At 42.9% G+C, this 72,089-nt stretch overlaps 1 protein-coding gene across 1 annotated transcript; it reads left to right on the top strand.

Annotated features, from left to right (window-relative positions):
• Positions 1-33,161: 33,161 nt before the first annotated feature.
• On the top strand, positions 33,162-70,608 carry SLC2A12 (solute carrier family 2 member 12). Its single transcript, XM_007058048.3, is given in 6 exon segments — positions 33,162-33,642; positions 42,448-43,785; positions 61,934-62,056; positions 65,013-65,145; positions 67,909-67,999; positions 68,002-70,608. Coding segments are annotated over 6 exon segments (1,872 nt in total). The 5' UTR covers positions 33,162-33,515; the 3' UTR covers positions 68,062-70,608.
• The last annotated feature ends 1,481 nt before the right edge of the window (positions 70,609-72,089 follow it).

Below are 72,089 nucleotides of genomic sequence, written 5' to 3'. Positions count from 1 at the left end.
TAAAACCGGTTTTTATACTCCTCCCCGACGAGTGGATTGGTGCTGAAATCGACCTTGCTGGGTCCAATTTGGGGTAGTGTGGACGCAATTCGATGGTATTGGCCTCCGGGAGCTATTCCAGAGTGCTCCATTGTGACCGCTCTGGACAACACTCTCAACTCAGATGCACTGGCCAGGTAGACAGGAAAAGCCCCGCGAACTTTTGAATTTCATTTCCTGTTTGGCCAGCGTGGCAAGCTGATCAGCAGAGGTGACCATGCAGTCCCAGAATCGCAAAAGAGCTCCAGCATGAACTGAACAGGAGGTATTGGATCTAATCACTGTATGGGGAGACAAATCTGTGCTATCAGAACTCCGTTTGAAAAGATAAAATGCCAAAATATTTGAAAAAATCTCCAAGGGCATGAAGGACAGAGGCTATAACAGGGACCCACAGCAGTGCCGCATGAAACTTAAGGAGCTCAGGCAAGCCTACCAAAGAACCAGAGATGCAAACGGCAGCTCCGGGTCAGAGCCCCAGACATGCCACTTCTATGATGAGCTGCATGCCATTCTAGCCATTCGCACAACAGGGATGCGGATTTTGGGGATGAGGAAGATGATGAGGAGGAGGAGGTTGAAGCACAGTAATCAAGTGGAGAAACCATTTCCCCCGACAGCCAGGAACTGTTTTTCACCCTGGATCTAGGAGCCGCCCAACCCACCGAAGGCTGGCTCCCGGACCTAGAAGGCGGAGAAGGGACCTCTGGTGAGTGTACCTTTGTAAATATAATACACAGTTTAAAAGCAAGCGTGTTTAATGATTAATTTGCCCTGAAGACTTGGGATGCATTTGTGGCCAGTACAGCTACTGGAAAAGTCTGTTAACATGTATGGGGATGGAGCGGAAATCCTCCAGGGACATCTCAATGAAGCTCTCCTGGATGTACTCCCAAAGCCTTTGCAAAAGGTTTCTGGGGAGGGCAGCCTTATTGCATCCTCCATGGTAGGACACTTTACCATGGCAGGCCAGCAGCATGTAGTCTGGAATCATTGCATAACAAAGCTTGGCAGCGTATGGTCTCAGTGTTTGCTGGCATTCAAGCAATATCCATTCTTTATCTCTCTGTGTTATCCTCAGGAACGTGATATCATTCACGGTCACCTTGTTGAAATAGGGGAATTTTATTAAGGCGACATACAGAGGTGGCCATTCCTGCTGGGCTGTTTGCCTGTGGTTGAACAGAAATCATGCCCGCTGTTAGCCACGCGATGGGGGGAGGGGTGAAGCAATTATCCCAGAGAATTGGGGGCAGGGGAGGGGTTAATTGGGTTTGTGCTGCATGTTAACCCGAAAACTGCAGCCCCTCCTTTTAAATGGCCAACCCATTTTAAAGGGCCAACCCAATGGGTGTTTGGTATGGGAAATGAGGACGCTGCTGTTTGCAACCATTCCCACATTAGGAAGGTTAAAGAAGCTAAAAGACTGTGGCTTACCATGTCTGCCTGCAAACTGAATTCTGTTGCCCGCCAGCCCTGCATGTGATCTCTCACACCATACCGGCAGGCCCTCGATATAAGAGGCAAAATGCAACCTTGTAAAGAAAGCACACATGCTATGTAATGTTAACAGCTTGGTTCACTGTGAAAGAGTCTACCCACTGTTCTCTAAAATGTCTCTTTTTAAAGACTAATATCCCTTTTTTCCTTCCCGCAGCTGCAAATGTTTCATCGCTCCATGTATCATCTCCATCCCAGAGGCTACCAAAGATTAGAAGCTGAAAAAAATGCACTCATGGTGAAATGTTCTCTGAGCTCATGCAGTCCTCCCATGCTGAAAGAGCCCAGCACAATGTGTGGAGGAAGACAATGTCAGAGTCCAGGAAAGCACAAAATGAACGCGAGGACAGGAGGGACGAATGAGAGGAGAGGAGGGACAAGCGAGGAGAGAGGAGGGATGAGTGAGAGGAGAGGTGGCATCAGCGTGATGAGAGGAGGCAGGATGCAATGCTGAGGCTACTTGAGGATCAAACGGATATACTCCAGCATATGATTGAGGTGCAGGAAAGGCAGCAGGAGCACAGACCACCGCTGCAGCCCCTGTGTAACCAACCACCCTCCTCCCCAAGTTCCATAGCCTCCTCACCCAGACTCCCAAGAATGCAATGCGGGGGCCTCCTGGCACCAAACCACTCCACCCCAGAGGACTGCCCAAGCAACAGAAAGCTGACATTCAATAAGTTTTGAAGTGCAGTGTGGCCTTGTCCTTCCATCCTCCCCTCCTCCTCCACCCCTCCCGGGCTACCTTGGCAGTTATCCCCCTATTTGTGTGACAAATAAATAAAGAATGCATGAATTTGAAACAATAATGACTTTATTGCCTCTGCAAGCGGTGATTGAAGTGGGGAGGGGAGGGCGGTTGGCTTACAGGGAAGTAGAGTGAACCAAGGGGGCAGGTTTTCATCAAGGAGAAACAAACAGAACTTTCACACCATAGCCTGGCCAGTCATGAAACTGGTTTTCAAAGCTTCTCTGATGGGCAGCGCACACTGATGTACTCTTCTAACCACCCTGGTGTCTGGCTGAGCATAATCAGCGGCCAGGCGATTTGCCTCAACCTCCCACCCACCATAAACGTCTCCCCCTTACTCTCACAGGTATTGTGGAGCACACAGCAAGCAGTAATAACCATGGGAATACTGGTTTCGCTGAGGTCTAACCGAGTCAGTAAACTGCGCCAGCGTGCTTTTAAACGTCCAAATGCACATTCTACCACCATTCTGCACTTGCTCAGCCAATAGTTGAACAGCTCCTGACTACTGTCCAGGCTGCCTGTGTATGGCTTCATGAGCCATGGCATTAAGGGGTAGGCTGGGTCCCCAAGGTTAACTATAGGCATTTCAACTTCCCCAATGATTATTTTCTGGTCTGGAAAGTAAGTTCCTTCCTGCAGCCGTTCCCACAGACCAGAGTTCCTGAAGATGCGAGTATCATGTACCTTTCCCGGCCATCCTACGTTGATGCTGGTGAAGCGTCCCTTGTGATCCACCAGTGCTTGCAGCACCATTGAAAAGTATCCCTTGCAGTTTATGTACTGGCTGCCATGGTGGTCCGGTCCCAAGATAGGGATATGCGTTCCGTCTATCGCCCCATCACAGTTAGGGAATCCCATTGCAGCAAAACCATCCACTATGACCTGCACATTTCCCAGAGTCGCTACCCTTGATAGCAGCAGGTCAGTGATCACACTGGCTACTTGCATCACAGCAGCCCCCACAGTAGATTTGCCCACTCCAAATTGATTCCCGACTGACCGGTAGCTGTCTGGTGTTGCAAGCTTCCAGAGGGCTATTGCCACTCACTTGTGAACTGTGAGGGCTGCTCTCATCTTGGTATTCTGGCACTTCAGGGCAGGGGAAAGCAAGTCACAAAGTTCCATGAAAGTGCCCTTATGCAAGCGAAAGTTTCACAGCCATTGGGAATCATCCCAGACCTGCAACACTATGCAGTCCCACCAGTCTGTGCTTGTTTCCCGGGCCCAGAATCAGCATTCCACGGCATGAGCCTGCCCCATTGCCACCAGGATGGCCAAATTGCTGGGGCCTGTGCTTTGAGAGAAGTCTGTGTCCATGTCCTCATCACTCTTCTCACCGCACTGCCGTTGTCTACTCGCCTGCTTTTGCAGGTTCTGGTTCTGCATATACTGCTGGATAATACGCATGGTGTTTAAAGCTGTCACAACTGCTGCAGTGATCTGAGTGGGCTCCATGCTTGCCATGGTATGGCGTGAGCAGGAGAGCAGAGTGGCAGTGGAAACGTTGGATGGATGAAGATGCTGACAGCAATATGGCGTCCACATGGAAAAGGGCGCAAAATGATTGTTGGCCATTGCTTTCACGGAGGGAGGAGCAAGGGGTAAGGTGGCAGCTAATGGTGCTAGCTGTCATTGTCTCCTGGGTGCGCACGGTGCTGCTGGCTGGGAGAGCAGCCTGAGGCAGAATGGCCCCCTCAACACAGTTCACAACCCTGGGTTGAGCAGGCTAATGCTCAAACCACTGAGCTATCCCTCTGCCAATATTCCAGGCAGGACTGAATCTCCATTGGACAAAACTTAGAGAAGAGAATGACCTAAGTCACTCCCATTTATATCCAGGCACCACTGACAGACCTTACCCAGATCCGTCAGGAGCACCCATGTCTGCCCAGGCACCTTGACTGACCTTACTGAGGCCAGCCAAGAGCACCAAGGAGACGACAAGAACAGATACCAGTCATACTACACCGTCTGCTGCCAGAAGGCAATGAGCTGCTGCTGTGTAACAATGCAGTCCCACGTCTGCCAGCACCTAGGAGACATACGGTGATGGTGAGGTGAGTGGGCTCCATGTTTGCCGTGGTATGGCGTCTGCACGGGTAACCCAGGAAAAAAGCTGTGAAACGATTGTCTGCCATTGCTTTCACAGGGGGGAGGGGGCCCTGATGACATGTACCCAGAACCACTCACAACTATGTTTTTTGCCCCATCAGGCATTGGGATCTCAACCCAGAAGTCCAATGGGTGGCGAAGACTGCAGGAACTGTGGGATAGCTACCCACAGTGCAACGCTCCAGAAGTCGATGCTAGCCTCAGTACTGGGGACTCACTCCGCCAACTTATTGGTCTTAATGGTCTTAAGTGGGGACGCACACAATCGACTCTATAAAATCACTTTCTAAAAAATTGACTTCTATAAATTCGACCTAGTCTATATATAGTCTAAAAACAGCCTTTGTTTAGACTTGTAGAAAAGAAATATATGTCATGCAATTTTGGTTGGTGTCCATCTGTGCTGAGATACACTGATAAATGTAGATGATCTTAACATGGATGTCACCTGCTTTATTTAAGGGAACATCTTTTCTTAAAGGATCATGGAACCCCATATATTTATTTTAAGTGATAGTTATGAAACACGCATACTGGATTAGGTTAATGTTAAACAGGGAGTGAGCCAGAAAATGTGAACATAGATCTAAACTTTTAGTGTTCAGGGATGTTCAGATTCAGGGTTTGTTTCAGCCCATTATAGAAGTAAGAGTCAGTTGCAAAGTTTGGAACTGTTCACAGCCAGTGTTCTGGCCTATTCCCAACTTTAGTTCATCACTTTGTAGCATACAGTACCTGTAATTGAAAAATGCTGGGGCCCACTTCCAACTCCCCTACTTCCCTGGATAGGAGTAACTCCTACTCTCATATCCTGCAAAGGGCTGCAAAAAATAAATAGAGTCCCTATTGTTCTAGATATTCCAAGCAGGGAGCCATAGAAAGATAATTAAAATGTGTGGAAACAAATAGATTTAAAAACTGATTTTAAAAAGAAAAAAATCCTTTATTTTAGAGACATGTTTATTTTCAATTAATATTTGAGAGGGGGAAAGAGAATGACAGAGCGAGGGAGAGAGAGAGATGACAAAAACACCTTTATTTGCATAAACTTTCATTCAAAACTATTTCAGATTTTATAAAATTACAATATACACACAAAATATATCAATAAAATAAAGCAAAACTCTTATTAAGTGAACATTATACAAGAATCACTAGAGCATCGTCACCAAGTTCACTCAAAATATTGTTAACACACAAAGTCAACTGAAAAGTGTCCAGGTTACAAGTCAATTTATACAAAGCGTAATCACTCTGCAGCCAGACCACAATCAGTGCACAGAACAGCCGTAGCACATCATACCGCTCTACCCTGGCCATTAGGTTCTGGTGAGATTTCAAAACAGCTAGTTTTGCATGACTCAGCAAAAAGTTAGGTAGGCATGAAAATGGCTGAATGTGAGCACTGTATCTCACTCCAAGAACAAAGAGTGGCTTGGAGAAAACCAGTTCTAACCCTCAGAAAAGCTGCTGCAAAAAAACACAAAGAGGAATCAAAGGAGGTCAATGTACGATAAAATTGAACATGGTGTCTGAAGCCAAACATAAGGGGCACTGTGCAGATATCTTAGGGGTAATATGGTGCACAAAATGCTTGATTGCTACTATACTATGTGGGACCCTCCACTGCAAGATACTGGAGCACTTAAAAAGAGGTAGTTTTTACAATTTCCTCCAAGCTGGGGATATAGAGTCAACCAGGGACAGGGGCATCCTCCAGGCTGTATCAGGGAGATCAGGGAGGGTGGCATAATACTGCAGCTTGACACACATGCCACAGAGCTCCTTCTTGGTCATGGTTGCAAATGGAACATTCACCAAACCCTTCCAGGACAACAATCTGCCTGGTTGCTCAAGGATCTCATCAACAGAAGGGGAGGACAAAGGATTCTCCCCTGGAAGAACTATCCCTGAAAAAACTTCCCACAAATACTGAGCAGTCTGCAGAGGAAGCACCACCTGGAATTTAGAGAGGACCTTATCCAAAAAACACACAGGCCAGATTCTGGTCTAAACAGCAAGAGCTGTCCTGACTTCTCGGTTAACCAACTAAGAACAATCAAGTGGTTCAGCTTGGTCAACACAGCCTGAGTAAAGGCAGAAAATGGGCTCCTGGAGGAAAGTACTTCATCAGGAAAAAATGGGTTAAAAAACAGCAGCTCTTCCAAGAGTCATGAACTGGAAAATGCCTGGTCTGGTCGCACACTCTGCAGAAGTCATCAGGTGTTAAAAGGGCCATTATAGAATGAAGGCAAATCTAGACACTAATCAACCAGGTTCCAACAAAAATAGGTGAGCATCAAAGCCCATTCCACCAGTGCAAAGGAGGAGAGAAAAAGCAAGGGACTGCCAGGCCTGCAGGGAGCCAGAGTATAAGAGTACAGCAACAGGTGCATGGACTGGAGGCAAAAGGCTGCCATGCTGCTGACTAAATCAATGAGTCGCTGTGCCCCTTCATCTAATGGCAGGAGCAGCAAAGAGGGCACAACCAGTGGTAATGATTAGAAAAAAAATGGTTAATATGCCACTGAAAGGCCCGAGGCAAGGTGCAGCCACACTAGCTGGTGCCACAATGTTGAAACAACAAGATTGTTGGCAATCAAAACCTGCCCCTGAAAAGAGCGTCCAGGAAGGAGCCAGCGCCATTTCTGCAGATGGCCTTGCACCTTCTCCTCAGCCCCCTCCCAGTTCCTTAGCATGTATTGTTCAGATCCGAAAAAGACCCTTAACACCTTAATCCCAGAGGTGTCCCACTGCAATTGTTGGGGCAACAAAGGGGGACCACTGTGCTATCAAGAGCCCAGTAAGATAAAATTGCTCCTACTTGAGTGTCACGGGCTCCTCTATTCACTGCTGGGTGGCACCTCTTTCTGGCTATTCTGGGGATTACCTCTGCCCAGTTTAGCACCTCTTTCTTCTCTTCCACCGTCACAGCTCTCCTCCCGCTCACCGAGCTGCAGTATGGCTGCTTCAGGGCTCAGCCCTCCAGCCAGGTCACACTGTGATCCCCCTTTTGGGGGAGCTTTTCAAAGTCTCTCTCCACAAGCAGTGTCAGGCAGTCCTCATGTCCACTGCCTTGCTAGGGTTGCCAACTTTCTAATCCCACAAAACTGAACACCGTAGTCCTGGCCCTTCCCCGAGGTCCTGCCCCCTGCTCACTACATTCCCCTTCCCTCAGTGGCTCACTCTCCCCCACCCTCACTCACTTTCACTGAGCTGGGACAGGGGGTTGGGGTGCAGGAAGGGGTGAGGGCTCTCACTGGGGGTGTGGGCTCTGGGATGGGGCTATAAATGAGGGGTTCAGGGTGCAGGAGGGGGATCCAGGCTGGGGCAGGGGGTTGCAGTGTGGGAGGGGGTGAGGGCTCCAGGAAGGGGTGCAGGAGGGGGCTGCAGGTTGAGGCAGAGGGTTGGGGTATGGGGGGCAGGGCTCTTGGGTGGGGACAGGGATGAGGGGTTTGGGGGGCTTAGGGCTGGGGCAGGAGATTGGGGCTCAGGGTTGGGGCATGGGTTTACCTCCAGCAGCTCCCGGTCAGCAGCACAGTGAGGGGGATAAGGCAGGCTTCCTGCCTGTCCTGGAACCACAGACTGCACTGAGCCCCAGAAGCAGCCAGCAGATCCTCACCTAGGTGGAGGTGCGGCAGGGGGCTCTGCAGCTGCAGCCGCTGCAGCTCCCATTGGCCACAGTTCCTGGCTAGGAGCCAGACCTGCTGGCCTCTTCTGGGGTGCAGCACGGAGCCAGGACTGGTAAGGATTAGCCTGCCTTAGCTCTGCAATTCCGCTGACCGGCATTTGAACGGCCCGGTCTGCGGTATTGACCAGAGCCGCCAGGGTCCCTTTTCGATCGGGTGTTCCTGTCGAAAACCAGACACCTGGTCACCCTATGCCTTGACTACATCACTCGCACAGCAACTCAGGCAGACTTCCCATTCACTACCCCATGCAAACACCACTCTGCAGTGGATGGTAGGGGAGCCCAGGCCCACCCTCTACTCTGGGCTCCAGCCCAGGTTCCTGTATTGCCCAGTTAAGGTCTGCAGCTACTCCAACCTTACCACCCTCACTCCTGGACCACTTCCTACCTTGCTTCTGCAAGCATTTCATTTTCCAGCTTTCCTAGTCAGGCCCTCTGTCTTAGGCCTACTCAGTCAACCCTTTTCCAGGGGGTTCCTCTCCTCCTTTCTTCTCCCTTACCTCAAGGAGAGAAACTGCAGGTTTCCTCCCTTCAGCGTCCCACCCTGCTGCCAGGCTCCTGGCTTTATAGATGCCCTGTTTGTTCCCTCACAGGTGAGCTTCCTTCTAATTAGTACCCTCCACACAGCCTATATCTCCCTCTTCGCAGCTTCATTGGCTGATCGAGCCCACCTGGTCTAATTCAACACTTTCAGGGCCAGTGTGGGGAGTACACCCTATCACTCCCAGTTAATGCAGGCAGAAGACCCTATTCATACACTTGTAAACAGGCACAAAGTGCCTGCACGTCAGTCTCAGGCATGATGAAAACTGAGATATTATCCGCATGGGCTGACAGATGAACCAGGAAAGCATCCAACACCCCTGGCACAGAAAGGCCAATCAGACGGCTTCTGAGGAGGTGCAGGAATGGCTTCAAACTAAGACATACAGCATCCTAGACAGAGGACATCTCTGATTGTTGCCTCTGTGAACTGGGAAGCAGTGGCTAAGATCCACATTAATCTTTAGGACACTAAAAATGTTATGGTACAATAAAGAAATATCAGAAGAGAACACTGGCCCAATCTCAAAAGCTTCTAACATTTTTAAAAGATAACTATGGTTAACTCTATGAAAGGCCTTTTCCTGGTCCATTGAAACAAGCCCTACATCCAGATTTCAAAGTTTGCTAACAGCAAAAACACCACAAATTAAAAGCAAATTAGCCAAAATACAGCAGTTAGGAATACAATGTGTTTTATCGGGGGGTGTCAAAGAGTCCAGACTGTCCTTCAGCTGTGGACTAAGGCTCTGGTTGGCTAAGGCTCTGGATAAAATCTTATGATCAGAACAGAGAAGAGAAATAGGTCACCTGTTCCGTAAGTCACAGAGGTCCCCTTTTTTGTGCAGCAGAGTGATCACTACCCTGCAACAACTAAGGTGCAACTCTTTCTTCCAGTTACACTCCAGCAGCACTAGAAAAAAGTCAGGACCGATAAGATGCAGAAATGCTTGTAAAATTCAGATGGCAACCCATCAACACCTGGGGCCTTGCCTAGAGAAAGTTGGACTACAATGGAGAGTTCCTTCAGTAACAATGGGGTGTCCAGACACCACTGTTCCTCAGATGGGGGACAGTTCCTGCAGTAACATTGGGGTGTCCAGTCAGATGGGGTAATCTCTGGTACGGCTCTCCATTGCCAGTGCTACAGAGTACTGTAAAAGAAACAGTTGTTTTCTGGATCTCAGCAGGGTCAGACATCAGATGACCATCCAGTAGCCACAGGCAAAAAAACTCCAATCTGCAAAAGAATCTTGTGGGAACTTCAATTTCATGGAGCTGAGTAAAATGGGTCTGAACCAGGGCTCCTTGCACCTTCTCTTCCAACAAGCACCTCAGGAGTTAGTACTTCTCAGTTAAGGTTTCGTGAAGCTGTACTGGGTTTCCATCAAGGTGCCATGAAGGCCTAAGATGGCTTGTTCCAGCGTGCTCATGGCCTGATACAAGGGCTATGTGGCACTCTGGGTATGCTGTTGGCAGAACAGTTGGATCTGGACCTTTCCCACATCCCACCACTGTCTCAGGAATTTATACAGGGCCTTGTGCTGTTGCCAACGCTCCCAAAACACAGCAACCATCTGGGTGAAATTCAAGTCCTGTAATAATTTGGTATGAAAGTGCCAGTGGGAAGCACAGGAAGGAAGAGGGAGACACACACTGACAGAGACATAATGATGATCAGACAAATGAGTGGGGGACGTGGTAAACCGAACAAACATATTTACACTGGCCTTCATGGTATAAAAGTGATCCTGTCTAGCCCCTGAGATCTGGTTGGGAGTAGCCTTCAGCCAAGAGTACTGCCTAACAGTGGGTGGGAGAACCTCCAAACATCTACTAGCCCAAAGGTCTGTAAGAGACAATACAGTTTCCTGACTGATTGTTTGGCTCCTCATGGTTCCTGTCTAAAACATAACCTTCAGAGCAATTGAAATCCTCTCCCAGAACAATAATAGAATCATGGTCACAGCCAAGCATGGCCTGGGCAAGTGTCTGCAGAAGGAGACATGATATCACCCCAGGGTAGGGGCATACACAGTAAAAAGTTTTAAAACAATAGTGCCAATATGTGTCTCCACCTGGAGGAGCTAGACCTGCACGATCTCTTTCACAGAAAGGATCTCCTCCCCTGTACTCTGGGGAAAGAGAACATCTACCCCAGCAGTGACATTGGAGCCAGGGCTCAAGAAAGTTTCCCCTTCCCATTCCTTCAACCAGTTCCCCTGATAATCAGGGTCTGAGTGTATTACTTGCAAAAGACAACATCAGTCCATTTTGGTCTGAGAAATTCAGAGTTGTGCCCTTCTATGATCATCCTGCATCCATTAATATTTAGGGGGCCAAAGTTGGCAGCAGCACAGAGACTAGAAGGAAAGAGCCAAGCAGCAGAGAGAGACAATGAAAGTACTTTGAAGAAAGCGAGCCATGGGGTGGACTTTTTATCTTGAATGACCCAGCACACTTCCTCATCTTGCTCAACAACTTTTTGAGAAGGAAATGTTTCCTATGATCAACCGAGGTCTCTCTTAAAACAAGGGCAGTTGAGTGAACAAAGCATTGTAAATCAGGGAAATAGGCCTCAATCTCAACTCCCTGCTTCCCTTTAGTGCTATTACTAATCTCCTTCACACTATACACACCCTTCCTAGATATCTGACTGGCTGGGACATCAGGAACCAGTGAGGAGTCAAAGAGATCATCATTGTTCTCTTCACCTCCCTTAGACTCCATTAACACAGAAGAGCCATTGAGCTACCACTTTAACTTTCTCATCATTCACGAAGGAGAGAGATTCAGTGGGAGTAGCTGCTCCCAAGAGTCGTAGGCAGTGCAGCCCCAGGCTGGGACCCAGCATCATCATGGCATCATGAGGAATCTCCATGCCAGGGGAAGAGAGTACCCCACTGGGAGCTTCAGGCATGGAGTTACCACCCAACGCAAGACTATCTTCCTCCTTAGGGCACACAGCTCCGTACTCAGCCACTGTCAGAAGCTTAGGGGCCTATGAAGTCTTAGCCGTTTTAGAAATAGTCCCTCATAAATCCGTATTGTCGGTCTGTCCTTCACCCCCATGTCTAGAACCTGTCTCTGCTTCCTCTGCAGGGAAGTGCTTCTCAACATCCAGGACTTGCTTCTGAGGTCACAACAGAGGGTTCCTCTGGGAGGGGCTGCTACCTGGACAACAGCAGATTACATACAGTAAGGAGGGGAGATGCAGGCTTTCTCTCCTGTTGGTCCCTTGATGTCCCTTGACTATCCTGGGGTCCTCTCCCACATTCTTCCCAGGGACCCCTAAACCAGCAGTGCATGGGCACGAACCCCTCAAATGACCAGGGTCACCACACAGGAAACATTGCAGAGGTAGCAAACACTATATTAGCTGCTCTATCTATGTGGTGGTTTAAAGCCAGGTTCAAGGGCTGTTTGGGGTAATTTACAACCAAATAAACCCGGTGCCAGAACAATCTTAACAGGCCTCACATCTGGGTTCAAGCAGCCTAACGGAATCATCATAACATCACAAATGACCTTCCCATGATGGGAGAGAGCAGACACTAGCATCTCGTTGTGAAGGAAATGGGGGGATGACGTTGGAAAAAACTACTTTTGTAGCAGAAGTTAACAAGGAAAAAACTTGAACAAAAGACTTCTTGTCCCAATGCCTCTCCTGTACCAAACGATTCACAGACTGCTCCTGGGCCAGGAAAATCATTATGGATATGCTCATTTGAGAGGGTGATTTTATATTAGCATAGCCAATTACCGCCCACAGTCTCTAGAGAGAGACAAAGAGAAAGGCTATACAACCTTTTGTGAGAGGATCTTGACTTTGGAACAAAGGGCCAGCTCCTCAGCTGGTGTAAATCCCTAAGCCACTATATACCAGCTGAGGATATGGCCTAATATACTGAAAACTATGTCAATAATAACCATAGTGTCAACATGTTTTTCCAATGAATCATACAAATGAAATATCATGGATTACAAGATTTGTGCCTTTAAGAATAACAAGGTATTGTCATGTTTTTCTAGAGGGCATTTCAAAACTCTATGAAGAATGGTTGCCACATGAAGGCAGTATATAGTAAACACCCAGGGTCTCTGCCAGTCTGACCTGGGGGGAAATTCCTTCCTGACTCCAAATAAGGAGATCAGTTAGATTCTGAGCATGTGGGCAAGACCCACCAGCCGGACACTTGGGAAAGAATTCTCTGTAGTAACTCAGAGCTCTCCCCATCTAATGTCCCATCACCAGCTGTTGGAGATATTTACTGCTAGCAATTGCAGATTGGCTACATGCCATTGTAGACAGTCTCCTCATACCATCCCCTCCATAAATTTATCATCAGTTAGGTTTTTTACCCTCACTGTTCCTCTTGAAAGGCTGTTACAGAACTTCACTCTGCCATGAAGTGAAACGACATAGAAAACTAGAACAAAGACAACCCCAGTGATTATTGGAGTGATCCCTGAGCGTATGAACGACCAGCTCAAGAATACATTAGGAATGCAAGACATCATGATCCGTGTCCTCTGGAAGACAGCACTCTTCAACACTGTGAGAATTTAAGGAAAGTCAAAGGAGAATGAGTGCATTTGAGTACCAAAATGCAAGAATTTTGCAGAGAGTTTAACAAAGCTCCTGACTCCCCAAATCTGCTGAGTCAGTTTATGGTCAGGATTTATTGGTGACTCATGAGAATAAATTTTAGACCATAGCTTTCCCTTTTTTGTGCTTAAAGAGCCTGTATATTGTGAATATGATTTGTTTAAATAAAATTCCCCATGGTGTAACACTAATGACTAAATAAATAATGATGAATTTCCAATATAGACTTGTGGGATTTGTGAACATTTTCATGAATATAAGTTTTCAAATGAAGCCTCAAGTAACAAATAATATGGGCCTCATGAATAAGTGTGAGTCACATTTAAATAATTTGCCTTAGGTATATTCACACATCTGTTTTTTTTGTCATTATGGAGCCAGTTCTAACAATCATTTTGGAAATTAGGTAATGCTTCAGTTAAGGTTCCCAAAACCACATTAATCCATTTTGCCTTGATAATGTTATTTTATCTAAATTTAATCAGAATTGCCAACTTGGATTCACCAAGGGTAGGTCATGCCTGACTAATCTAATAGCCTTCTATGATGAGATTACTGATTCTGTGGATGAAGGGAAAGCAGTGGATGTATTGTTTCTTGACTTTAGCAAAGCTTTTGACACGGTCTCCCACAGTATTCTTGTCAGCAAGTTAAAGTATGGGCTGGATGAATGCACTATAAGGTGGGTAGAAAGTGGGCTAGATTGTCGGGCTCAACGGGTAGTGATCAATGGCTCCATGTCTAGTTGGCAGCCGGTGTCAAGTGGAGTGCCCCAGGGGTCGGTCCTGGGGCCGGTTTTGTTCAATATCTTCATAAATGATCTGGAGGATGGTGTGGATTGCACTCTCAGCAAATTTGCGGATGATACTAAACTGGGAGGAGTGGTAGATACGCTGGAGGGCAGGGATAGGATACAGAGGGACCTAGACAAATTGGAGGATTGGGCCAAAAGAAACCTGATGAGGTTCAATAAGGATAAGTGCAGGGTCCTGCACTTAGGACGGAAGAACCCAATGCACAGCTACAGACTAGGGACCGAATGGCTAGGCAGCACTTCTGCGGAAAAGGACCTAGGGGTTACAGTGGACGAGAAGTTGGATATGAGTCAGCAGTGTGCCCTTGTTGCCAAGAAAGCCAATGGCATTTTGGGATGTATAAGTAGGGGCATAGCGAGCAGATCGAGGGACGTGATCGTTCCCCTCTATTTGACATTGGTGAGGCCTCATCTGGAGTACTGTGTCCAGTTTTGGGCCCCACACTACAAGAAGGACGTGGATAAATTGGAGAGAGTCCAGCGAAGGGCAACAAAAATGATTAGGGGTCTGGAACACATGACTTATGAGGAGAGGCTGAGGGAACTGGGATTGTTTAGTCTGCAGAAGAGAAGAATGAGGGGGGAATTGATAGCTGCTTTCAACTACCTGAGAGGTGGTTCCAGAGAGGATGGTTCTAGAGTATTCTCAGTGGTAGAAGAGGACAGGACAAGGAGTAATGGTCTCAAGTTGCAGTGGGGGAGGTTTAGGTTGGATATTAGGAAAAACTTTTTCACTAGGAGGGTGGTGAAACACTGGAATGCGTTACCTAGGGAGGTGGTAGAATCTCCTTCCTTGGAAGTTTTTAAGGTCAGGCTTGACAAAGCCCTGGCTGGGATGATTTGATTGGGGATTGGTCCTGCTTTGAGCAGGGGGTTGGACTAGATGACCTCCTGAGGTCCCTTCCAACCCTGATATTCTATGATTCTATGATTCTAACTGACGATTAAAAGAACAAACACAATAGGCCTGACTCTGACCTCGCCTTTTACCAGTTTTACGCTGATGTAACCTCACTGACTTCACAGCTGATTGTCGCCTGTGTAATTAAGAGAAAAATCAGGGTTCATGATGTATTTTAAATTGTATGACTAGTACACAATTGTTGTAGCACAAGAGGATTGCTAATCCTTTGTAAGACATTTTTCTTATCAAAAACTTTTTTATTTAACACGCAATAATTCTCAACAGGCCAAATCTCGAACCCTGCCAAAGCCTAAGTAAATGCAAGCAGGCAAGTTGGAATCTGGGCTGATGCATTTTTGACCCAAACTTCTGAATGTTTGTCCATCAATACTAAGTCCAATACTAACTACCTCCAAAGCCAACAGGGTATATGTGGTCACCAGAAAGGGGGATAGTCTTCCCATTTGTGGATATGTGAACAGCCTCTATTCAATGCCATATGTTTGGAAACGCCTTTTGTCTAGTGCAGCAAAGACATCTTTTTAAAATAGTATAGTCCTACACTTATTCTTCAAGCAGTGAAGTAAAAAGGATTTGTAGCTCATCAGGGATTTTTTGAAGAAATGATTTTAAATGATAAATAAACCCCATTTCCTGTATCAGGGTTCAGGAACCCAATTTTCTTTGTCCACACAGGCATGGCAGATTGCTCACAGGTGATGTATGATGTTTCTGCATGCAGTATTAGTCATATGGGTACCTGCAGTACCCAGGCCATTACAATGTGCTTGTAATATATGTTGCTTATAGTTTAATATCTAACATTTATCTACAGTAACTGAATAAAAATGAGACCTATTATACCTCTCTCTATTTTATCTGTCACTCAGTTATAAATTATAATTGTAATGCAGCTAAGATGATAATGCTAAAAACATAATTCCAATGTCCACATCTTATTTAGGTGCCTGCCCATTGACTCTGTGCACTTATGGTCACGAGGTCTATACAGATTCGGTAATGGCATTTTAACTGCAGCAATGAAATCCTATACCTTATATTTTTTTCTACCATATATTGTGCTATCCTTAATCTACAATAGATGGACTTCTGTAGGAACTATCTCCTCCCTTGTGTATACAGCTAAATTAAACAGATCTAGCAGTTAGAGTATAAGATATACATATTTATGCAAACTGCAGGCTTCTAACTAATAACAGCTTTGGGGATTTACCATTTGATCCTAATGAATGCATAACACTAGCATGGGATTATGGACAAATTTTGCTTTCAGTTACACTGGTGTAAATGACCACAAGTAGTGAGTTAACAATAATAGCAAAGCAAGCAAACTAACAAGACCCTTCTAAGGCCCTGAGCCAGCAAAGCACTTAAGTATAGGCTTTATTATAAGCATGTGGATAGTCAAGTTGAAGTCACGGGAGTAACTATGTGTTTAAAGTTAAGACCATGCTTATGTGCTTTGCTGGATCTGGGCCTAAATTACTTGTTCTTCTGATTTCCCATTTCATTCTCTCTTCTATGTGTCTGTCTTTTATGCTTCCATCCTGGCATACAGGGTTAAAATTTTAAAAGTACATGTAAATGACTTAGGAGATTGTCAGTGGGACTTATGATCCTAAGTTACTTAGGTGCTTTTGAAAATTTTACCCATAGTCTATATGAAATCTGTGTGATTCCACACAGCAATAACTGCTTACCTGGGTATAATTCACTATGACACTGAGGCCCGAGAATGGGAGAAAGACTGCACATTGGCAGCATTTAACACATAAAAAATAAATACAGACTGCCTGTATTGACTGTGATGGGGTTGCTGCATATTTAGATGGGTGTGACTGAAAGCAGAATGTGGCCCTCAATTCTGTGTACTTTTGAATGAGATTTCTGGGGGAAAGGTGCCTCTTCACCTCCCTACACACTTGTGTATCTTCCAGGCAGAATGTAATTGGTGCACAGTTATTATTCACAGGTAGGAACATGGGAACTTCATGCAGAATCATTTAGGGTGCAGGTATTATTCATTCAGTGTGGGTGATTTTCACCCATATGCAGAGATCAGCACCAGGTTAATGTGCCACTTAAAGCCAATTTAAGCCCACAAAATAGGGCTTTTAACTACTTTTTCCCTCCCAACTACCTTCCTGCTCAGTACAGCACTGAGAATAGCTTGGCAGGACCCAAGGATGTGGCCCATGATTTCTAACATGACAAACAGCATCCTTTTAATATAACGGTACTCCATACCAATAGGGGTGCAGATTTAACTATATATCTGTTCTATATGTCTTAATGTGTTTCTGTCTCTGATGTTATTAAAGTGGTCACCATTTCCACCACAGGTTGGTATAATGTCAATATTTCTGGTACAAGTCTCATACTTCCTGTCTATGGAAAGGTTTTCCCATATATGCAACTTTCTATCCATGCATGAAATTTGCTGAAAAGCCTACCAAGCTCTGTGCTATTTCTGGAGTTTCTAAATAACCATTTTAAATCATTTTTGTTTGCTGTTCAGTTGAAAGAAAATAAATTTCATTTAAATCAGACTCCTTGACCCTTCTGGTTTTTAGAAAGAACAGAATAAAAACCTACGGTCAAATTCTGCTCTTATTTATATCAGTGTAAATTATAATAATACCAGTTTACATAAGTACCTAAGACAAAAATTTGGCCCTCATATTTATAAATGGCAAATTGACAAGTCCTGCTGTAGAAGCAAATCGCTTGGCACTAATCTGTTTCCATTATGCTCTCTGTCCTAAATTTTAGCTCTAAGAACAAGGCTTTCCATTATCCTTCCTAAATTTAGAATGTCTATCTTTACAGGTTTAAATTTTCTGCTTACATTCTCAGTAAATCCATAGTCTTTTGCAATGATCCTAAATAAGGTGAGGAGTTAAATGAAATAATTACTTTGAGCTACAGATAAAGACTACACTGATGACACTGTCAGGATATAAAAAGGATATTAATTTGTGAATGTAAATGTGGTATTTCCAGGAAGCTTCATTCCCTCCAGAGAGCTTTCTTTCTAGTTTATTAAAGAAATCCACAATCTGAAAAGAGAGTACAGACTAGCTCTACTACTCAAATTAAAAGAATCATTACAAAAGCTAGTTAATTGCTTAAAACTAAAAGCTTTCCTTTGCCCCTGTTCCTTTTAAATGTAGTATCTGCTGTCTAAAAGAGTCCAAAAACAGGATTATACATTTTTAATATTAGAAATTCTCCATTAGAAATTAGTGTAAAGAGCATTTGTTTAATTAAAAATATACTTTACTAGACTCCTCAAAGTAATAGATGCACTATGGGACAACTCTTTAAAGCAGGTTAATTTTAAAGTCTAATTACAATGCAACATAATCTGTAGACAGAACCCGCCCCCCCAAATATCTATTTAGTTCATGTTTAACCTCCCAGCAAGTGTATCATGATAGTTAGCAGATGTATTCTACTCTATTTTCTGATTCTAAGTATACTGTATCCCTCTTTGCCTTTTTCTACTTTGTGCGTCCAGGCCATGATAGAGTAGCCTGTTCCATATTCCAATTAATCTGAGTGAAGAAGCTCTTCCTTGCCAGTTTTGGCTTGAGCCCAAATCAAAAGACAGAAGTACTAATTCTTCTTTTAAGGATGGGCATGGTGGTGTGTTCTGAGCACAGGACCAGGAGATGGGAAATCCTGAATCCTAAGCCCTGCTGTTACTCTCTGTCCTTTCAGATTAAGTCAGATACACCACTTAGCACTCATGGTTCTCCTTTCATATAGGTTGATGGGAACAAAATCTAATGTCAGAGGGACGTGTAGCCAGAAGTTGGGGAAGCAGCAGCTCCTCTGCACATCCCTCCCACCCCAGGATCCTACAGAAGCCTCTCCATGCTCCTTCATGAATTTAGGACTTTGGGAAGTAGAGGGCAGATACAGCATGTGTAGGAGTCGAGAGAAGTACCAGGAGGCATCTGTACTCTACAGCGTGGTGCTTTTGTAACCATGGAGATTTCCTTGTAGATGTTATTGCTGCTAGAAGCAACATTAGCTGACCCTCAGCACCTGCCCTTTCCAGATTAACTAATGCTTGCCAAGTGCTTTGAAGATTAAAGGCATTATGTAAGTGTATGTAAGTGCTAACTTGTTTTCATCTCACTGGACCCCTTTGGAAATCTTAGACATAGTCTGCAGACCACAGGTTGAAAACCACTGGTGTAGTAGATAGGAATGCTGGCCTTGCTTTATTTCCCAGCCCAGTCACCTGACTTGAGTCATGGTTACAAAGCTTAATCCCTTTATCGTGTGACCCCAGGTAGCCAAATGTAGGCTTTGACTCTCTGCAATACCACCTGCTTCCAGGAACATCTGGACACTCTGCAGTCACCTCCTGCAGTTCCCTGCCAGGCTCCTGTCTAGGCTGAGAAATGGAGGCAGTTTCCTTTGTTACATTTTTATTAACATTGTGTTTACCCAGGGCTGCCACCACAGTCCAGGCTTTCGGCAGCCTGCCCCATCACACGTCCCCACAGCCTAGGGGGACCCTCGCGCATTCAGCTGCGTGGCCAGCAAAAGCTGCAGTTCACCCCCTAGCCACTGGGGGCTGCTGTGGCACTTGGCCTGAGGGAGGCAGGTGGCCTCTCTGCCTCTCCTCTCACTGCTCCCCTTGCGTGGGCACAGCCAGCTGGTGCATCAGGGAGGAGGTCGTGGTGGCGGCAGCTGGTAGGGTGGGAAAGGCCAGGGGCCTGCAGGGGGCAGTGGAGCAGGGAGAGAATAGGGTGGGGTCTGCAGTGGGCTGGGGTCAGGAAAGGGGAGGCTGTTGGGAGGAAGGTTGGGAAAATGTTTACAAATATGCAAATTATCCCATTAAATAATTTACATAAAATGCCCCACGTGGAGCCGCACAAAGCCTGGCAGCCACGCCTGCCTCCAGCGCCAACTGAGCAGCACACAGCCGTGCGGCAGAGATTCCCTTTGTTTCCTGGCCCGCTCACGTCAGGGCAGGTGAATTCCCGAGTCACAGACCGCTGACTCCGCTGGCTGTGGTTAGACGCTGTTATGTCATGACCCGCAGGATGCGTGTGGGAGACTGAGCCCCTGGCTGGGAAAGCGTGCTGAAGTCTGAAGTTTGGGTATTCACAGAGACAAAACTCTCCAGCAGTTGAACCTATATATTGGCCCTCGAGTCTGCCACATGACCTCAGCCCGTTTAGACGGCTTCAGGTAATGCATAGGGCGGTAAAGGCAGGGCCATAAAATCATTTCTTTTCCTTTCAGTACAGACCTTGTCATGCTGTCCTGGAGCCAGGGGCGTGCACAAGGGGGGGCATGCTGAGAGGAGCAAGTGGTGGGCGGGGTTGGGGTGGGGGGAGCCAGCGGGCTGGCGGGGTCTCAGGGCATAGTGCAAGCAGAGGAGGCTGGGGCCCCTTCTGAGCATGGGCCCAGCTCCATGACACCACTGGTGCCATTGTAAACCTGACACTGGCCATTGGAGAGGCGGAACAGAAACTCTAACTACAAATACTCATTTTAGCAGTTACTCTCTTTTTTAGGGAATGTTCTTCTTTTTGAATTATTTCCAACTGTTAAGTGTACTGATATGAAAAACCAGGAGAAGAAGAAGGCGCATTAGGCCTTGTGTAAACAGGGGAAATTAACTGGTACAGGTGTTCCAGAGTAACTATTCTGCTATAGCTAGTCTGGTATAAATTAGTTATTCCAGAATAATTTTTGACAGGGAATAATTTATAGATTTTATTGCAGAATAATAACACTTTTATTCTGTAATAGGGTCTCCAAACCAGGCAGCTATTCCACAATAGCTATTGTGGCTATTCTGGAGTAGCTATTGCTGGTCAATTTCCCCGTGTAGCCAAACCCTAAGTAACGTGCCCATTCATTGACTGAAATGTTATTGAGATATTCTGTGCTAGCCGTTCCCATAGTCTGTTTGTAAAATTATAGTGTTGGTGACACCCAGTGGAGAAAAAATTATATCTTACATCTTCCCCTTCAAAGCAACTCCCATTTCAAGTCAATAGTCCACAGAAACAAAAATGTCTCTCATTAAATATGCCTGAATGTTTGCTCAGTTTGGTATGCGTCAGAGCACCTTAAAACGTTAACTGACTTTTTCTATTGGCATTTACAATAGGAACTCTAAATAGCTTGGGGCTCTAAATAACTGAAGAGTATAGGTATAAATCTGATTCTGTGAGGTTCTGTGTTCTCCAAACTCTGATTCTCTTTCTCTCTCACTCTGTAACTGTTATTATTCATGCTACATGTATTATTTGCAAAACAAATCTCATCATAGTATCTGAGCACAGGGAAAGATCTTGCAAGTGAAAAAATTCCACAAAGCATTCTGATCCTAAAGGCAGCTGATGGTATTTCCCAGTAGGACCACAGGGCGGAGCTGTAAAGAATCATAGCCTCTGAAAGACTCAGCATGTTATCAAAACATACAAAATGTAGGTACAAAACTCATTGAGAGGTCTCTGCATTACCATCAAGTGATTCAATTCATACCTAAAAGCTATTTGTTTCCTTTTTCCTGCTCTGTCTGAAGGTAGTGGGCACTATAGATACCTTTGCCCAGGGGACCGACTGAACAATAAAGATCACCTCCCAGAAGAGAGGATGCTTTCTCAGTGTCCGGCACACAGCTGGAACTCACTCCTGGAAGAGATGAGAACAACCACAACTTGAGCCGCTTTCAGATCTGACAGAACTGTCAAAGACATTAATTTGACCTCGCCCTCCCACAATAACAAAGGGTGCGGAACAATAGAAGAGATCCCTAAACGCACTGCTTTGCTAACTTTAAAGCCTAGTGTCCCAAATCTAAAATTAAAAAATACCTTTTGATTATATTCAGAGTAGCTACAATGGATTCTTAATCTGATACTATTCTGGTTTATATATATCACATTCAGGCAAAGAGTGAGTGAGATATCCGCTGAAGATACTAGATAAGGAGAATGGGCCTGCTGTCCCCCATATCCTATGAAGGCAACTGCAGCTAAGGACAGTGAAAAAATAAAATCATAGTTCCAGTCATAGGCAAGAATGTTTTTTGTATGCATTGTATTCGTGGCAGGAAGAGTTTTCACAGCCAACCTTTAGTAGCAACTACGAAGTATTTTCTCATCCACGCTTTGCACCAATCTATCTCATCCAGAACAGATGCATTATTGGAATTATAAAGCTTTGTTTGCACCACATTAACTAGAATATTTGTTATATCTAGCTATCTGCATTTATACAATGCCAAATCAGAGTTTGTAGCAGTGCAAGGGAATAATGGGGTATAAGACACCATATACTCCCTTGCACCAGCTACCCGTACCACAGTTGAGGAAGAGAGGAGGCTGTACAGAGCCAAGGCAGGCCCTTCCTGGTAGGTGGCAGGCAGAGAAGGGAAGTAGCTGGAGTCTTCATTCCTCCAGACAACTCCTCCCAGCTATGCCGAGGGAAGTAAGCTGCATAGGCGCCGACTCCTTGGGTGCTCCAGGGCTGGAGCACCCATGGGGAAAAATTAGTGGGTGCTCTGCACCCACCAGCAGCCAAGCTCCCCTGCCCCCCCATCCTACGTCCCCGTTCCTCCGCCTACCTTTCAGCGCTTCCCACCCAGCCACCACCAAACAGCTGTTTGGCCGCTCTGGGAGGGCGGGGGAGGGAGGAATGGGAATGTGGCACACTCAGGGGAGGAGGCGGGGCTGAGATTTGGGGAAGGAGTCTGAATAGGGGCAGGGAGAGGGCAGAGTTGGTGCGGGGACTTTGGGGAAGGAGTTGGAATGGGTACAGGGGCGGGGTCTCATGGAAAGGGTGGAATTGGGGCGGGGCCGGGGTAGGTGGGGGGGTCGAGCACCCACTGACAGGAGCAGAAGTTCGGTCCCGCCTGCCAACGACCAGGGTCTGTCAGTGTTACACTGGCACAGGGCACCTCTTCCTTGGAGCAATGGGGAAATTCTGTTACAATCTGCCTCCTGGTCTGCTCCAAAAGGGCAGCACAACAATGCATTGTCCCTTGCTCGGGGCTTGTGGAAAAGCCACAGTTAAGCTTAGAGTGTTTTTCACTCAGGAAGTGGAATATTGAAATTTTAGAGGTGTCAAGAGTTGTAGGCCAACCTAATGAAATACAGATTTACAAACAAGATCCAATGAGTGTGTAGGCATAGGGGTGGTGGCAGAGGAATTGGGGTCAGAGAGACTCAATGACAGATTTGAGGTGGGGAGCCGTAGGCAGAGTACAACAGCAAAGTGGCCGATTTCAAGTGAACAGGAGAGAGGGAAGGGACTGGAGGCGTATATGGGGTGATATATCCAGTGAAGAATCCACTTTGCTTGTGGTTTTGAACTGCAGACTAATAATAAAAAAGTTATCAGAATTTTGCAAACTTCAAAACAATCTGAGTTTTATTTTATTCTAACTGGTTCCTCCATCCAACTGTATGTAGGCGGGGCTTCTCAATGGCTCACAGGAGCCCCTTGTTAAAATCATATTGTTAAACTAAAGGGAGGGTTGGGGTAATTTCCTTTTCCCTCATAGGAGTTCACTCCCTCCCTGCATATTGCTAACCTTCTCTGCCAAAGATGATGTAGCCCCAGGGTTTATTAAAAAAAAAAAACTTCTGAAGAGACAATTTTGGTCTGAGGAATATAGCAGACTATATCAAATGTCAGGTATTTTCAGGAAAAGTGTTTTCAAGGATGATACTCCACCCCAGCTCCCTTTACAAGGTACTCCCTCCCCTCTGCCCTCACACCCTCACCCCTAGAAGCACATGCACAAAACTTGTTTCAAACAACACAAGTAGATACTATCAGTACACTCAACATAATTTTTGAGGAACAAAGTCTAAACATTTCCAGAGAATTACACTTAATACAAGTTTGTCTGCCAAAATAGCATCCCCTTACTCTTTATAGTTATAAGAGAGAGCTTTTTTTGGTTTAAACTAGAAAACGAATAGTTTCCGCAGTCCCTCGCTGCTTTACGCCTGGCTCATGGGTCTTACCACAGTCTGAGGAGGTCATAGGTGCGGACTCCGTGGGTGCTCCGGGGCTGGAGTACCCACGGGGAAAAATTGGTGGGTGCACTGTACCCACCAGCAGCCAAGCTCCCCACCATGCCCCAGCTCACGTCACCTCCGCCTCCTCCCCTAAGTATGCCACGTCCCCACTTCTCCCAGCGCTTGCCACCGCAAAACAGCTGTTTCGTGGATTAACAAGCTGTGGGAGGGAGGGGGAGGAGTGGGAACGTGGTGCGCTCAGGAAAGGAGGCGGGGAAGAGGCGGGGCCAGGGCGGAGATTTGGGGAAGGAATCCAATAGGGGAAGGGAGGGGGCAGAGTTGGGGCAGGGACTTTGGGGAAGGGGTTGGAATGGGGGCAGGGCAGGGGTGGAGTTGGGGCGCAGGGGCAGGCCGAGGGCGGGGGGGTTCGAGCACCCACCGGCGCCAGGAAAAGTTGGCGCCTATGGAGGAGGTAATATTTTGTGGGAGCCCTTTGTCAAAATACTGCCAGCACAGCATTTCGCTCATCTCTATTTCAAAACATAAATACAGAGACCGTGCCTAGAACACTGGACTAGGACTTAGAAGACCTTGGTTCTGTTCTAAACATTGTCACTGGCCTGCTAGATGATCTTGGATAAGTCATGTCACCTCGCTGTGCCTCAGTTGTGCCACCATAAAATGGGGATAATGATAGTTAACTCCTTTGTAAAGCACTTTGAGATCTATGGATGAATAGAAGCTAGGTATTATTCGCATGAAGATGCCTGTGGTCCTAACACACCTGGATGCTCCCCTTCACCCAGCAGGGCTCATATTCTAATAACTTTGGTACTAATAGTCACTAGTTTAATAGCAACATGTTGGCATAATAGATTAGATTAGGAAAAAACTGTTTGTTTTTCTTTCCAAGAAAAAGTCAGGATGACATGCTGGCACTTTTGCTGTGCAGGACTCTTGCTCCTTCTTTTCTCTCTGAGTTCTGTCCCTTCTGTGCCCTTCTCAGAGTTTTGATAACTCTTGTTAAGAATTACAGATATAAATGTTCAAAAGTGACTAGTGAATTGGGGTGACTTGATTTTTAGGTGCCCAATTTGAGACCTTAAAGGGGACTGAAATGCAGATGGCAAGTGCTGAGCATGAATTTCCAACTCTGTTGAAGTTCCCTCATCTTTAGCTATTAGTTAACAATCTCAAATAAGTATTCACAAAACCAGACTATTTTAAACATACATACCTTACTTAACATTATTGTGCACTGTGTTTGTACATTTATACACATTGTAGAACAACCTGTACATTTGAGACAGGAGGTGTATGGAACATAACATTCCCTTTTAGCATATAACTTTTTGAAAACTTTGCTGAACTTTGGAAATCTGGTTCCAGTCATTCAGTATTACTCATTGCATGTAGAACTTCTTTTAAATTGCAAACTATGGTCAATAAAATTGCCATAACTTGATATACCACTTTCTGACATTTACCTTTTTTTTTGTGCTTTAGATATTCAATAAAAATACATTATGGAAATTAAAAACATGAACATTTTGTGTCTGATGAACAAATGGTGGAGGGGCATAAATGTTATTGGGCAAACAAAATACATATTAGTAATTTACATTTCTCTTGATAAGGAAGGGCAGTGAGAATTTTCAGTGATGCATCACATGAGGACCGTATACAGAAGAAACATATTTACATGTTATGAATTACAAAAAACCTTGAGGTAAATTTACAAGTGAGTAGTCTTTTGGGGAGATTCCATTTTTGGGTGCCCTACTTGAGACACCTTAAAGAGGCCTCATTTTCAGCATGTGGGTGTCATTATAAACTCATTAATTTAAAGCCCATATAGTGCAACTAACAGCACATGGGCAGATTACAGCACCAATGCAAATCAAATTGCAGGACTGGGCCTTAACTAATATCCAGCATAATCAAAGTTGTTAAAATTCCAAAAGTAATTAACTCCATTGTGCCCTCTGCCCCTTCCCAAAAATATATGTAAAATGCATACTTCTGTGAGCTAAGCTTATAGTGCCAATCTGCACTGGAGTGGTTGGATAAAATAAGTCCTTCATTCACCTACTGTTGGAAGTAACATATTGGCCACAAATATGTTGGAAGTAACATATTGGCCACAAATAGTCACTTTTTACAGTTTTACACCAGTTTTTCTCCGTTAACTACAATGGGAATACTGCATATATACTACATAGGTCAGAGAAAAATTAAGCCAAAGATATTTCCAATTTGATGGCAAAAAGTAGGGATGTCAATTAATCAGTTAACTCATGTGATTAACTCAAAAAAAATGAATCACGATTAAAAAAATGAATCACAGTTAATCACACTGTTAAACAATAGAATACCAATTGAAATGTATTAAATATTTTGAATGTTTTTGTACATTTTCACGTAGGTTGTATTCTGTGTTGTAACTGAAATAAAAGTGTATATTATTTTTTATTACAAATAATAATGATAAACAAAAGAAATAGTATTTTTCGATTCACCTCATACAAGTACTGAAAGTGCAATTTACAAATGTAGATTTTTTTTGGTACATAACTGCACTCAAAAACAAAACAATGTAAAACTTCAGAGCCTACAAGTCCACTCAGTCCTATTTCTCGTTCAGCCAATCGCTAAGACAAACAAGTTTGTTTACATTTATGGGAGATAATGCTGCTCTCTTCTTATTTACAATGTCACCAGAAAGTGAGAACAGGCACTTTTGTAGCTGGCATTGCAAGGTATTTACGTGCCAGATATGGTAAACATTCATATGCGCCTTCATATTTCGGCTACCATTCCAGAGGACATGCTTCCATGCTGACGACTCTCATTAAAAAAAAAAGCGTTAATTAAATTTGTGATTGAACTCCTTGGGGGAGAAGTGTATGTCCCCTCCTCTGTTTTACCTGCATTTTGCCATATATTTCATGTTATAGCAGTCTCGGATGATGACCCAGCACATGTTCATTTTAAGAACACTTTCACTGCAGATTTCACAAAACGTAAAGAAGGTACCAATGTGAGATTTCTAAAGATAGCTACAGCACTGGACCCAAGCTTTAAGAATCTGAAGTGCCTTCCAAAATCTGAGTGGGACGAGATGTGGAGCATGCTTTCAGAAGTTTTAAAAGAGCAACACTCCGATGCGGAAACTACAGAACCCAAACCACAAAAAAAGAAAATCAGCCTCTGCTAGTGGCATCTGACTCAGACGATGAAAATGACCATGCGTCGGTGCGCACGGCTTTGGATTGTTATCGAGCAGAACCCATCACCAGCATGGACGCATGTTCCCTGGAATGGTGGTTGAAGCATGAAGGGAGATATGAATCTTTTAGCACATCTGGCGCATAAATATATTGCGATGCCGACTACAACTGTGGGGTGAGAACACCTGTTCTCACTTTCTGGTGACATTGTAAACAAGAAGCGGGCAGCATTATCTCCTGCAAATGAAAACAAACTTGTTTGTCTGAGTGATTGGCTGAAAAAGAAGTAGGACTGAGTGGATTTGCAGGCTCTAAAATTTTACATTGTTTTATTTTTGAATTCAGGTTTTTTTATACATAATTCTACATTTGTAAGTTCAACTTTCATGATAAAGAGATTGCACGACAGTACTTAGGTGAATTGCAAAATTCTATTTCTTTTCTTTTTTTACAGTGCAAATACTTGTAATAAAAAATAGGTATATAGTGAGCACTGTAAACTTGGCATTCTGTGTTGTAATTTAAATCAATATATTTGAAAATATTGAAAACATTCAAAAATATTTAAATAAATGGTATTCTATTATTGTTTAATAGTGCGATTAATCGCAATTAATTTTTTAAATCGCTTTACAGCCCCAGTAAAGCAAATTTCACCACCAAAAAACCTGTTTTAAAGGCATTTTGAGGCAATTTGGCTCAGATAAGATTTGGATAAGTATCTAAACTAAACTTTTTGAGGTCCACTCAGCCTGAATTCACCTTGATTTTTTTTCAAGACTACATGTGTGCAACTGCTGTTTCTATGTGTTATTCTTTAATGTGAACAAAAAGGGAGAGCTCCTAAAGATGGCTGATATGAAGAGAAAGGAGCAGTAAGGGCTGATGACCACAGGCACCTGACTCAGCAAATATTATATGTGACTTTCAAGGATACACACACTTTCCTTTTATTTGAAAGAAAGGCTGCACTGCCACAGAAGTTAAAACTTGAAGTAAACCTCAGCTTTTATTTTCTTTTTCCAAGCTCAAATTGGTAGGTCTGCCTCTTTCATTGCATTTTGTTTCCTTGTAGTTTTTCCCTTAAGTTTGATTTTTTTGCCAGTACTTCAGTCTTTATGCTACTGGCCCAGCCCCAGCCCACATTCAAGGCTCTTCTAATGCTGTGAGAACAGTAGGTGCAGTAGGAAGTCAGTAGGTGTTTTACTAATGGAGAAGGAAGGGAAATTGTTGCAGCATGGTGTTAGCTTCTGGGTTGAGTTGGTTATTTGTTTGCTTAACAGATGTCAAGGACTTTTCAGAAAGGCTTTGTTATGGGTTTTTTAAAATATATATAATTGAATTAAGTAAGTACATATAACTTAATAGCCACTCTGAGACAGAGAGAGAGAGAGAGAGAACGAACTGCCTTTAGATAAAGCACAGAACTCAACGTGAGGACACTTGGGTTCTCTTCCCAGTTCTACCACAGAGTCTCTGCATGGCTGTTCTGAAGGCAAATCACATAACATCTGTGCCTCAGTTTCCCCACCTGCAAAGTGGGGAAAATGAGACTTACCTCGCTCACATTGGTGCCATGAAGCTTAACATAGGTTTGTAAAAAGCTTTTTTGGGGGCGGGGTGGATGACTATGTTGAATTACATCATATTAACTAATAAATAATAATAAGTGCATGTTCTTTTTTACAGCCATACTTTCTCAAGGATGGATTAATTATTTTTCTTGGGATATTTTTCTGTCTCTTTTTATGTCTTTCAACTTGGAACTTTGCCCAACTCCACTGCTGAGTGGGCATCAATGCCTCAGCTCATCTTTTAATGGCCTGGGGGGAGAGATGAGGCTGGTTGTGCTTTTTTATACTGTTCTTTTTCTGGAGTACTTGCATGTTTGTCTTGGTTTGTCTTGCTCCGTTTCTTCCTTTTCTCTGTTGTTTCTTTTTCTCTCTCTCTGAATTGTTATTTCCCTTCCTCCTACTCCCCTTCCCAGGATCCAGGCATGCCTGTCTGACTGACCTTATTCCCAGGAGGTGGACCTTTGCTTTTGAGAGAAAAAGCTTGACACTCAAGGAGGTAGGAATCCCATAGAGAACTGGCCCGACAAGCATATTTTCTTAAGGATTTGTTGCCAAATTTTACTTCCAGATTTTGGAAGAAATTGAGCAACTGTGCTCCACGGCCACACCTCTGTGACTCGCTAGATATGAAGGCCCAAGGAGATAAGATGGGTGCACTCTTTCCCCCCTCTTTCAAAAATATAAGACGGGAACAAATTCGAAAAGTCAAAGAGGTGTTTCTATGGGAGTGCATTCTGCCCCCTGTTTCCAATCCCACAAAATAGGACAAGAGAGGAGCTGGGACTAGGTACATTTGCATAGGGTGGGATCTGCAAGAAACATTGGCCCAAAGCGTGCAGATTCCCCTTATTCAGCAGTTTAGAATTAAAAGTAATTCTTCAGTTTCTATTGTGATTATTTTTCTAATTATAAGCTGTTAAGTCAGCCAAAAGATTCATTTCTGAAAGCAGATATAAGAAAATAGCCCAGCTGATGACTTTGATGCCATCTGGGCACCAGTGAAACGAATGCTTCCTGTGAGCGCTACTGGCTTACATTTTCACCGTCACCTTTTTGCTTTATTAACTGCAATCCCTTCAGTCCTCCTCCTTTTTTCTGAACAGCATGACATCCTGTTTGCTCCGAAGCTGCAGAATTGTGAGACAGGCACTTCTAATTATATTGCATGGTGCCTGGTTAACTTGTTAGTCCATCTCAGTCGTTCTTAATCATTTCCATATTGGGATCCCACTCTGTTACCTTTTCCATACCAGAATGCCCCTTCCTTAGCCGGTTCTCGCCAGGAGACCCTTCCTATGGAGCAACCTGAGAAGGACAGAGTGATTGGATTTGCAACCCCTTATCATCTGTTTGCAAACCCTCTGGGTGTTGGGAACTGCTGCTCTATATCTTTCTGCAGACTGGGACACAATCAGTCATGTCCAGGATGCAGCCTTTACGATAAGGGCTCCCAAATAAAGACCAGCTCTCTTATTCAAGATGATCTTGTGGACTGTCCTCATTCCATTCACAATAGTACAGACATCTCCCCTTCAGTTTGTGATTGTGTAACATTAATGTGGCAGTTACATTAGTTGCATACATGGGAAAGTAATATAAGGAAAGTACTTAATGTATTTTAGTTGCCTTTAATATGGTGCTTGGATCTTTTAGAAAAGAGTTAAATGCACTGTCTGCTTTTGCTCTTCATTTTGTCTTCTTCCTCACATATGTCCTGTTTTTCTCCACTGGAAATAAGGTGGGGGAGCCAACACTATATGACCAGCCAGCCCTCTGAGGCAGGGCCGTCCTTAGGATTTATGGGGCCCTACGCAGTATTATTAAACTGGTAACCCTATGCTTCGTTGAAGGCAGTCCCCAGCCAGCACCACTGACCCCAGAGTGTCGAGGTGGCACAGCCATCACCCCTGCCCATGGACCCCCAGAACCCACCCCATTGCCGACACACACCAAGCTTCGTAAGCAGCAGACACTGTGGCAGTGGCTCAAGGCAGGCTTTGTGCTGTCACATGGGGGCTGCATATTGTCAGAGCCCCTAGCCCTCCTGCAGCCCCTCGCCACTCCTGGCTCACCAATAAATATGCCTCTCTTTAGCACTCTAAATGGAGAGTTACGTGTGGAAGGGAAGTGAAGAATGGAAAAGGGATACAGTCATAGGGTCTCTCTCCAGCTCTTGTAAAAAATAAACAAAAAGTAAATAATACCTGCACAGACTGCTGAATCTGAATGGGCTCAAAGCAGGGGGTAAATATTTTATGAAGATTTGCAGTGTCCCCTTGAGGAGGGAGGAAGGGTAGAAGCTCTAAAAATTCTTGACATTTGTGAGGAGGGAGGAGATAAACCTAATTATAGTACTTTCAGTGCTGCCTCCTCTGTTTTCTCAGCCCATCCTTCTAACTCCTCAGGGGCTGTTCTCTGTTTCCAGCAAAACAGCCTCTTCTTAGTTGGAAGGCAAACATAATGATAACCCACAGAAACAAAATCAGTGTAATCTCTGACATATATGATTACTTACTGATGGGCCATATTTTCAGATCTGATCCATCACTCACTCCGTGAACCCAAATTTTAAGGTTTGACAAAGTTTTGATTAGCCCCACCACCAAAGGAGAATGAGATGGTGGAAATCCACCATGGTTATTATTCTACCTTTATGATTTTCTACTAGGTCCTCCTCACAAACACAACCCTACCTTTGCTAGACACCAGTGAGGGCCCCAAGGTCCTCTGATAACTTTTCTGTGGGGCCCCAGCTGCCACTAAACTGAAATCTCATATACTCTTGGGTACGCAATGTATTATGGTATATATCTCCTCAGGGTTTGAAACATTACAGTGGGTCAAACAAAGAATCTGGCTACTCCACAAACTAGCAGTCAAGAGAGGGAAATTGAGCCGCACATGTGCTCTCAAAGACAAGCATCCAGGACGAGGGACTTGTTTGCAGCCAATATGCCACATAGGATAATGCCCTCAGGCATCCCAAGTTCATTAAAGAGAGAGGGGCTAGGGATTTTGGACACTAGAAGAAACAAGGGTCTGTTTAGAGGTCTAACTGAAAAAAGAGTCTAAGAGTTTTGTCTAAGAGTCATGTTCAGGGAGGGAGCTATTTGAGAATCGCTCAAGGAGCAGGGCAGGCCCTCAGACTGTCACAGGGAAATCTCGCCATAGATAAAATTATTAATTTTCATAATTAAAACAGATTTTTCAAAACAAAATTACAGCTCCCCCCCCCCCATGGAAACAGCGTCCCGTTTTTATCAAAAATTAAAAATAAACATGAAATGTTTTTTTTCTTTTTTAAATGTACCATATGTAAACATATCTCACTGGCAGTAGTGAGTATTTTTTTTTTTGACAGACTCTGACAGCATCCAACAGCTGCTGACTCCTTGATATGCTCTTATTTGATTTTCTTTCTAAAAAAAAAATTTATCAGTAGGAGAAGGATTAGTCTGACTCTTGTAACACAATGCCAAATGTACCGTCAAAAATAAATAAATAAATAAATAAATAAGGCCACAGCAAGAATCTTTGTTATTTTGGAATCCAAATGTTCCTGCCTGTAGACTTTCCTGTGACCCACCTCTCAGAAAAGACATTTATTTTCTCTTCTGTAGAATGTCCTTGTCAAACAAAGACTGATAAGGGATGTTTGGTGTCTGTTTTAATTAAGGTGAAAAACGTTTAGGAATGCTCCTTCCTGAAAATGCTACTAGGGCAAGAGTTACCAGCCTTCCACCTCTGCCCTCGCCTTCACTCCCGTTCTGTCCCCACGTGTTAATGCATTAACTGCAACAAAAACAAACAAAACAAAAAAGAAACAAAATTAAAAGTCTACACCACCCTAGCGGCTCACTTGGTGCATGCCTACATGAGCAGCTCGCCTCACTGATGCTCAAGTAAGGGTTGCACAATCTAGCCCTATGTACATAGCTCATCTTTCACTGTTGTAACCTTTGTCTTGCTTCCCCCCCCCTTTGTTTATTATTGCCCCTTTCTTCGGTTGTAGTTAGTGGGAATTGTGGGTACTTAGCAGTGCCCAGGATTGGGCCCTTTGACTCTAAACTCATGTGGCAGGCGCTTGTCTTTTTATTCATCTGTAAAGTGCCATGCACAACTCCGGCATGGTAGAAATGACTAAAAATATACCATCACTACTACTGGGCACTGCACTCAGAGGCTGAAAGACTGACGCTGTTTTGCTCTCTAGAATTTATCTCAATAACTTGTTCATCGTTCAAAAGAATTAATTGACACCATCTGTGTGTATTCAGTGCCCTAACTTTAGCTGACGCAGCAAATAGTTTAAATCTCCCTTCATGTTCCTTCTCTGTTTTTATTTTTTTTTAAAGGTACATTAAGACAAGAGAGATCCTTTAAGCTAATGGCTAAAGAATGTGCCTTGAGCTCTGTGTGAATGCCTAATGGCTTCAACTGTTTGTTTAAAGGCAAAACCAATACTTCTGCAAGATGGCCCTCCCACTTGCCTGTGATAGGCTACCAAGAATAGCAACAGCCTGTGTCACTAGAAAGGGCAAAGCCTTCTGAAATAGAAACAAAGTTGTTCACAAATCACTCTGTGCCATACACTCTGTAAGCTTCTGTATCACTCTGCCATGAGGAAAATAACCTGTGTGTTTGTTGGCAGCATGGGACGGACAATTGCCCTGTGAAGTGTTTCTACCCTGAAGTGTGGAATAGAGCTGTTAAAGGGCAATGGTCCCTGTGCAGAATGCGGAGGACCTCAACCAGCAGGGCAGGAAAATGAGAACAGGGGAGAGTGACGATAACAGAGGCAGCCGCAGCAGCAACACCAACCTACACAAGCTTCCCACTCAGACAGGTAATGTGGCACAGTTTGAATGCCAGCTGTGACTGAATGACAATAGAGCAAATATGTGTAACTAATGTTCGGGTTTGGAAGAAAATAGCCTGGCAAAAGCCAGGAGAGTCTAAATTAACACCTTTCGTCTGCCCCCTAATTCCTGGCATTGCAAGAGAGGGAAAATGTGAGCAAAAAACAAAGTGTCACCTTTCCTTTTCAATGAGGGTGTTTGAAATACTTCCCCCTGAAGGCCTTGATCCTACAGCTCATGTATGCACCCTCTAATGTGTAAATACTTCTCCTTTTGCAGATTAGTCACCTGAAAGATCAAAAGAGCCACTGATGCCCACAATGGCTATTCTATTGCGACCCATGCACACAAAGGACCAAATTCAACCCTCCCTTTGAAATCACTGGAGCTCATGGACTTCATTGGGAGTTGCACCTGCTTATGGCAGTTTGACTTTGGGTCTGCAGACTAGGAATCCAATATGAAATTACTACTGAAAAAAATATTTGCAAGTATAGAACAACTTTAATCCATCTGCACTTTGCTGTTTTAACTGTCAGTTTCTCCCATCTCTGGTGTAACACATTTTGTACATCTAGAGATTCTTTTACTGAGATCAGAAGGAGGGGACACAAAATCGTTACATTCTGTTACCATGATTTACAACTGAGGCAGAAGAAGGAAAATATTGCTGAAAACCAGAGAGGGCTATGCCTGAGTTAATGTTCGCTTAGAAATAAATGAATTGCAATGAACTAACTAACCCAAATATGTTAAGATACTATTGGCATAAATGATATTGTTGGCGTGTAATAAAAAGTTATTGATAAGGCCAGCAATATCCACTGATATCTGGGATCGCAGGGAAGCTAAGGTTAATGAACAAAAAGCCATTCAGTTTGCGGACACATTATTGAACTATTGTTTTTACAATCTGTGCATTATTTATGCAACATAGTCATCAGGTTACAATGTATCCAGTACCCCGTACTTTCCAACACCTCAGTCTTTTGCACTTACGCAGCCACGAAGCGTGAACTGGGTTGGGTTTTCTTTTTGTTTTTGTTTTCTTTTTCAGGGACATAACAATTGTACAAATTTCAGTTTTAAAGTACCGTGTTTTCAGCAAGGTTTTTTAAAAATATCGTTAAAGGGCTGGAGAATTATGAATATATGAAATATGTATTCCACCAGCTGGCTTGAAAGTAATCTCCAGTTTAAAGGACCCATATCCTTCTGAACTGTTTTAACTTCCATGGGAAAGAAAAACTTGCCCCCCTATGTAAATAACAAATATCGTTCTGTATATGAATTCTATTGTGTTCTCACACTGTGTGGTGGATAGTGCCATCAGCAGGAACTGAATTACTTAGGTACATGGCAATGGGTGCTGCATATACCCGAGGTTTAAAATGAAGCTTCCCAAATGAACAGTGCTTCTGAACTTGCTACACCATCTAGTCAAAATTTTGGATAGTAAAAGTGAATATTATTATATGGGGTGCAAATAAAATGTTATCTGACAAGGAAAGAAATGAGATTCACATTAAGCTTGCTACGTGACTCAGGTCCCAATTCAGCAATTGTTTAAGCCTCTTGAATACCGTTATAAGGCTGGGGCCTAAAGCAAGTAAATTTAGGAACTGGCAATTCAACAAGAGAAAACAAAGATATTTTATGCCTACCCTTTGGCCTCATGCTGGGTCTAAAAGAAGCCTTGAACATCAGAACAGGTCAATGACATGTAGCTTTTTCACACTCAGTTTTAGAGAGGTAGACTGACTACATGATGGTATAAAGGTTTTATTGCATGAGATTGGGATGCCAACTTGCTTACAAAAGCCAGACCCAAGAATGAATTATGCAGCCGTTCCCAACAAGCGCCAGCAAACCACACCACAATGTATATACAATGTATTCTGCATATGCGACGTGTTTTAGAGAAACACTATTTTAGAAACATATTTGAGCATTTTAAAAACTTTTGTTAATACTTTTTTCCCATATCCTTCCACCTGTAAAGCCAGGCTCTCCTTATACTATCCAGTCTAACTGTCCAGCTCTGAGAGGGAGAGGAAAGAGATAACCAGGGGAAAATCAATTTTCCATACAAATGTTGCAGTTTTAAGGTTTGATATCTCATGATCTACCAAGGCTACAAACAAATGCCTTGTCCCATTGGAGAGGGGGAATCCCATTGTTTGGTAGTCATATCTATGTGATGAACTCCTTTCATCATGCACTTTTGACTGCCTGACCTATTTACCATTAACCTATTTTTGATAGAACTGCACCCAACTTTCCAAATCTCTAGATAGTTGCAAATAGCGAACATTTAAAAATATAAAAAATTATAACCTTCCCGAAAGCTGTTTGCTGCTTTCCCGGAAATGGAGACTTTCTCACTCCAAATTACCCTTGAGGCAGTTCAGGAAGGTGAGGGATTGAAAAAAATTCATCTATTTCCAGACACTCTGACAGTGGGCTGGATTTGTAGCAAGGGCGCAGAGATGAAAGACTCCACATCCCATAACCAACATACCTGTTTGGGCAGCAATTTCCTTCTGTCTGCATTGTGGGCATTAGTGTACTACAAATAATAAATTATAACAACAAAATAATTTTATTTACAATTTTTTTTAAAGAAATTATGTCATTATGGAGACAGAGAAACTGAAATGTGCTTTGTGGAATAATTAAAAAACAATGTAGAAATATTTGTGCACAAGAGGAATCTCCATGCCTGGAATAATCTCAGCTGTGAAGCTGCTGTGATGTGCTGGACAGAGTTCGAAATTTCCATAGTCAGGACCCTGCTACAAATTGAAGGGCAGATAAGGATGGTTTTACTTGCCTCTGATGGAATCACCCCTTCTCTGAAAGCTTGTAAATCTCCCCTGCCAGAAATGACTTACCCGTGCATCTCATAATATACGGTTACCTTTGAAATGGCTCAGATTGCACCAAATGACAGGTTAAAAAAATTATGGGGAAGGATTCACTCCCTCCATAACATTTTCATCCCCCATCTCCACCCCTAATTTCAAATTACACATGCTGAACTCTAGGCTATACTGTTACTATCCTCAGTCTGTTTTTCAGGAACAAAGCATAAACCTTTTAGCAAATGCTCTTAAAGATAAGTTTGTTTGCCAGGCAGTGCTGCCTTCTTCCTTGGTTGTTAGAAAGCATTTTTATTGAAATGGAAAAATAAATGAATAGCTTTCTCAATCCTTTTTATTTTTAGTCACACACCCATTGGCCATGGGGTTTATCTAGAATTTTTTATGGAAGCCTCCCATTAAAATATATATATTAGCAGCACATGACTGTGAATTGCTATATATATTTTAGGGTTCTCACAAAAACAAAAGAAATATATATATATTTTTAAAGAAGCATTTTTAAAGGGAATGTCTAAACCCTTCTCCGCCCAGAAATATCACAAAAAGCCTGCATTTAAAAGGATTCAGAATAACAGCCATGTTAATCTGTATTCGCAAAAAGAAAAGGAGTACTTGTGGCACCTTAGAGACTAACCAATTTATTTGAGCATAAGCTTTCGTGAGCTACAGCTCACTTCATCGGATGCATACTGTGGAAAGTGTAGAAGATCTTTTTATACACACAAAGCAGGAAAAAATACCTCCCCCCACCCCACTCTCCTGCTGGTAATAGCTTATCTAAAGTGACCACTCTCCTTACAATGTGTATGATAATCAAGGTGGGCCATTTCCAGCACAAATCCAGGGTTTAACAAGAACGTCGGGGGGGGGGGGGGGGGTAGGAAAAAACAAGGGGAAATAGGTTACCTTGCATAATGACCTAGCCACTCCCAGCCACTTTGTTCTACAAAGAAGATAACAGAACGCCACTAGCCGTCACCTTCAGCCCCCAACTAAAATCCCTCCAACACATTATTAAGGATCTACAACCTATCCTGAAGGATGACCCAACACGCTCACAAATCTTGGGAGACAGGCCAGTCCTTGCCTACAGACAGCCCCCCAACCTGAAGCAAATACTCACCAACAACCACATACCACACAACAGAACCACTAACCCAGGAACCTATCCTTGCAACAAAGCCCGTTGCCAACTGTGCCCACATATCTATTCAGGGGACACCATCACAGGGCCTAATAACATCAGCCACACTATCAGAGGCTCGTTCACCTGCACATCCACCAATGTGATATATGCCATCATGTGCCAGCAATGCCCCTCTGCCATGTACATTGGTCAAACTGGACAGTCTCTATGTAAAAGAATAAATGGGCACAAATCAGATGTCAAGAATAATAACATTCATAAAGCTGTCGGAGAACACTTCAATCTCTCTGGTCACGCGATTACAGACATGAAAGTTGCGATATTACAACAAAAAAACTTCAAATCCAGACTCCAGCAAGAGACTGTTGAATTGGAATTCATTTGCAAATTGGATACAATTAACTTAGGCTTGAATAGAGACTGGGAGTGGCTAAGTCATTATGCAAGGTAACCTATCTCCCCTTGTTTTTTTCCTAACCCCCCCTCTCCTCAGACGTTCTTGTTAAACCCTGGATTTGTGCTGGAAATGGCCCACCTTGATTATCATACACATTGTAAGGAGAGTGATCACTTTAGATAAGCTATTACCAGCAGGAGAGTGGGGTGGGGGGAGGTATTTTTTCCTGCTTTGTGTGCATAAAAAGATCTTCTACACTTTCCACAGTATGCATCCGATGAAGTGAGCTGTAGCTCACGAAAGCTTATGCTCAAATAAATTGGTTAGTCTCTAAGGTGCCACAAGTACTCCTTTTCTTTTCATTTAAAAGGAGTGTCTGTAAAACTACTGGAAGTGCTAAAGCAAAAGTCACATTGAAGTCAATGGGAATTTTTTCAGGGGAAGATTTGGAGTTTGTCTTCACATACAGTGCTACAACTGCACAACTGTAGCACAGGTGAAGACATTACTACGCCGACAGGAGAGCTTCTCCCGTCAGCATACTTAATCCACCTCCATGAGAGGCAGTAGCTATGTCAACAGAAGAAGCTTTCCCGTCAACAGAGCATTGTCTACACCGGGGGTTAGGTCGGTATAACTCCGTCGTTCAGGGGTGTGGATTTTTCACAGTTATACCGATATAACTCTGTCATGTAGACTTGGCCTGAGTGGAAGCTGAATAAAGCTCTCAGGATTTAACCCATTGGAAATTGTGCCCAAGTAAGGACTGAGTATGGTAAGGGGCATTAAGATTTGGCCCAGTAATAAGAAAAATAGGTATAGGCTCCAGGGAAAAGCAATGACTGCTGATTAAATGTGATTCCCATAGAACTGCTGAGAGAGTTTGCTACTGAGATTGTAGAATGTTCTGTTTGCCCTTTTCATGCCAGGAGGTGCTGTACATTCAAGGGCCAACTTTGAAAAGGCAGCACAATTCATTTCAAAAGGATGTTAGGATTGACAGATGATAGGCTCATCTGCAGAACTGTGGTGGGTGGGGGTCACTGTCAGACAACAAACGGGAATCAGAGTCTTCCCTAAAAATTAAAAACCTGCTCGACTGGTATAACTCGCTGTTCCAAAACCTGCTTTGGGGAAGAGAGAGGAGGTGACAGCTGTAGATCAACAGCTTAACACTAGTTGCCGCAAGTTTGTAAAACTGAGTAGGTCTAATAACATGAGCCTCAGGCCTTAGAGGAGGTTCTCAAACTAGGAGTGAAAAAACAAAGCTAACATTTAAAATTACCAATACAATAACCATACTATTCTTATCAAACATTGGCATGTATCAGTGGTGCACAACCTTTGTGGCCTTGAGTCCCACACTGGCAAGTTCCAAGGTGTCTGAGGGCCACACCAAACTGGCATACTTTTTTAAATCAAAAATAATTTATTTTAAAATAACCATAATATTTACCCCGGGGGCATAAGTAATGTCTTATTCCTGCCCCACTGAATTCCTCCACCGGGACCTAACTGGAGGATTTTTTCCCCCAGCACTACTAATGTATTAAAAGCAGAAGATCAAAGGTGGGAGAAGGTTAATTTCTGCAGTGAGGTTAACACCTGTATCACATATGTATACCAGGAGCTAGATTTGTAGCAGGTGTAAATTGGGTAGCTCAGTTGAAGCCAATTTACGTCCCCTGAAGATCTGGCCCACAGTGTAACTTTGCACAAATCAGTGCTGCCAATAAACCTATTGTTCTTGGATACTGTAGGCCTAAATGGAGAAAAAAGTATTGGGTACAGTGCAAAGGAGATCACAGCAATTGAAAATAAATACAGAGCTATCCATTAAATACAGAGCTATCCATTACTTTCCAATGGACTAGGTATCTTTCTACCATACACCACTCTCAGGCCAAGTTGACTGAACTACTCGTCCAAAGCTGCCCCAAAAGAATTAGTTGAAATACTGTCTGTGCTATGTTGCAGAAGCCACTTCCCACTGGTCCATGAGCTCTCTGCAACTAACTGGAAAATCAGCAGTCAATTCACTTGGGCTCTAATTGTGTGGCAGCCAACTGAGAAAAAACAACAACTATGCTGAGTGGAAGAATTAACCCAACAATAATAAACTAGAATTATCCACCAAAGGCTAGGGTGCAAAGGCTTCACAACAAGCAGAATATGATTAGCTACATCTTTCTTGTAGTAATAAACAATGAATCTCAGTTGTATAAAACACAGTTTATTTTAAAGTGGAGATACAATGGCACATGTTCTCCATTTTGTCTATTCTAGCATCATCTGGTTTTTATTCTCAGTGATGCAGCCATCAGAAACTATGTGAAACAGAGGCGATGCTAGCCCATTGGGGGCCCTAAGCAGGAATATTTTTAGGGACCTCCCCACACACAACACATACTAATAATTAATAGGGAGCACCCTTGAGCTGCTCGGGGCTCTAAGCAACTGCTTAGTCTGCTTACGCCTTGTGCTGTTTCTGATGTGAAATAGCTGATCTTTTTGTTAAAAAGAACTCAAGGATTAATGATGAGTGAATCCCAAAGTGTTCAGAGGTTTGCACCCCAAAATTTGGCTTATCTGAAATATCCAATCTATCTATCTGGAGCAGCAAAACTGGGTTGGAAATCTTAGTCTGGTTTCCAGTGGATAAGTGTCCACATCACAAAGGAACACCCCCAGAATCAGCAACCGTAGCATTCTCAGCAAGGCCAAGGATTTAATGGGAGTCCAGGATAAACTATATTCTCACATGTTTCAGAGTAGCAGCCGCGTTAGTCTGTATTCGCAAAAAGAAAAGGAGGACTTGTGGCACCTTAGAGACTAACAAATTTATTTGAGCATAAGCTTTCGTGAGCTACAGTTAGTCCCTCCAAGGTGGGACTGAAGCACTTTGGTTAGGAAGCATGAACTATTCTTGTCTATAATATACCAACTGTGTGGATAAGGGTTCTAGGGCTGTCAGTCTGATGCCTTTCGTGGCAACTAAATTCAACTCAGGAAAAACGTTGGAAATTTAACAGGAAAAAAATGCTTTCTTGGCAAAAGCCTCTGTATTGGATGTCTGTTCCATTGTCACTGTTGGGCAGGCTTACTTCTTTAGGGTCTGATCCAAAAGCCAGTGAAGTCAAATGAGAGCTGGACAAATTTATGAGTGTGACTGTCTGATGTGGTTGCTTGTGATGATAGGGGACAGGTCTCAACAGCCCTGCGGTTGGCCCACTTCTTGTTTACGTCTGACGTTTCTAAAAGTTCATGTGTCAGGGCTTCAGCTTACCACTTGCAGGGGTTAGGATTGGAAGGGATTTCCCCCAGCACCAATTTATTTTTCTCTTCTTCTTCTGAAGCATCAGGGATGGCCCCGGCTGGAGATGGAACACTGGACAGAGAGCACCAGGACTCTGAGGTGGCGCCAAACATTTTCTCTCTCAAGTGCTTGGCTGGTTGGTTTATGCTCACATGCTCAGGGTCTAACTGATCGCCATATGTGGAGTCAGCAAGTGGCAGTGACCTTGTTTTTTCCCCCCCTTCTCCTGAACTGTGTGGGTGTGGGTCACTGGCCAGGATTATCTGCGTATATCTCACTTACTCATTCCCCAAGCACTGGTGCACCTTGGTCCCTCCTATTCTCTGTCTGTGGCACATAATAGTCTAGTCTCCTGTGGGCCGAATTACTTTGGTCTAATTGCAGAACTTGTCTTCACGTACAGCACTAACAGCAGCACAGCTGCACCACCGCAGCACTTTAGCGAAGACGCTACTATGCCAACAGGAGAGCGTCTCCCAGCAACATAGTTAATCCACCTCCCTGAGAGGCGGCAGCTATGTCGACAGGAGAACTTCCCCACCAACACAGCACTGTCTACATAGGGGGTTAAGTTGGTATAACTACGTCACTCAGGTGTGTGAATTTTTCACATCCTTGAGCAATGTAGTTATACCAATATTTATCTGTAGTGTAGACCTGGCCTCAGTTGTTGGGTTTAATGTGCAGGTGCTGGGTAATGTTGCTGGCCTGTGATATACAGGAGGTCAAACTAGATGATCTGGTGCTCCCTCCTGGCATTAAACTCTATAACTGAATGGGAGTCTTTCAATGGGTTTGGGATCAGGTGCTTAAGAGATACTAAAAATAAAGGGGAAAAACAAAGTGCATTACATGATGTATTTTTTCCTGCTTTCAGCAGTGTCACTTGATATGATCAATGTTGTTGGGTTTTCTTCATTTGATCCTATCGTTTCCCCCCAAACTGAGACCTCAGAATAAGATTTTGAGGACAGGTTTATAAAATAACTTTATTATTGATGATTAGAATGGTACAGAGCTCATTTTGGTTTTCTTCTGTAATTCCAGGATGTGGAACATTTACTTTTCTATCATCTACCATTGCTGCCATCAGTGGATTCCTAATGGGTTATGAACTGGGACTCATCTCTGGGGCTCTTCTTCAGCTAAGCAGTATACTAGCACTTTCTTGCAAACAACAGGAAATAGTCGTAAGCTCCCTCCTCATTGGGGCCTTACTAGCATCACTTACTGGTGGATTCCTAATAGACCGATTTGGAAGGAGAATTGCGATTATTATAGCATCTTGTTTACTTGTACTGGGAAGCCTGATCTTGATAATCAGTTCATCATATGGCATACTTATTGTAGGACGGATTGCTATTGGTATTTCAATATCATTATCCTCAATTGCAACATGTGTATATATCGCTGAGATAGCCCCACAGCATAGAAGAGGTCTGCTTGTATCATTAAATGAACTTATGATTGTGATTGGCATTCTTTTTGCCTACATTTCAAATTATGTATTCACCAATGTTTCCCATGGCTGGAAGTATATGTTTGGCCTTGTGATACCAATAGGTGCCTTACAAGCTATTGCCATGTATTTCCTTCCACCGAGTCCTCGGTTTCTTGTTATGAAAGGTAACGATGAAGCTGCTAGCAAGGTACTGGGAAGGCTAAGGGCAACTTCAAATACTGCTGAAGAACTCACTGTGATCAAGTCTTCTTTGAAAGATGAACATCAGTACAGTTTCTTGGACCTGTTCCGTTCAAAAGACAACATGAGAGCCCGAATGCTAATAGGCCTCACGCTAGTGTTTTTTGTGCAAACAACAGGGCAGCCTAACATTTTATTTTATGCATCCACTGTTTTAAAGTCAGTTGGGTTCCAGAGCAATGAAGCAGCTAGCTTGGCCTCGACTGGAGTTGGAGTGGTTAAAGTGGTTAGTACAATCCCAGCCACTGTTTTTGTGGATCAAGTTGGAAGCAAAACCTTTCTGTGTATTGGTTCTTCTATTATGGCAGTGTCACTGGTCACCATGGGATTGGTAAATCTTAATATACACATGAATTTCACTAATATCTGTAGAAACCAGTTCCTGGAAGATTCCATTTTTCATGGACCAGGAAACGTGAGTGCCAGCAATGAGAGTCTCAGGGAGCAGTTTGCTGGTATGCCTTCCCAAGGCAGAACATCGCTGACCATGCTGAGAAAATTTGAAACTGCTAAGACAGAGGAGCAGAACAGCACAGCCTTGGCAGGAGGAAAGACCTCTGCAGCAAGCCAAAGAGGATCCCACATAGTAATAGACAATGTAGAAGTTCCAGTTGCTCTGAAATGGCTGTCTTTGGCCAGCTTGCTTGTTTATGTTGCTGCTTTTTCCATAGGTCTTGGACCAAGTAAGTGTTTCATATTTTTTATTCCTTTTAATGATTTATTTAAAAGTAAATTAAGCACTGGTTTTAGATGCCCATGTTGACATCACTGGAAACTGAAGTTCTCAATCCACAGAACAAACATCACACTAAGCAGCAGTATGTGTTTCCACCATGCTGCTCTGCCAACAGACTCTGGAGACACCAACCAAGGCGGGCGAGAGAGCAATTCAGTCTCCATTGCCCAGTCAGTCTTTGACCTCTCTGCTAAGATCGCCTCTAGAAGCACTAATGGTGATGAGGGCATGTTACCACTACAAAGTAGGTTGAGAAATTTTAAAATAAGTCTATAGAATATCCAAGTGATGGTAACTTTCAGGGTGAAATCCTCACCCCATTGAAGTCAATGGCAAAGCCAGGATTTCACCCTCAGTCACTGCCAACTGGTGTTGATTTGAATCAGCGACCTGTAAGTGAAAAACTCTGTATCACATTAACTGTGTCTAGAACCATTTTTAATTCCCCCACACTCCACCCCTTTTCTTTTCTTTTCTTTTCTTTTCTTTTCTTTTCTTACCATGTAAATGATAATACATAAGCTATACTGTGATGGCTCATAAACCCAAGTTAAAAACATATTGCTAGATGCTTCAAATGAGCATAGCATTCCCAAATCAACAGGAGCTACACCGATTGACTCCAGCTGAGGTTCTGGAGCATGTAGCCACGCTGACCATGTAACCCAACCTAGTGCTAGGAAATGGAAAACATTTAATCCTACTGAGTAAACTCTCTTGGCCCATACACTTCCTATCCTGAACAGAATAAACAACAAAAAGTTAAGAATTGTTCAATCTATAAAATATCCATTTAAACCAAAGTGTGCTTTTAGAAGAAACACCACTGCAGAGTCCTCACTAATGATAGAAGACAACTTTCTTGCCATTCCCATTCCCAGTGACTAAAACTACTCTTTTCCTTCTTCTTTTTCACATAGGGTTGATCTTTTTTTAAACCAGATTGTAAAATGTGCATGCACAAAGCCCATTATTTATTAACAGACTTTGTGTGCCTGTGTGCCCTGACACACACTTGGCTTGGAAACATACTGTACTCCTTGAAGTTAATTACGACAAAGAGTTTACCAGGAGCATAACAACCCTGCTGTCATACAAAAGGCAAAAATGTGAAGACAAAACCCAACAACAGTTATTTATTTAGGATAAATAGCTCACTAGGATAGCTGCCTGAGATAAATATTCATTGCCAAGAGACACCTAAAGGATAGCAGTTTGACAGTTACTCCAGCATACTTCAGTACATTATAACCAGTCTAAGGACTAGATTCTGTTCTCAGTTACATGGGCATAAATCCTGAGTAACATCATTAAAAAGAGTTACTTCAGATTTACACCAGTGTAACAGACAGCACAAACTAATCCTAGAATAGCAACCAGTAGGGAAGCATCACAATTTCAATTCCTTTTCCATTAACAAGATTTCTTAAAACAAGGAATTAAAAGTTTCTTCAAATGAAACAAAATGTGGACATCTATTTTATTGGAAGGGGCAACTTATTCCAGCATTGGGGATGCAATCGAGTTGCTTTCCACAGACGCTTGAGTTCTAGGGACTTTAAAGTAGATAGGTTTGAACAAGGGCATGTTTGCGATGTACACTGTATATGAAGTAAATCAAAATATGGTGGTGTATCTATGCAGTGTAGTAACTCAGTGTCCAATGCTCAGCTAAAACTGATTAAATACAGAAAGCTCAGATTAACTGAACCAAGGAATTGCTGGAGTCTATAAATAATAGAGGGTTTTATATATTGTAATTATATGTGCCGTGGCTGAAAGGCAGGATAAGGATTGAGTTTCATATGTAACTTCTGGCTTCTTCTGCTTGCAGCTCAAACACTTTAAAGATATTTCAAATGTGTAGATTTCGTCTGTTAAATTAAATTTTCTTAGTGTTAGCTTTTTTTAAAAAAACAATCCCTCAATTATATAAAATGGCCCATTTAAAATGTTTGGATTACTCATCCCGTCAACCTGTTACACTGTCTACCAAATTGTTACTTTTAAACCATGTCCCATGTGGGAAAGGGAGGGGCCATGCCACAGTATAAGTTCCAGAACGTTCTGACTGACAAAGCCAGACAATCTGTATGGGGCCCCAGATGGTGCAGATGGTGCACTGTAGTGGAGGTTTCACTACCCTTTCAGTGAGTGCAGCATGCAACTTCCCTTCCATGTCTGGCTTGCTCTGTTGGTTCATATGAAGAAGGAGAGCTGGGGCTGACCTCACTTGGCATCTGTATTTTTTCTTGAGTAATGAGCACCTCCAGGCAGATGGAATTGTGCCTACCCTTGAAAGGGGCAGAAGGTTTCTTGCACCCACCACCTCACCCAGCCGGGCAAAGCTGGCCACAATAGCCTTTTGTCTATTTAGAAAACATATGATATTTAGAGTATGTGTAGTTCAAATCCTTATGGAGAGTACATGTGAATCCATCATTCCAATCCAACTCTTTCATCTTCCTTTTTTCCTACTGTGCAAAGACTTTTGGCTCTAGTGTGAGGTCCAGTTATTACTGCCTTTCTTGGTAGCCATTTTTTGTTTTGTTTTTGTACCTCAGTGGTTTCTTCTTTTTACCAAATTACTAGAAGCAATTAGATTTTCTAATGAACTGATTTGCTAAATATTACTGTCTATTACTGCTTATGAAAGCACTCAGGCACAACCGTAATGAAAACAGATAGATTAAAGCCTTTTTGCATTATAAAAGAGTTGTAGACAAGAGAGCAGCTGTCTAGTCCTAGTTTAATTCCAATATATTGTATATTTATATAAACAAGCCCTTTTGCAAGATAAGAGGGGCAGCTTTATTTCTCTGTTTTGCATTAAGTTTGATGAAGTGCGATCCAGCTTTTCGCTTACACTCGGTTTCAGACAATGATTAGGGTATATTACAAACACAATAAATCAGTGTTGCACCACACTGCAGGACAGCACACATTGTCTCGCTGACACTGCTCACATAAGCACCATCAGCTCCTATTAACTAAAGTGCAGATGTTAGACATACTTGACACACCTTTGGCTTCTTTATCTTCTGTCATCAACATCTGGCATTTCAAAAAGGGCAAATGGGGAGGAGTCCCCTTCATCAGGAAACAAAAAAACTTGCACAGCAGATAATTATCAATCCATAGTGAACATGAAGCTGCAAAGGCAAGGTGAGTGAGGTAGAAGCTTGTTTGATTTCAGTGAGTGTTTGCAAAGAGATGTGGGCCCTCAGGACCTATGTTCAGGCATAAGAACTTGCCATACGCTTAGCACTTTAGAAATCTGAGCCTACAGATGACACTATCCTTAAAACAGAACACAGAACAGAAGTGGGATGTTGAGTTTAATGCTGTACATAGATGGATCACAGATACATTGCCTATATTGAAAGCTGGATGCAATAGTGAAAATGTATTTAATATAGACTAGGAAACAAATGTCTTCTATAGAGGGTGTCTGCTCATGGCCACATACTAAAGGAAGAAAATTAATTGGAATAATAGAAAGTAAGTCATATCTATGATGTGATAACCATTTGGGGACAGAAATAAAAAGTTCTTTGTTGTAAATAAAAGTAAACTCCTCCATTGGTCACCATTAACTTGTAAGACTGAGGCAATGGAAATTCCTAATGATGAGATTATTTTCCTAAATGAGACCCGTGAATTTGAGTGTGATAATCCTGTTGGTTAAAAACACGTCTAAAACAAAAAACATGCAACATCAGCCTGGTGTTTTCCCCCCAAACAATACAGGCACTTTCAGACCTGATACAAGTGTGTACAGTTCCACACTAAGAGTAATGGAATGGCACCCGTTTACAAAGGATCAGATCCCAATCTGCTCCCTTTGTGCCACTTAGGACTGAAGCTCATGCTGTGCAAAGAGAATGGAAAACTCCAGTAAATCCCCTGCTGGGGATATTCCCAGCATCTGGAATTCACAAAGAAACAAACAAAAGAGCTGGCAGAGCCAGCTCCTATGCATTCCACCCCACATCCTCCAGCCCAGGGGTTGTCTCAGGCTTGGGGAGAGTGAGAGAATAGCCATAGCATGAAATACAGTTAAAGCCAACTGGTGCGTGATTTGTAGATGACCGTACCTAGCTGGCCTAAGTTAGAGGAGCCTTCAACCAGCTCAAACCTGAAGCAGGGCCAAGGCCAGGGCAGATTATCAGGAGCCATAACCAGTTCCTGGTGGCCTCTTGCTAAAATGGACAAAGCACAGAATGTATGGCAAGGTCTGAATTTATTCCAACAAGTGAAATTAAACCCATGGACATAAGAGCAATTCACAGTTTGAACAGAGCTGATAGAGTTTGGGGCAATGGCAAAACTAACACAGATAAAGGAAATTCTGCACGTGATTCTGAAATTGCGGGGATGAGTAATTGTCCAGATGAGATCTACACATTTCCCACAGCTTGTAAAGCTGTGAAACTGACAACACTGACTTCTGTTATAGAAACACCAGATGCAGATCACTTCTCCCAAAAGGTATAGGTGGAGGGACTTTTTCTGCTGTTTAGGAACATCATTTGGCACTTATTCTATGGTGAGGAATGCTTTTATTGAAGGGGAGCATAAATAATTTTCTGCGTTTTGGTTATATATATATGTGTGTGCATGTGTGTGTGCGTGTGTGTAACCACCACCCCCACAGCATGTTCTCTAAATACTTTCGCAAAATGACTTCTCTTTCTAGTGTAAAATCTTAGCCTGTTCTCTTTGCAGATGTAGAGGCTTTTAGGCTGTTGAGCAATACACTTGGGGCCTAATCCTCTGCTGGTATAAATTAGTGCAGCTTCCTTGACTTCAATGGAGATGCACTAATTTACACCAGCTGAGAACTTGGTCCTTTGTTCCCAAATATCATTCTCAATAAAATCTCACCTCTGGCTCTGTCTCTACACACACTACAGAGGCCTGATCTTGCACACACTGACTATGATAAGTACTGCTGACTACCTTGATTATTCCCATTGAAGATCTATTACAAAGTAGGCATTTGCAGGATCAGGCCCTATATTTGTATTTGTTATCATTAGTTACATCGTGGGAATTGATATCTGGGAGCCTTATCCTGAGAGTGGAATTGTACGTCCTTTACAGGGCTTCAGAGGAAAATGAATTTCCCAGTAAGCAGTTTTATAAAATTGCAGAGGCAAAGCCAATTTTAAGTTTTTATTCTCGGGGGTGGGCTTTTTAAAAAATTAATAAAGCCTAATGTTCACAAGTTGACATTTTCACCAAGAAATAAATGGACATTCTGTTAACATCAGCCATTCATTATTCAGCATTGGGAGAATAGAACAGAATTACATATTGATTATTCAGTTCATCACTTTTTCCCCTTAACTTCTAGAGTCAGAAGATGTTGCATAGCTAAGCAAATGGGATCTACTCATGCCTCTGTGTCTATGGAGAGGTCATGGCAATGCAATCACTGCACCGGGGGAAGGGCAGTGTTGAGATCAATTTCACAGTGGCCTTTGCATCCTATCATGCAGAAAGTGTTTGTGAGTATGGTATAGGGGACAGGGGAGGGCCTAGGCAGTTACGTGGACCCTCCCCTTTTCTGTCCCCACCCCGTCATGGAAGAAGTATGTGGAGGTCCAGTGCAGCCTCAGTGTTGCAATAGAGGTCATGGAGCAAGACCACAGCTGATCTGTAGGGAGAGAGGATTCCTAAACTCACGCCCACCCATCTCCCGAGCACCCAACCTAGCTACTGTGGCTGGGCAATGGGCCCAGTAAGATAAAAATGATTCTATTTGGACTGCATTAAGTGCCCTTTCAAATTAATTTGCATTGAACAGAAGATTTTTGCTCACTAATATCATCACTGCAGAGCTAACTGGGTGGTCAGCACCAGGGTTACTTTAGTTCAGGTCTGAGCAGCCACACTGCAAAGCCTTACCTGAGTTACTGAGGTTTCATCTACGCTTCGAGCTGGGACGTAATTCACAGCTTTGGAGACATGCCTGAGCTAGCTCTCATGAGCTAGCATGCTAAAATTAGAAGCACAGTGAGACCAACATAAGGGATGAGAGGGTCTCATAGCTCCATACCTGTGCTAGATGCTAGCTACGTACCTGGGTGGCTCTCCCCTCCCTCTGCTGCTGCTGCTAGCCAAATATCTACTTAGCATTTTGGATGTGTGTGTACTGGGGGTGGCTATCCCCTCCCACTGCCACAGCTACACTTATGTTGTTAGTGTGCTCTCTCGATCAGAGCTAGTGTGATATGTTTCCTCAAACTGGAAAATACAGCTTCCAGCTGCAATTTGGACATACCCCGTCTCCTCACACTGGTGCTGCATTCACCCATGTGTATTGCTAGGACTTCTAGGGGCATATGAGATGGGGTGAGATCCGAGTTACCCAGGAAAGAATTTTCTGTAGTATCTGGCTGATGAATCTTGCCCATATGCTCAGGGTTTAGCTGATCGCCATATTTGGGGTCGGGAAGGAATTTTCCTCCAGGGCAGATTGGAAGAGGCCCTGGAAATTTTTCGCCTTCCTCTGTAGCATGGGGCACGGGTCACTTGCTGGAGGATTCTCTGCTCCTTGAAGTCTTTAAACTACGATTTGAGGACTTCAATAGCACAGATATAGGTGTGAGGTTTTTTTTGTAGGAGTGGTGGGTGAAATTCTGTGGCCTGCGTTGTGCAGGAGGTCAGACTAGATGATCATAATGGTCCCTTCTGACCTAAATATCTATGAATCTATGAATCTATGAATCTCATGGTCCTTTATTCTGCAGTAAGCTGAGCCACTCTCTGTTTCTATCTCAGTGAATTGTAGGACAACGTGTCTGTCCTTCTGGGCAGACAGAGGGAACGGTGGAAAAGCATTGAAGGATTAACAGCACTCCAATGATTTAGCCCACATCCGTGGCACAAAGGGAAAGGGGGTTACTAGTTTGAGTGTAAGAACCACTTGGGTTTTAGCGTATATCTCAGGAGAGGCCAGTAGCCTGGATGTAAAGCACCACTAAGTTCTGATGAGAGGGTTTGTGCGTGGATGGGAGCCACATTAGGGGCAACCCAGTGAGAGCCTAACTCTCGGCTGAAGACATACCCTATGTAGGACCAATGTTTACTAGAAGCCTGTGAAACTTCTAATAAAGCAGGATGAAACATGGCTAGCATCAGGTTTTGCTACAAACCCAACTTTGGGCCAGTTTTGCCAAACTCACCAAGAATGGGTTGAAATTCAGATGAGATAGAAGCCAAATTCTGGGTGAAACCTAGATAATTTATGCTTAATCTGGAAATGTCAGTTTTGGATGAGTTTTGCTGGGAGTTTTTGAGCTTATGTAAATCCAAAGACTTAAGGCAAGATGCAGGAGGCAGTATGTGTGTATGTAGAAATCTAGTCAAAGCAGTGAAATATTAACCACTGAAGGAAATGAAGGGGACAAATCCCCATCCAGCTTTTTACTATTTTGTAGTAGTCCTCTTCAGTGGGGACACACACCTCATGTGTTTTCATGTGGTTTAGAATAATTAACTTCCAAAAAAAACAAGTATCTGGCTATACTGACATGCCCTTGCAAACTGAAACCATGATCCTTGCAGTAATTCCACTGAAGTCATTGGAGTTACATCAGGGATAATATTGGCCCACTGCATTTTGCACATCTGTAATCATTAGATTTACTTGTTACATGGTTTGAATATGCTAAGTGTCTTGTTTTGTACATTTCTTTAGCATATTCCCTTCAAACACTTCATGCAAATTTAAAACAGAACAAAATAGCCAGCTTCACTTCTGGCTTTGATCAACCCACTGATGTGATGACAAGAGTGATACACCATGCCCATATTTATGATCAAGACACTATTTCCCTCCACCCCTAACATTGCTGCAGAACCCAACTTTGATCAAATTTTAATGGGGACATCGCGTCTCCTTCAAGAAATTGGAAAATCTGGTAACGAAAATAAGTGAGTGAGGATGCAGTGTCACTTGCAACATCATTAGAGCTGTGCAAAGTTGAAAAATATTTGTCTGGATCAAATGAAATGTTCCATTAATGCTTTTAAAAATAAAACAACATTCAAAACAAGTCATTTTGAATAAAAAAATTGAAACATTTTTTTAAAATGTCAAAATGAAATGTTTTGATTTTTTCAGGGGGTTTTTCCTGACCGAAACGATTCTGCAAATTTGACATTAATTTACAAAATGTTTCAGACAACCCCAGTGTGCATTTTTCAGTGAAAAAAGTTTCAGCCTTAAAATTTTGCCCATCTCTAAACATAACCCATTCCTCTCAGCAGTTGTTTTAGTTGGATATTATTCAGCTACAAAATAGCATAAGCCACATGGCCTTACAATAGATTGGAAGACACTGGTAGAAGATGTGTGTGCTACAGCTCTCATCAATATCTCTGACACTAGACAAAGTAACATTTCAAGCTTTTATAAGACATCAATTTACTATATTTGTTTATAGTGCACATACATTTAATGTTAATCAGTCATGCTACAGTGTTCCCTTGCACATTTGTTTGAAGCATTGTATTTATGAGTTCATAAGTTTTACAGACTCTTCATGATCTTACCTTACAGTTCATATAAATAAAATGTCCAGCGTTTACATGACTTAAAAAAGAGCAAAGCGCTTAAAGTTAATCATGTGCTTAAGTGGTTTGCTGGATTAGAGCCAGAATGCTCAAACCTGGAAAACATGTGTTTAATCGGTTTATAGCAGGGGTTCTCAAACTTCATTTGCACTGCGACCCCCTTCTGACAACAAAAATTACTACACGACCCCAGGAGGGGGGGCCGAAGCCTGAGCCCTCCCAAGCCCCACTGCCCTGGAGGGGAGGGGGGGCAAAGCCCAAGGGCTTCAGCCCCAGGCAGGGGGTCTGTAACCTGAGCCCCGCCACCCAGGGCTAAAGCCCTTGGGTTTCACCTTCAGCCCTGGGCAGTGGGGCTTGGGCTTCGGCCCCAGACCCCAGCAAGTCTAAGCCAACCCTGGCGACCCCATTAAAATGGGATCCCGACCCACTTTCAGGTCCCGACCCACAGTTTGAGAACTGCTGGTTTACAGGATAGAAACCCTCATGTTCAAACAAAATGAAAAAGTGGCATATTTTAGGGTTTTTTTCCTAAAAAACAACTGATTCATCTTTTTATTTTGAGGTTCATAGCATAGCCAACATGTACAGCAGAGTCATTTGAGAGTTTGCTCTGCTCTACTACACTGATGTTGTTTTGGATTTGATGCAGATAGAACTTATCCAATTCATTGTTCATGTGCTATTCAAATAACACCACATGTAGTCTTCATAGAATCATAGAATCACAAAAAGAAAAGGAGGATGTGTGGCACCTTAGAGACTAACAAATTTATTTGAGCATAAGCTTTCGTGAGCGACAGCTCACTTCATCGGATGCATTCAATGGAATCACAGAACATCAGGGACCTCAGGAGGTCATCTAGTCCAACCCCCTGCTCAAAGCAGGACCAATCCCCAACTAAATCTTCATTTCATATAATGTCCACAGGCTGATAGGCTGCAGTGTAGTGAGCGCAGGTGCCAAAACACAAGAGAAAACCCTTGCTCTGGATTGAACACCATCCATCTGCCAGCATTCAGTTTGAATTTTCATAGACTGCTTGATGCAAGTAAAGTGCCAGCTAGTTTGAATTATGCTTAGGTAGTCTGAAGCTGAATTATAAACATCACAGAGCAGTGTGAGTTTTCTAAACTGCCCTTAAAATAGATTAATCTGAGCCAATGTGATGGAATAACTAAGTACTGTTTATTTTATAGCAAGACAGAGATTTACTTAATCTGTGCATAAGAGTACTGAAAAATTTCATAGAAATAATTTTTTAAAAAATGCTGAGATTCCAGAGTTTTCCCTTTGTTCAATTAGGATTCAATTCTGCAAGGTGCTGAGTAGTCTGGCCCAATTCAGCAAATCACTTAAGCAGGTGCCCAGCTTTTAGCACAGGAGTAGTCCCTCCCAGTGACTTCAAAGGGCCCACTCAAGTGCTTAAACTTAAACCTGGAAGAAGTGCTTTGCTAGATCAGATTGAAGTGCTCAACGCCCTAAAGGATTAAGCCTTTAGCTACCTCCAAACAAATGAGTTGCATGTTGAGAGCATAAACCCAATTCTGCTCTCCCTGTAACCCCACTGAAGTCAATGGAGTACACACATGTAACAAAGGGGAGAATTTGGCTTTGTGAGAAGAAAATTGATGAGGATTGAGGCTAGCTGCCTATATCTATAAAAGACCTTCAGTACAATGGATTAAAACTTGATGCTATAATGTTAGGTATTCTGACCCCAGTTCAGCACAGTACGTAAGTAACTTTAAGCTTTGCGTAATCCCATTGACTTCAATGAAACTACTTGTGCTTAAAGTTAGGCATGTGCTTAAGTATCTTGCATAAGCAGGGCCTCTGGTAGGTGCAAATCCAGTTCCATATTGCTAGGCCATAGAGCTCTACTTAGGAGCAGAACCCGTGTAGTTCCACTGTGCAAAGTGGGAGGTTGCATGTAAGGGAGCTGTGCAGGAGGTGCACGCAGGGGCTGAGAGGAGTAGGACCTGGTTAGCTAACATGTGCAAAGTGTTTTGGAGAGGCAAAGCACTACATATATGCTGAATCTTATTTAGTAGCAGCAACAGTAATGCCACTGACCCAAACTCATGTCGAATGAATTTTACAAATGCATGCAGACCATCTCATTCATATATATATTATTGTAATAACAATTCATTCTAACATTTTATTTTTATGTGACGGTGACATTTTCCTTTGCCAGGCAGCACACAAATAAAAATATAGAACCTTTTATCTGCTATCAAAAGGCCGCTATTAGTTACTGTATGTTTGAATTTAACATTTGCCCTTCATGTAATGTAGGTCAAATGTTACATTCAAATATGCAGTAAATAGTGGCCTTTGATTATCATAGTAAAGGGTTTACATTAATTTCACTTGACATTCACTGGAGCACGTCTGTATGTGGTCATTGTGTGAAAAAGCTTTTTAAAAGTGTGTCAAATTCAACACAGTCCAGTTTCTACACTTGGGAAGATGGTATTTCAGAACTTCCTTGATCTTGTGCAGGCTTAGTACAAAAGCCCAGAGCAATTTTAATTCAATAGGATGCTAAATGCAAACACATTACTAGATTTCACCGGCAAAGATAAACACATCATATCAAGTATTGTAAGGTGACAAGGTGCTTGATGCCAAAAAAGTATGTTTTTTAAAAAGTCACAAGTTTATAGCTTATCCAAAGTAGAGAGTTCAAGGGGGCATGTTTTTCAAGGAAACAAATGCCAAGAGCATTTTAGTGGCATATGAAGTTAGCTCAATCCTGCTGCTGCATTTTGCTGTATGAGGCCTTGATCCTGAAAACATGCGAGGGCTTAAATTTAAAGCATGAGAGTAGTTCCACTGAAGCCAACACAAATAGAGTTGTCTGCCGGATTGGGGCTTTAGGCTCCAAAGTAACTGACTCAGAAGGTGGGTCTGGATTTACAGCAGTGCAACTGTGAGAAAGATCTAACTCATTCAATGTGACTATGTGACAATATATGGGGAATATATACATGGGCTTTTCTGAAAAAATAAAAAGGCATGTGCAGTATTGCCCATATCAGGCCCAACTCTACAAACTTTCCTTGTACAGAACCTTGCCTTCAGTGGGACTTGTAGGATCAAACCTGAAAGGGAGATGCTCAGAAGACAATCAAGAACAGATATGCCCTGAACAACCTCACTTCATAGGAAGGAAACATCAAAAACATTCATACTTTTTCCTGTTAAAAGAATACACTTTCTGTTTGAAAGCATAAAACTAGAATTGTCCCTGTTCCTGGGTCTCAATCAGCAGTCATTTCTGTTCTGCGGTCCCCTCAGGAGTAGAATGTACCCTGTCTTCTGTACTAGAAAAGCAGGTACATTCAGCCACCCAAGTTGTGTATTTTTTTGTCTCCATACTTTTCTGGACTGAAATATGCAATAATCCTGAGTAGTCTGTGCATAACTTGTTTATGAATTAGAGCCTCTGGCTTCTATGGCCATTCCTGTGCAAATGCCTCCAAGGATTATCTTAGATTCAATATTCAGAACAAACACTCACAAGTAGAAATACATATTCCCCATTTTAATAAGAAAGGCATTTCTTAAGCTACAGTATGTGACTTACTCTAAGCAATTTTCCATTGAAGCTTATTTTTTCATTCTTGTGTGCTTGCCTGCCAAGTGGGCTGTTTGTTGATGGAGCAACATGAATGCCGACATGGGCAAGAACAAAAAGGAAACAGATTGTGTAGTAAGGTTACAGAGAGAACCTTTACCTCATACTTCAGGGTTTAAATCAATCTCTATTAGAGATTAGGATGAAACCTGATGTGGGAGGCAAATTGCCCCATATCTGTCTACTGCGAGGGTTCTTACACTTTCCTTTGAAGCATCTGGTACTGGCCATGTTTGCAGACAGGATATCGGTCTAAGTGAAGCTGAGTCCTGATGCAGGATGGCAATTTTTATGTTCCTATAGAACAGACCTGCTCTTACGTAACAGTAATCACCTTTTATAGGGAAGCAATCCACATTCATGAATATTATAGGGAATTTTATAGGGAAATTTTAATAGGGATTTTATAGGGAATTTTACAGGGAAATTTTATCCGGAAGCAATCCACATTCATGAATATTATAGGGATTTTATAGGGAATTTTATAGGGAAATTTTATCAGGAAGCAATCCACATTCATGAATATTCTTTTTCTTCTACATATAACTGAATATATTCGAAAAAGAATATTGTATTGCTTCCCAAAGACACTAGAGTTGCTACAATTTGTATCAAGTATCTAGCACACAGAAAAGAGGTCATGGGTTCTAACAGGGATGTTTAACTGCTCTGTTTTAACATGAATTGGAGGAGCAGACAGAAGGAGGAATGAGGAAGAAGTACATATTTTAGTTCAGAAGAGGGCTCCGCAAAGGATGCTTATATTATTGCTCAGCTTATTTCCGTATCATTGATGCTCATGGTTTGGACACAGACTAATTATTTTAAGGACTTGAACACTGTTTTCCACAATCCTGATTGTCTTCCATATGTGACTTCCAGGATTTGGCCCACAGAATTTATCATAGCAGAAGGGGAAAAAAAGTGAATTTAAAATTTGCCTCACCAGTCCAGACCATTGGTCCATCAATTCTGGTATCCTGCTTCCAGCAATAGCTAATGCCCATTTCATGTGAGGAAAGCAGAAATAAGATACGCAAAACATCAAAGCACCTGGAAAACGGTAGAATGAGGTACATGGGAAAATGTTTATTTCCTGATCTCCCAAAGAGTTGGGATACACACTGAGGCATGACATTTGATTACCCTTGTCTTAGCTTGCTAGTCTTACCAATGGTAATTAAATGCAGTCCTTTTTCAAATCTAGACACAGTTTTTGACTTGATGTTCTTTTACAGCTATGAATTCTAATAGTTGATTACAGGCAAAGTAATATATCCTTTCACTTGTTCCATATTTACTGATTATTAATCTTGAGTGACCACTCTTGTCATAGTATGGGGATAGAGCCAAAAAGGAGGATTGTGTTCATTTACACAAATTTTAAGGCCAGGAGAGACCATAATGAGAATCTAGTCTGACCTCCTAAACAAGACAGGCCATAGAATTTCTTCCCATTATTCATGCATCTTAACTGTCTTCTCTGGTTTGGAATAAAACAACTGCCTCTAACTCTGCCTTTTTTCAAGTTTAAACATTCCTAGCTTTTGCACTTGTTTGTTTGTAAGCCTCAGCATACTTCTAGCAATCTTTGTTGTCCTTCTCCGAAGTTGCTGCTAAAGTATTTGTAAATAATCAAATTCTCTGGGGTCAGTGTCAAAACACTGTACCGGGTGATGTTAATGAGGGTCACATGGCTGTAAGCTCACCACACAATTTACAAGAGTGATTTTCCACAGTATGTTTTATCTGCCTCAGAAGAAAAAGGTTCGTTTAGCTGTGTGACCTCACTCCCATTCCTGTTATATCTTTAGTTGTCCCCCGTAATCACTTGGAATCCTGGACCTGTGGATCCTCCCCTTAGGTTGGGGGGAGGTCCTTTACCAGTACTTCCTGGATCCCAACACGGATCCATTTAGATGGTGGAGGAGCAACTGGAGAAGGAGAGGGAATGGGTAGAAGTAAAGTGCTACCAGTATGGGCAATATCTGATTTGTTCCAAGGGGGAAATAAAGGCAAGCCAGGGAAGGAATTGTGACTCACTCTTTGAAAGCAGCATAAACTAAACTAGAAAAGTCTCTTATTCCAGAATAAGAGTGTCTGCACAGGGAGCTAAAGTGGCATAACTGTAGAGGTATAATACCAGTATATCTCCTCATGTAGACAGGCCCTCAGAGTCACAGAGCTACATGTTCAATCTAGACCCCATTACATGTACTCCAAAGGCCTGTATCTTACTCTGCAAAAAGTCCCATTGAAATCGGTGGAAATTCCTGTGAAATAGCATACTATTTTTTGAGAGTAAGCAGAGAAGCATCTGGCCCCAGGTAGTTTAGCAAAATGTGGAGATGTCCTTCGCTGCAAAGTACTTGATCATCTAACTCTTTGGAAATGCTTAGAGCCAGGAGTCCAGCTGGAGAAAGACCTAAGGAGAGTTTGCCCTCAGAGCAAACTTCATTCATTAGCTGCACCCTCTGATTCACTGCTTCTCTGCACAGTTTCAGTGTCGTGCCTGCTGTTTTATTTGCTCGCTTATTTTTCTCCTTGACTTTGAAAGTTTGTTGCATCTCTAAGCACCCTTTGCCTACAGATATTCTGCTGACATTGCTTATGGGATAATCCCCTTCTTATCTTCAGTTTGGACCTCTTGTTGCTAACAGACCATTCCATTCCTTTCAGTCTTGCATACCTCTACTCTTTCATTTCTAAACTGTAAATCCGCCTAATCTCTTCTCACAATTTATGCTGCTAAAACCCTGAATTCTTTCAAGTACTCTTCTTTTTAATTCTGTCCATCAAGGACTTAATTCTGCACAACACAGGTGCAGGAAGGGAAAACACGAGCTGAATGCACAAGCCCAATTTCTCATTGAAAGCACGGCTGTGCAGCCACTCTGCGTACTAGCAGGAGTGAGGTCAGAGAGGGGACTTCTTAGTCAAGTGCCTCATTTGCGGATTGAGGATCACACTTAAAGCCATGTAATTCTTCAGATATGCTCATTTTTACCACACCCGCCCCTGGTGTGTGGTTTTGTTTGGTGTGGTTTGTTTTTGTTTTGTTTTGTTTTGCACTCCACGCTTGAGTGTAAGTGAGAGAACACACAGGGGCTGAGGCATATTTTCACTTAGGCCTCACCCAAAGCTCATCTGAAATCCATGAGAGACTTTCCCTTTGACTTCAGTAGGCACAGGGCTTAGCCCTCAGCTCAGAGGCTCACGCTTAGGCTGCATCAACACTCAAGCTGAAGGCACAATTCCCACCACAGGTAAACGTACATGTGCTACCTTTGATCGCACTAGTGCGCAAAAAATAGCAGCAGAGCCATGGCAGCACAGGTGATGGGATGGACTAGTCACCCAAGTAAGTGCCTAGGATCCTGGCTGGGACTGTACTCCGGGCACCTAGCCCCTCTCCTCACCTGCACCACCACGGCTACACTGCTATTTTTAGCATGTTAGCTCAATCAAAGCTAGCAGATGTGTCTCTCCCCTACCTGGAAATTACACCTTCAGCTTCAGTGTCGATGCACCCCCTATTCTTACCGTTACTCCTCGGCTCACACTCAAGTTGAAAAATCACAGCTTTGTGCTCTCTGCAGAATGCACACCACCCAAGGACTGTCCAGATGTATGCTGGGCGATTATTACTATAATGCACACTTGAAACAATGCTGGAATGCTGTACGTGGTGGGGGAGGGGCATTATTTTCTGACCCAGAGTTGCGGTTTGGGCTTATTGTTACAGTGCTGAACATATCTGCTGAAGCGAGTGCAGGTGAAGCAGTCAGTTACTCTGCAGAAGTGGCTTTAGAGATAGGCAGGTTAGATTTTCAGAGCTTTGCATGGGGACTAGAGTCACAGCTCTCAGTATTAATTATGACGACAAACAGAAGCTGACACCTAGTTACTGGTATCCCAAGAGGAAAATACAGCCCCTTTGTGCCTCCTGCAGCTGCTGCTTCTTGGCAAAAGGACAAACGGTGATTGCGATTCCAGAGAGGTGTCAAAAGCCAAGAATCGTTCATTATTTACTATTCAGATTAGGGGAAAAGATGGACAGAACATATTAGGGCATGTCTACACTGGCAGAGTTACAGCGCCAGCAGTTACAGCGCTGCTCAGAGAGCACTGAAGGGAAACCACTGTTGTGTGTTCACACGGACAGCTGCCTGTGCAATAGCGTGTTCACACTTGCAGCGGTATTTGGAGTGATGCACTCTGGGCAGCTGTCCCACAGAGCACCTGTTTCTCTTCTGCCGCTAAGACTTGTGGGAAGGCAGAGGGGAGTTGCGGGGCATCCTGCGTCCTGTCCCAATGCCCCATGATGCATTGCTTCACATCCCAGCAATCCGTGTGCTTCTGTCCGCATTTGGCACCATCTTTCAACGGTTTGTGTCCTGCGCGTCCTGCCTCTTCAGCTGCAGGAATGGATCCCAAACTGTTGATCAGCACGCTGCTCGCTCTGACCAACACGTCACGAGTGGCAGTGGAGTTATTCCTTAAACTACAAAGACAAGAGGAGTGGCTTATATTTCTCTACTTCTCCTGGATACTAAATCCAACCACTCGGAGCCAGCAAAGTGCAGGTTATCCACATTTTCCTCCCAAAAATGTCTCTCTTTTCCCCACCTTTGTCACTGCCGTGGTGTAATGAGTTCTGCCCCTGCCAAACAGGAACCCTTTAGTCATACTTGGTGTGGCGTACGGCCCAATGGGAAGCACTGGCAATGTTCTATTTTAAAATTGTAATTTTCAGTGATTTTAGTGTAAGTGAACAGGAAACAAGCATTTAGTGTTCTACAGAAAGAAAATCATTAAGGGCCCAGTTCTGGTCCAGAGTCATGGCTGTGACCAAAAACCTTTAGATGCCTGTGCCCCACCTGTGTGCTCTCCTGATGTTGTCCACTCCTCCTGCATAAGCTATCACCATCCTCCGGCTGATCTAAGTTATGCTCTGCTGCCAATGACCTAAAGGATCTGTTATGACAACAATGAATTGTCAAGGCACAGGAAAGGCCTAGTAGTCTTACTTGGGACAGGTGGGCTTAGGGTTCACTGGGGTTCTCCTCTTGTGTCTGGCTAAACCAGTTTTTGGATCACTTTGCCCTAGGGGTATGAAGCATAAAGCAGCCACAGCACAGCCAAAGATCAGGACTCTGTCTTCAGTTCCACCTGTGCAATCCAATTAAAATCACTGTGTGTAAATGAAGTCAGAATTTGGCTTTATGTATACATGGATATTAGAGTGATATAATATTATATATAAGACAAAGGCAAGACACTCATAAAACAAGAATAGAAATATATTAATCATATCTACCTTTACCTCAAGAGGAAAGAAAACTTACATATATAGCATATGGCTGGAATAGCAAACTTGCTGTATTTTTGGCAGGTATTCATAATTCTACATAACATGCAGTACTGCTCACAAACCAACGGGTACTCTCTCTCGCTGCCTCCACATACGTTAACCTGTATTCTGAGAGAGAGGTTTAGTCATTTCCCTCTTTCACATTCAGCTGTGGAGGGATAGCACTGTCAAACCTTGCCTCACACTTTTCAGACACGTAGTGTTATGCACACGCTTGAAGCAGGAAAACATTGTTCTAGTGTTGGGTTGCCCCTGAAAACCCTATAGTACAGCAGTTGACAGGCATTTTATTGGCTGAATGTGAGTCACATGACTAAGGTACCACACACAGCTTGGAGTTCAGGCCTTGGTCCAGTGGGAGCTGCTGGTGTTCAGCACCACAAAACAAAATAAGGTCACTCATTCAGGTGCCTAATTGTGGATTTATGTCCCTAATTTTAGGCACCCAGGCATCCTTTCAAGAATAATGTCTTTTTTCCCCTTCCTTTCAGTGACCTGGCTAGTGCTGAGTGAAATTTTCCCTGGTGGGATCAGAGGACGGGCCATGGCTTTCACCTCTAGCTTGAACTGGGGTATAAATCTCCTCATCTCCTTGACATTTTTGACTGTAACTGGTAAGAATTCTTTGTTTCTTCTTGAGTGTATATGCCCATTACCGGGCATTGTGATGCATTCTCAGGGTGTCTAGCACTGTATGTCATCCTGTTAGCCCTGTCTCTCATCATAAAAGGGAACTGTTGATGTTAAACTTTCCTGCCACTCCAGTTGGTTAGCCAGCCCCACAGATCCCTCAGGACTCTGCCAGTCCTAACTTTGCCTTGCAGGTTAACCCTTGGTGCTCTTCAGTTCCTGAACACTCCAGAAGCATCTCCCTTCAGCATCTAACCCGTCACTGGACGCTCACAGAAATTACGAAGTGCGCTGGCTCTAAAGAGGCTTGATTTAACCAGGAATTCACATGCTATTTATCACAACAGCACTGAGATGTACTTACGATGAAACAGAGAAGTTTATTAACCAAGAACAGAAATTTAGGTGATACTAAGCAGAGATAATACACAGACAATGGTTACAAATAAAACAAAAGTATTATCACACTTTCTAGTGACAAACTTAATGGGCTTCAATCCTTGTCTAAGGCAGACTTCTCAACTACAGCCATTTCTTAGTGACAACAACCCGCCGTTCATGGATCCACCATTCATGGTTACAAAGAGCACTGACCTCTTTGTCCCCTCAGTGTTGGATAATCAAAGCTTATTTTTGCTTCTCCTTATATTCCCCAAAGTTGGTCCTTTTCACTAGTCAGGATGAACCCCTGGGGATCAGACTCCAGTGTCTTCCTATGCTGATTTCTCATCCTCATGTTAATTTGCTCCTTCTGTTTACCTCCAACACAAAATGAACTGTCCAATGGTTCTGGCATCACCATGCTCAATTTATATCAGAAAGAGGGAGATAACTGTTCTCCCTCTTGTCTGGAAGAAAACCTGTTTCACCCTTTGGTTACAGATTTTAAAGCTTAATATCAGTAAGTATCCATAATTCCTCCTATAGTGTTAATACACAATGTTAATGTTTCACAATGATATTAATGACCAGTGTATCACCAGCTTTCATTTGATATCTCACACAACATTCTTTACAGATAAACACTATGACAGCAATGTGTGAGGTGTAGTGAGTTTTTCAGGCCTGACAAGAGTTGCTGATGCAGTAGTGAACTGCCAATGCACCTCTGCATCACAGGCATAATGAATCTTTCCCATATGGACAACATAATCTCTGAAATGTTAGAAATAAAATGCAAGGGCCAAATTCAGAGGTGATTTGCTGGTGCGTGTTCCAGACCGCACAGAGAGTACACTAGATCAGTTTAGACTTCATCTGCAGTCTTGATTGCCTTCCGCTCACACGCCAGTAAGTAGTGGGTAAATATGCCTGAGGAAGCATAATGGATTCAGATTAAGAGACTAACTTGTACTACCTCTGAATCTGGCAACAGGTCTCTTACTCGGGCTATCAAAGACCTCTTCACTAATAAGCTATACAAATAACAGTTAGGACTCAATCCTGTTTCCTTTGAAGTTAATGGAAGTTTTACTCTAGAGTAGTGCTTTTTGAAAATTTTCCAGTGAAATGTTTTTCCATTTAATCAAAATTTACACATTCCTGCCAACTTTCAATTTTGATGAAGTTCTGTTTAGAAAAAAAATGGAAAAAAGTGTTTTGATAAGGCTGAAACATTGTTTCAACCTTATCAGAATGAAATGTTATGTTTTTTTGTTTTGAAAAATAAAAGACTGTTTATAAATTATAATGTAACAAAATAAGAATGATTTGATCAACCTCAAACAGTTTATTTCCAGAACTTGATTTCACCAGAGTTTAGAAATGTTTTGGTTTTAGACCATTTCAAACAAAAACAAATTTCCAAATGTCAGAATTTCCTGCAGAACAGAGTTTCAACCAGCTCTACTAGAGTTCAGCAGAAGCAGAGTCAGCTCTCAGCTGATTATCTTGGAACTCGCTGCAGGTCTGGTAGAGTTCAGTAATGTTAGATGGAGTGCTGAGATTAGGTTATCAAGAAGAGGTACGATCCAGACTTAAAACAGGGTAAGGAAAAATAGTTTGCTTTTCCCTGGTTAAAACTCAAGAGAAATTTCAGGCCAAATTCTGTTCACTTAAATGAGTGTAAATCCACAAGAATTTGACTAGCAAAAGTGGAGTTAGTCTGGATTTACACAGGCAGGCAAAATTTGGCTGTTAGTCTTCAGGCAAAAGACTGAAGGTGCATTCAGGTTCCACTGAATCAAACAGGAGTTGTACTTGCATATCTGAGCGTACAATACAGCCCAGAGTGTCAGCCTTAACTTTCAGCTCATGACACAAATTGACAGATGCTAGGAGATTGTGACTCTGTATCTCTTGTATTCTCCATTGTTCCAAATGTATTTTCAAAACCTGGTTATTCACTGGAACCAACAGGAGTTAACACCTAGATCCATTACTGGCACAGAGTGGACTGTCAGCAGTGGAAGTACTGGAAACTGCCAGCACGAAAGGATTAGTTAGAACTGGCAACTACAACTGTGTGAAATATGTTTTTTTTGCTTCATAACATGTTCACATCAAAAATACACGTTGGAGGAATTTCAAAGAGCCTCTGAACTTTCAGACCAGCACCAGTGGTTACCAGACCTGCTATCGGGGGATAGCAGTTAAAAGTCAAGCCAGTAGAGCATTGCTGAATTCTATTTGTGGTTTCTTAGTTTGCTTGCACAAGGCTAGAACTAGGGGTCCTGGGGATGCTGCCACATCCCCTGACTTGAAGTGGTTTCCTTCCATTATATGCAAGGTTTATAGTTGGGTTCAATGGCTCTCAGCACCCCCACGATGCACATTGTTCCGGAACCCCTGCACCAGGCACAATTAAAAATATAAGTTTTCCTTGTGGCATAACAGTTACTTACAGATACGAGGGCTCAATGCTGTCAACCCTGATTTCAATGGGACTGCCTTAAAAAACTCTTTTGTAATACTAACAAAACATATTTTTTTCTTTTATAGACCTAATTGGTCTGCCATGGGTGTGTTTCATTTACTCAATAATGAGTCTAGCATCACTGGCTTTCATCATTGTGTTTATACCAGAGACAAAGGGATACTCTTTAGAGCAAATATCCATGGACCTAGCTAAACAGTAAGTATCAAGTGTATTTGCATCCCCACCACACTCCCAGTTAATTTGTGGCCTTTTACTGCCAGATTAATAAACAGAAAGTTACTTTGGGTTTGCTTGCAAGATCAAACTCCTTGAGGGTTCCTTCATTCACTGAAGTCAATGGCAAACTCCTCAATGGTGAAGGACCAGGCCCCAAAAGAGGATTAAAGTCTCCCACTATCAACTTCATTGTGATGAATAAGTAAACAGTAAGAGTATCTAAACTAGAGTTCAGGTTCTCCCAGTACACTCCAGCTGCTTTGTATCAGAACAAAAGAGGAAGAGTGCACTAGTGAATCTATCCTTTAATGATGGGGAGGACCTCAAAGCTTCAGAGGTTCAGATGAGTTTTAAGCACACACAAATTCTGATCTGAAAGAACCTTCCAAATTGCTCAGGTCTGCAGATCTGTTGGGGAAATCTCACCAAAAAAGACCTACCAGGAAGTCTTGTGTATGTCCCTACTCAATTGTGTAAGGCAAACTCCGGCATAGCAATAGTGGAGTTAGATGGCTACATGGGAATGAGGATATTTGCACATTTTCCTTCTGCCTGGCCCATTCTGACCATCCTTTATTTGATGGAGTTCCATCTGCTCCCTTCCATAATGCATAAGCAGAGAAGGTCCTATGTGATTCCATATTTAACAATGAACCCCCAAATCTCATAGGGGCACAAAGTTACAGTTCTATAGTATTTATATGCTGTATCCACATTCTTTAGGTAGGAGCTTCACTGATCAGAAATTAACTGATGCCTTTTAACAGTGCGCTAATTTTTGTGTGTGTCCCATGAAACAGGGATACACAGGACTGAGGTGTAAAACTCAGGACTTTCCTGAAGTGTTCGAGATGGGTTGCAACCCTACATAGGGCACAGGACTGCAAAGGACCTCCTGGGTCAGAAGCTTCATAGGGAATCCAATCATATAAGCCTGTTCACAAATTTATCAAGCTCCATTTTAAAAACTAGTTCAGTTGTTTGTCCCATTACTCCAGTTGGAAGGCTGCTTCAGGGCCTCACTCCGCTGATGGTGAGAAGCCTTTAGCTACACCAGCTGGCTGCTTTAATGAAGATCAGCCTCAAAGGAGTCCAACATCATGGAAAAAGGGGTAGGGAACTCACAGAAAAAGATAGTTGACCACCGTAATTCTTATGGGGTCAAGTTACAGATGTCATAGGGTAAAATCCTGGCCCAACGGAAGTCAATGGGAATTTTGCTATTGTCTTTATTGGTGAAATCCTGGTCCCATAGGATTCTTTTGGCTAATCAAATCAACCATTATCTGAATTTGAGTAGACTGTTGCTATCCCATCTCTGCTGCTGCTCTATGCCCCTTCACTAGGTACTACTAATTTGAAGGACAGGATATAACAAGTTCCATTGGCTGGATGTTGAAATGAGAAAAATTCTTATAAGAAATAAGACATTTTTGACAGTGAGGGTAATTAGCTATTGGAGAAACTTATCAAGGGAGATTCTTTATGCCTTGGAGTCTTTAAATCAAGACAAGCTTGGCTGTTCTCATTGGTGGCAGATGAAAGAATAAGGAGTAACGATCTCAAGTTGCAGTGGGGGATATTAGGAAACACTATTTCACTAGGAGGGTGGTGAAGCACTGGAATGGGTTACCTAGGGAGGTGGTGGAATCTCCATCCTTAGAGGTTTTGAAGGCCCCGCTTGACAAAGCCCTGGCTGGGATGATTTAGTTGGGAGTGGTCCTGCTTTGAGCAGGGGGTTGGACTAGATGACCTCCTGAGCTCTCTTCCAACCCTAATCTTCTATGATTCTATGATTCTATGGATGTCTTTCTAAAGATACTCTGTAGTTCAACCAGAAGTGATTTGGCTTGAAAATGTTCACTTACATAGAGGAAAGAATAATTCCCTCCACTGTAGGAATTCATAGGTGAAATTCTGTTGCCAGACTAGATGATCGTAGTGACCCCATCTGACTTTAAAAATCAATGAATTCCTTGAGAATACAATAAGGTAGTTGCTGACTACCAGTCTGAGGAATACATATTTATTGGACAAGATTTAAGGACTCAGTCTCCTTTGCTCTCACCATTCTTCTCTATCATTAAACAAACTGCAGAAAGAGAAAGAATCATTGCAAAGATCAAAGCTAGCAACATCCAAGTGTCTGTTACACATGGCATAACAAAGTATTTTCCTTTCTCCATCTAATTCCAATTTAAAAAGAAAAAAAAAGGTAAGCCAAAACTGCCACCTAGTGGAGAAGTAGGGTAACATGCTCCCACAGTTCATGGGACCATGTCTTTCTCTTCAAAGCTCCAAAGATATCTATAAAAAGAAAAGGAGTACTTGTGGCACCTTAGAGACTAACCAATTTATTTGAGCATAAGCTTTCGTGAGCTACAGCTCACTGCATCCGATGAAGTGAGAAAGCTTATGCTCAAATAAATTGGTTAGTCTCTAAGGTGCCACAAGTACTCCTTTTCTTTTTGCGAATACAGACTAACACGGCTGCTACTCTGAAACTCAGCAAATAATGTTTTATGTGATAAGCTGTAAAAACTGTTTATTGAATAAATCTACTCAACAAATCCTTGCAGCAGTTGTTGAATGTATTACTAGCAAATGATTGTGCATTATGTGACCAGCTGTAATCAAAACTTATTTCTGTGTCACTGAATTAGCCAAAGAGGTAGAAATATTTACAAGGGGAGAACAAACTTTGACCATGTGATTGAATGCTAAGTGTTTCTTCTCTTTCAGGAAGTATACAAAGAGCTCCATTTGTTGGATGGGCCAACGTAGAGAGAAACTAGTGCCTACAGAACTTCCCAAGAGAGATCATCATGAGCCATTCTACTAGACTGGAGAAGGATATTTGTCCAAGGGCAATCGAGACAGTTTCTACAATATTGACACTACTACACAACACTTAGTCTGTATTCCATTCTTTAGTAGCTTTATATTGCCACTGAAAGAAAAACATTTAAGATTTTTGTAGTTTAAAGTTTATTAAAATGGCTTAAAATAAGTAAAGCCAACATTCCTCACCTCCAAATTAACCCACCTCTGAAATAGGGGAGGTGAATGGGTATTTAAATAAAACAATTACAATATTTAAATAGGGATAGCCACACTCCTAACTTCTTCAACTTGTGGGGACCCTCAGGGAGATGGAAGGGATTGATATCTCCTCTATCCTAGCAACTGGAGACAGGAACAATCAGAGTTGACTCCCAGATCACTTTGTGTTGCAGCACAGGTCACATTAGACTGGAATATATAATAGGAAGAATCTGTGCAGTGCAGTTAGCAGTTAGCAGCTTTATTACTGTATTCACATCTGGCCATGCTAGAAGTCTGCATGACTCTCTCAGCACTCTTGGCCCCAGCATGCACAAGGTCTTGTGTGAAACTTGGATTGGATTTCACTGTCTACTTTAGTTATTCCAGAGTCAGGAACATGAAAGTGATCTTCCCCAAACAATCACCACTCACCCTTCATTAGGCACTAGTTGGCTCATGGTCCGTTGCTTTGCTGAGCAATAAGCTTGATTAACTTTTAAAACAGCAGCAATAGCAATTAAAGCTACGTTGTTGAACTTCTAGACTTGAGATGCTATCTGGGCTGGTACCTGCTAAAGGAGTACTTGGAAAAAGCAAATCAGCGGAACACAAGTTGCCATTTTCCAGTGCCCTCTTACATGCTGAGACACATAGGATTTCAATCTGTATTCAGTGGTGACCATAATTAACTGGCTGTACTGCTGTACTGAAATATCAAGCTGTAGCTGTCACCAAATGCAGCCTCCAGTACTCAACAAAAATAAATGGAGTGGACATGGTGGTTACTCTGGACAGCTCAAGTGGAGAGACTTCTACTCTCTTTGCCTAGAAGGTCATGAATGTTCTTGTAGAGTGAGCTCTTAGAAGACAAATAAGTCACCCAAACAGATGGGTATCAAGTCTTTTTTTTTAGGGAAATCCTGATGGCTCACTGCAACCATACAGTGGAACCTCTTCTCCTCATGACCAGGATTTAGTCAAGGAATCAGAAATGATCCCTTCAGTTGATATTTTAATGCAACTTTGGGCAAGAAATCTGGCACTGCTTTAACTACTCTCATCTCATTGAAAAAACAGATTTTTTTTGCACAAGAGGAACTGTAATTTTCCAACCCATCTGGCCAAAGCTATAGGCCTACTCAGGCTATAGGTTCTATGGCAATTAAGCTTTCCATTAAGGATTCAAGAAGTGCATATATTAAAGAATTGAATACGAAGTTCAAATCCCATAGAAAAGCTAGACAAGAGTCAAAGATACAATTGACTAGCAGCTATTAGGAATTTAGCTACCTCAGGATGTGAGCCTACTGATCAAGCTTCACCTTATCCTGCATGCTCTGGAGGGCTACAGCCTGATCTCTCAGAGAACTGACATCAAAACCCTACCCAATCTTTTTGTACAGGAAGTATCAGTTGTAGTCCATCCTCCTGCCAACAGTGGAGTTTTAATACCATGATATTTTCCAGAGCTTTCCTTGTTTTAAAGGACACAGGCCCTGGAGCTTCCAGCAAATCCCTTAGATCGTTGCTCCAGAGACTGGTAAGATCTCATGGCTGGCCATCTTTTCCTGACACTGCTGTCGTCAATATTCACATTACCGTGCGTGTCAGTTTTGGGCTGAATTCTGATCAATCAGACAGATCAAGAATTTTGCCTGAGTCATCTGCAGTTTCCCTTTTTGACTAGAGCTATAGTCACTGCTAAGAACAGAGGTATTGCTGTGCTCTCTGAGTGGGGCAGAGCTCCAGAGCAGGTACAGCACAACAGGGTGAACCCATCCCTTCTACTGAGCTCAGCAGCAGCTTCCTCAAACTCCCCCTTTCCCTCCAATAGCACTACAGTGCAGGAAGGAGGAGTTAATAGAGGTAGGAGCCTCACCTGTAGGCTGGAGCCAGAAGGCAGCTGTTGGAGCCTAGAGGGGAGGAATTGTGGGGCAGCTGGAGTTTGGCAGTGCGACGCTAAGAAGTGGGGGGGCTAGAGAAGAGTGGAATCCAGGAGAGCAGGATGTGTGTGCACACATACATTTTCTATGCATTTCAGTTTGAATTTCCAACCTGCCATTGTTATACACACTTTGAAGATGGCAAGGGGGTGTGCAAAAGCCAGAGAGCAGGCCAAAACCCATAATTTATTCACCTTTTGAAAGTCTCAGGAAATTTTTGGTTCAGACTCATGATTTTCAAACTCTTAGGGTTGGCCATACCGTAAGTCAGCCTGAATTTTCCTTCCCTTAAGGCAGTATAGGCCGGTTAATCATTTAAAAATACTAGTGTCCTTCCCTGTATTAAATTCTCCACTTTGGACTATTGAAATAGAAGAATATTAAAGTTTATAGTGTACTGTTTATACCATGTTTATTTTGTGTTTCTCACCACTTGGATAATAAAGAATCTACGCTGTTATGTTTTATGTTTTGTTTGTGTGTTAAACACACACCAGACCGAAAAGCAAAGAGACAGATTCATTTTCTCAGACATTAGCAAAATATTGTGTTAGGGCTGCAAACGCTGCAGTGTTAAAAAAATACAGTGACAATAAACAAAGTCACAGAATATTCCTGTTGCTCCTAGACATTTGCACAAATGTACTTTTAGAAAAGAAGGTTTGGGCCACATGTAATGCAACAGTGTTCTATTCTTTATATGAGGCTGTTCTCTGGGCTTCCACGTGCAACTGCTTTTCTCATTTTTATCTTTTTGGAACTGGAGGAGAGTGACTCCCCAATCAGCAGACCTCCTTCATGGCTCAGGATTGGGTAGCAGGCTCTCATCACCTGGAACCCCCTGCCAAACACCACTCCAGCCCTACTTCTTCTCATGACTCAGCTCTCTAGCCAGGTCACTTATAGTTCCTCCCCTTCCAGGGGTAACAGGAAGTCCTACCAATAAATTATTCCGTGACCTTGTATTAGGTCTTCAGCCCCTGACTCTGGTCTCTGTCATCCTTACACTCCTTGTCTCACAGCCTCAGACCGTCTCTACCTTCCCATGTTCCCTGGCCTCTCTAGGTTCACCCTTTTTTCAAGGAAGGGGCTTCCAGGTGTCTACTCTAGAATTCCCGACAAATTCCAACTAACACCATGAACTTAAACTGCTTCTATCCCCCTTAGGCTCAATTTTTCATCCCTCTTAAATTACCCTTAGGCGCCATTCCTTAGCTGAACATGGAGTCCCAAGGCTACCTCTCTTAGACTCTAACTCCTATTTCAAGGCCCACCACAGAAGCTACCTCCCTCCTACAGCTTTCTCCCAGTTATCCTGCTACCTAACTTCTATCAGACTTAGTTCAAAAAGAGGGAACTCTCAATCTTCTAGGTACATTCCCCCAATCTCTCTCTCTCTCTGTCAGCCTTCCTTTCCCAGCTGTCCAATAATTGCAATCAAGCCACCAATCAGGATCAGCAGGAGAATAGTTACTGCATCACAGGTGCAGCTGAGCTGACCCCCTCTCCCCCTTAAAGGGCCAGCTAGCCTTTGACAGGCACTGATCCTGCACTGAGCTCTACCCAGACAGACCTCTAAGCCCTCTTCATGGTTACACTTGTAGAGAATTATCAGTATCGTATTCCAGTCAGGCAGCTTTGGACAAATTATTTTTCCCCCCAAGTCATCCACTTCAATCCTTCAATCATTCTTGTTACTTGATGGATAATTTGCTGCCAATTTGTCAACATTTTTCCATTACTAAGAAGTGCCCAGGAATGAATGCAGCATTCTTAAGTTGGTATAGTCTTAGCAATAGCATTTGGCAGGAGACTGTCAGCTTCCTGATTTATGCCTCTATAGCTTCACGATGCCTCTACACAGGTAGTCGGAAGCTGTATTGGTTTATTATTAGCACCATACTACATTCTTTCTACAGGTCTCATGTAATTTAC

Source organism: Chelonia mydas, chromosome 3 (assembly GCF_015237465.2).
Source record: "Chelonia mydas isolate rCheMyd1 chromosome 3, rCheMyd1.pri.v2, whole genome shotgun sequence".
NCBI lineage: Eukaryota > Metazoa > Chordata > Testudines > Cheloniidae > Chelonia > Chelonia mydas.
The sequence above is the reverse complement of the archived record's forward strand: the minus strand, read 5'-3'. Positions and strand labels throughout refer to the sequence as shown.